General features: G+C 35.6%; 2 protein-coding genes and 1 non-coding gene across 3 annotated transcripts; 2 read left to right on the top strand and 1 right to left on the bottom strand.

Annotated features, from left to right (window-relative positions):
- The first annotated feature begins 35,797 nt into the window (after positions 1-35,797).
- Positions 35,798-42,501, top strand: LOC112716089 (homeobox-leucine zipper protein ATHB-8). The gene is made up of 18 exons (XM_025767938.3): positions 35,798-36,384; positions 36,983-37,145; positions 37,452-37,555; positions 38,145-38,235; positions 39,109-39,204; positions 39,283-39,396; positions 39,485-39,568; positions 39,659-39,814; positions 39,908-39,982; positions 40,148-40,254; positions 40,344-40,539; positions 40,619-40,804; positions 40,906-40,986; positions 41,074-41,208; positions 41,295-41,620; positions 41,694-41,793; positions 41,927-42,076; positions 42,176-42,501. Exons 1-18 carry the CDS (start codon positions 36,161-36,163, stop codon positions 42,320-42,322), a joined length of 2,535 nt encoding a protein of 844 aa, XP_025623723.1. The 5' UTR covers positions 35,798-36,160; the 3' UTR covers positions 42,323-42,501.
- Positions 42,502-47,633: 5,132 nt separating this feature from the next.
- On the top strand, positions 47,634-49,114 carry LOC112717800 (uncharacterized). The gene is made up of 3 exons (XM_025769740.1): positions 47,634-47,789; positions 48,160-48,751; positions 48,834-49,114. The coding sequence occupies exons 1-3, from the start codon at positions 47,634-47,636 to the stop codon at positions 49,112-49,114; spliced, it is 1,029 nt and encodes a 342-aa protein (XP_025625525.1).
- Positions 49,115-70,044: 20,930 nt separating this feature from the next.
- LOC112719115 (small nucleolar RNA R71) lies at positions 70,045-70,152 on the bottom strand. The gene has a single exon (XR_003161430.1). It is a non-coding gene; the product is annotated as a small nucleolar RNA R71 (small nucleolar RNA).
- Between the last annotated feature and the right edge of the window lie 1,937 nt (positions 70,153-72,089).

Below are 72,089 nucleotides of genomic sequence, written 5' to 3'. Positions count from 1 at the left end.
CGCCAGAAACAAGCATCACATGGGCGTTTAACGCCCAGAACATGCACCAATGGGCGTTTGAACGCCAGAATGATGCATGAAGGCAATTTACACGCCTATAGGGTGAAGGAATGGTATTTCTTTTCACCTCAGGATCTGTGGACCCCACAGGATCCCCACCTCAGGATCTGTGGACCCCACAGGATCCCCACCTACCCTTTTCTTTTAATCCTAATCACACTCTCCTAATCCAAATCTCATTTTCAATGTCACACTTCCCAAAAACCTTCACCAATCACCTCAATTCCTCTTCCCAATTTCCCCATGCACCATTCACATCAACCTCCTCTTCCTCATAAACCCCACCTACCCTCATAAAATTCAAATTCATTTTCCCACCCTTTCCCACCCAAAATGGCCGAAACCTCACCCTCCCCCCTCCCTATAAATACCTCTCTTTTCTTCTTCATTTTCACAACAAAAACCCCTTCTTCTCTCATATAGCCGAACCCCCTCCTCTCCTTCTCTACCAACATTCTCTTCTTCTTCTTCTACTCTTCTTTTCTTTTTTGCTCGAGGACGAGCAAATTTTAAGTTTGGTGTGGTAAAAAGCCTAAGCTTTTTATTTTTCATTCACCATCAATGGCACCCAAGACCGGAGTTTCCTCAAGAAAAGGAAAAGGGAAGGTAAAAGCTTCCACTTCCGAGTCATGGGAGAAGGAGAGATTCATCTCCAAGAGCCACCAAGACCACTTCTATGATGTTGTGGCAAAGAAGAAGGTGATCCCCGAGGTCCCTTTCAAGCTCAAAAAGAATGAGTATCCGGAAATCCGACATGAAATTCAAAGAAGAGGGTGGGAAGTCATAACCAACCCCATGCAACAAGTCGGAATATTGATGGTTCAAGAGTTCTATGCTAATGCATGGATCACTAGGAACCATGATCAAAGTATGAACCCAAATCCAAAGAACTATCTCACAATGGTTCGGGGGAAATACTTAGATTTCAGTCCGGAAAATGTGAGGTTGGCGTTTCATTTACCCATGATGCAAGGTGATGAACGCCCCTACACAAGAAGGGTCAACTTTAATCAAAGGTTGGACCAAGTCCTTGCGGACATTTGTGTGGAAGGCGCCCAATGGAGAGTAGACTCCAAAGGCAAACCAGTCCAACTAAGAAGACTGGACCTCAAGCCTGTAGCTAGAGGATGGTTGGAGTTCATCCAAAGATCCATCATCCCTACAAGCAACCGATCTGAAGTTACTGTGGATCGGGCCATCATGATTCATAGCATCATGATTGGAGAGGAAGTAGAGGTTCATGAAGTCATCTCTAATGAACTCTACAAAATAGCTGACAAGCCTTCATACATGGCACGGCTAGCCTTCCCCCACCTCATATGCCATTTGTGCTACTCAGCTGGAGTTATCATAGATGGAGATGTCTCCATTGAAGAAGACAAGCCCATCACAAAGAAGAGGATGGAGCAAACAAGAGAAGTTCCTCACGGCCCCCAAGAAGAACATGAGGAAACTCATCATCAACAAATGCCTCAAGGAATGCACTTTCCTCCCAACAACTATTGGGAGCAACTTAGTACCTCTTTGGAAGACTTGAGCCATAATGTTGAACAATTAAGGGTGGAACACCATGAACACGCCCTCACTCTCCAAGAAATAAGAGAAGATCAAAGAGAAATGAGGGAGGAGCAACAAAGGCAAGGAAGGGACATAGAAGAGTTGAAGAACATCATTGGTCCTTCAAGAAGAAGACGCCACTAGAGGTGGATTCATTCCTTGTTCTTTATTTTCTTTCTGTCTTCGGTTTTTAAGTATTATGTTTATCTATGTTTTTGTGTCTCTACTTCATGATCATTAGTGTGTAACCATGCCTTAAAGCTATGAATAAAATCCATTAGTCTTTCACCTCTCTTAAAAGAAAAATGTTTTAATTCAAAAGAACAAGAAGTACATAATTTTCGAAATTATTAGTGAATTTAATTTAATTATATTGATGTGGTGGCAATAATTTTTGTTTTCTGAATGAATGAATGAACAGTGCATATTTTTGATCTTGTTGTTTATGAGTGTTAAAATTGTTGGTGCTTGAAAGAATGATGAACAAAGAGAAATGTTATTGATGATCTGAAAAACATCATGAAATTGATTCTTGAAGCAAGAAAAAGCAGTGAAAAAAAAAAGTGGCGAAAATTTTAAAGCAAGGATCCAAGGCTTTGAGCATTAATGGATAGGAGGGCCCAAGGAAATTAAAATCCAGGCCTAAGCGGCTAAATCAAAGCTGTCCCTAACCATGTGCTTGTGTCATGAAGGTCCAAGTAAAAAGCTTGAGACTGAATGGTTAAAGTTGTGATCCAAAGCTAAAGAGTGTGCTTAAGAGCTCTGGACACCACTAACTGGGGACTTTAGCAAAGCTAAGTCACAATCTGAAAAGGTTCACCCAGTTATGTGTCTGTGGCATTTGTGTATCCGGTGGTAATACTGGAAGACAAAATGCTTAGGGCCACAGCCAAGACTCATAAGTAGCTGTGTTCAAGAATCAACATGCCTAACTAGGAAAGTCAATAACACTATCTGAAATTCTAAGTTCCTAGAGAAGCCAATCACTCTAAACTACAAAGGAAAAAGTGAGATGCCAAAACTGTTCAGAAGCAAAAAGCTACAAGTCCCGCTCATGTAATTAAGTTAATATTCATTGATATTTTGGACTTTATAGTATATTCTCTTCTTTTATCCTATTTGATTTTCAGTTGCTTGGGGACAAGCAACAATTTAAGTTTGGTGTTGTGATGAGCGGATAATTTATACGCTTTTTGGCATTGTTTTTATATAGTTTTTAGTAAGTTTGAGCTACTTTTAGGGATGTTTTCATTAGTTTTTATGTTAAATTCACATTTCTGGACTTTACTATGAGTTTGTGTGTTTTTCTGTGATTTCAGGTAAATTCTGACTGAAATTGAGGGATTTGAGCAAAACTCTGAAGAAGGCTGACAAAAGGACTACTGATGCTGTTGGATTCTGACCTCCCTGCACTCGAAATGGATTTTCTGGAGCTACAGAACTCCAATTGGCGCGCTCTCAACGGCGTTGGAAAGTAGACATCCAGGGCTTTCCAGAAATATATAATAGTCCATACTTTATTCGAAGAATGACGACGTAACTTGGCGTTGAATGCCAAGTACACGCTGCTGTCTGGAGTTAAACGCTAGAAAAACGTCATGATCCGGAGTTGAACGCCCAAAACACGTCATAACCTGGAGTTTGACGCCAAGAAATGCCTTAGCTCGTGGAATGATCAAGCTCAGCCCAAGCATACACCAAGTGGGCCCCGGAAGTGGATTTATGCATCAATTACTTACTCATGTAAACCCTAGTAGCTAGTCTAGTATATATAGGACATTTATCTATTGTATTAGACATCTTTGATCTCAGTTTTGTTTTATTCTTCATATTAGGGGATCATTGATCACGTTAGAGAGGGCTGGCCATTCGGCCATGCCTGAACTCTTTGCTTATGTATTTTCAACGGTGGAGTTTCTGCACACCATAGATTAAGGGTGTGGAGCTCTGCTGTACCTCAAGTATTAATGAAATTCTATTATCTTTTATTCAATTCTCTATCTTATTCTTATTCCAAGATATTCATTCGTACCCAAGAACATGATGAATGTGATGAGTCAGATTACCCTCATTATCATTCTCACTTATGAATGTACGTGATTGACAACCACTTCCGTTCTACATGCAACAGAGCTTGAATGCGTATCTCTTAGATTCCCCAACAGAATCTTTGTGGTATAAGCTAGATAGATGGCGGCATTTATGAGGATCCGGAAAGTCTCACCTTGTCTGTGGTATTCCGAGTAGGATCCTGGGAATCCGGAAAGTCTCACCTTGTCTGTGGTATTCCGAGTAGGATTCCGGTAATGAATGACTGTGACGTGCTTCAAACTTTAACCTGCTGGGCGTTAGTGACAGACGCAAAAGAGGGATTCTATTCCAGTAGGAGCGGGAACTAACCGGTGATTAGCAGTACTGTGACAGAGTGCGTGCATTAGTTTTCACTGCGAGGATGGGATGTAGCCATTAGCCATGGGTGATGCCTCCAGACTGGTTAGCTGTGCGAGTGACAGCCGCACAGGGTATTTCCCCGAGAGGAAGAAAGTAGCCACAGTTGATGGTGAACCCCTATACAAAGCTTGCCATGGAAAAGAGTAAGAAGGATTGAGTAGAAGCAGTAGGAGGGCAGGCGTCTGAGAGCTCTACAGCATCTCCATCCGCTTATCTGAAATTCCCACCAATGAATCTGCATAAGTGTTCTATCCCTTTTATTGTTTAATTCCTTAACTTGCATTTTTCGAAAACCCATAAACTATTTTTCTGCCTGACTGAGATTTGCAAGGTGACCATAGCTTGCTTCATACCAACAATCTCTGTGGATTCGACCCTTACTCACGTAAGGTTTATTACTTGGACGACCCAGTACACTTGCTGGTTAGTTGAACGGAGCTGTGAATTCAACCAATGCCATAATAATGATTTCATACAAAGACAAACAACTTGAAGAGAATATGGATCACAATTTCGTCCACCAATACTCGAGGTACAGCAGAGCTCCACACCTTAATCTATGGTGTGTAGAAACTCCACCATTGAAAATACATAAGTGATAAGGTCTAGGCATGGCCGAGTGGCCAGCCTCCCAAAGAGGGTTCAATCATGAAAACATGATCAAAAGATAAAAATATAATAGTAAAAGGTCCTATTTGTAGAGAACTAGTAGCCTAGGGTTTACAGAGATGAGTAAATGACATAAAAATCCACTTCCGGGCCCACTTGGTGTGTGCTTGGGCTGAGCATTGAAGCATTTTCGTGTAGAGACTTCTCTTGGAGTTAAACGCCAGCTTTTGTGCCAGTTTGGGCGTTTAACTCCCATTCTTGTGCCAATTCCGGCGTTTAACGCCGGGCAGTTTTGAGCTGATTTGGAACGCTAGTTTGGGCCATCAAATCTTGAGCAAAGTATGAACTATTATATATTTCTGGAAAGCCCAGGCTGTCTACTTTTCAACGCCATTGAGAGCGCGCCAATTGGGCTTCTGTAGCTCCAGAAAATCCACTTCGAGTGCAGGGAAGTCAGAATCCAACAGCATATGCAGTCCTTTTCAGCCTCTGAATCAGATTTTTGCTCAGGTCCCTCAATTTCAGCCAGAAAATACCTGAAATCATAGAAAAACACACAAACTCATAGTAAAGTCCAGAAAAGTTAATTTTAACTAAAAACTAATAAAAATATACTAAAAACTAACTAAAACATACTAAAAACATACTAAAAACAATGCCAAAAAGCGTACAAATTATCCGCTCATCACAACACCAAACTTAAATTGTTACTTGTCCCCAAGCAACTGGAAATCAAATAAGATAAAGAGAAGAGAATATGCACTGAATTCCAAAAACATCTATGAAGATCAGTATTAATTAGATGAGCGGGGCTTTTAGCTTTTTGCCTCTGAATAGTTTTGGCATCTCACTCTATCCTTTGAAATTCAGAATGATTGGCTTCTATAGGAACTCAGAATCCAGATAGTGTTATTGATTCTCCTAGTTAAGTATGATGATTCTTAAACACAGCTACTTTACGAGTCTTGGCCGTGGCCCAAAGCACTCTGTCTTCCAGTATTACCACCAGATAAATACATGCCACAGACACATAACTGGGTGAACCTTTTCAGATTGTGACTCAGCTTTGCTAGAGTCCCCAATTAGAGGTGTCCAGGGTTCTTAAGCACACTCTTTTTGCCTTGGATCACAACTTTATTTCTCTTTTTTTTCTTTTTTTCTTTTTTTTTTCGTTTTTCTCTCTTTTTTTCGAATTTTTTTTTGTGTTCACTGCTTTTTCTTGCTTCAAGAATCATTTTTATGATTTTTCAGATCCTCAGTAACATGTCTCTTTTTTCATCATTCTTTCAAGAGCCAATATTCATGAACAACAAATTCAAAAGACTTATGCACTGTTTAAGCATACATTCAGAAAACAAAAGTATTGCCACCACATCAAAATAATTAATCTGTTATAAAATTTAAGATTCATGCAATTCTTCTCTTTTTCAATTAAGAACATTTTTCATTCAAGAAAGGTGATGGATTCATAGGACATTCATAACTTTAAGGCATAGACACTAAGACACTAGTGATCATAAGACACAAACATGAATAGACATAAGCATGATTTTTCGAAAAACAGATAAATAAAGAACAAGGAGATTAAAGAACGGGTCCACCTTAGTGATGGCAGCTTGTTCTTCCTCTTGAAGATTTTATGGAGTGCTTGAGCTCCTCAATGTCTCTTCCTTGCCTTTGTTGCTCCTCTCTCATGATTCTTTGATCTTCTCTAATTTCATGGAGGAGGATGGAATGTTCTTGGTACTCCACCATTAGTTGTCCCATGTTGGAACTTAATTCTCCTAGGGAGGTATTGATTTGCTCCCAATAGTTTTGTGGAGGAAAGTTCATCCTTTGAGGCATCTCAGGGATTTCATGATGAGTGGGATCTCTTGTTTGCTCCATCCTTTTCTTAGTGATGGGCTTGTCCTCATCAATGGGGATGTCTCCCTCTATGTCAATTCCAACTGAATAACAGAGGTGACAAATGAGATGAGGAAAGGCTAACCTTGCCAAGGTAGAGGACTTGTCCGCCACCTTATAAAGTTCTTGGGCTATAACCTCGTGAACTTCTACTTCCTCTCCAATCATGATGCTATGAATCATGATAGCCCAGTCTATAGTAACTTCGGACCGGTTGCTAGTCGGAATGATTGAGCATTGGATAAACTCCAACCATCCTCTAGCCACGGGCTTGAGGTCATGCCTTCTCAGTTGAACCGGCTTTCCTCTTGAATCTCTCTTCCATTGAGCGCCCTCTTCACAGATGTCTATGAGGACTTGGTCCAACCTTTGATCAAAGTTGACCCTTTTAGTGTAAGGGTGTTCATCTCCTTGCATCATGGGCAAGTTGAATGCCAACCTTACATTTTCTGGACTAAAATCCAAGTATTTCCCCCGAACCATTGTAAGCCAATTCTTTGGGTCCGGGTTCACACTTTGATCATGGTTCTTGGTGATCCATGCATTGTCATAGAACTCTTGAACCATTAAGATTCCGACTTGTTGAATGGGGTTGGTAAGAACTTCCCAACCTCTTCTTCGAATCTCATGTTGGATCTCCGGATATTTACTCTTTTTGAGTTTAAAAGGGACCTCGGGGATCACCTTCTTCAAGGCCACAACTTTATAGAAGTGGTCTTGATGCACCCTTGAGATGAATCTCTCCATCTCCCATGACTCGGAGGTGGAAGCTTTTGCCTTCCCTTTCCTCTTTCTAGAGGTTTCTCCGGCCTTGGATGCCATAAATGGTTATGAAAAAACAAAAAGCAATGCTTTTACCACACCAAACTTAAAAGGTTTGCTCGTCCTCGAGCAAAAGAAGAAAGAAGAGATTAGAAGAAGAAGAAATGAAGGAGATGGAGATGGCTTTGTGGTTCGGCCAAAGGGGGAGAAGTAGTGTGTAGGTTATGTGAAAATGAAGGGGTGAAGATGGGTTTATATAGGAGTGGAGAGAGGGGTAGGGTTCGGCTACGGGAGGGTGGGTTTGGGAGGGAAAGTGGTTTGAATTTGAATGGTGAGGTAGGTGGGGTTTTATGAAGGATGGATGTGAGTGGTGAAGAGAAAGATGGGATTTGATAGGTGAATGGTTTTTGGGGAAGAGGTGTTGAGATGATTGGTGAAGAAGAAGAGAGAGAGTGGTGGGGTAGGTAGGGATCCTGTGGGGTCCATAGATCCTGAGGTGTCAAGGAAAATTCATCCCTGCACCAAGTGGCGAGCAAAAATGCCCTTTGTGCCAATTCTGGCGTTAAACGCCGGGCTGGTGCCCATTTCTGGCGTTTAACACCAACTTCTTGCCCTTTCCTGGCATTTAACGCAAGTCTGGTGCCCCTTTCTAGCGTTAAACGCCCAGAATGGTGCCAGACTGGGCGTTAAACGCCCATTTGCTGCCCTTACTGGCGTTTAAACGCCAGCAAGGTCTTCCTCCAAGGTGTGCTATTTTTCTTTCTGTTTTTCATTCTGTTTTTGCTTTTTCAATTGATTTTGTGACTTCTCATGATCATCAACCTACAGAAAACATAAAATAACAAAGGAAAAATAGATAAATATAACATTGGGTTGCCTCCCAACAAGCACTTCTTTAATGTCAGTAGCTTGACAGTGGGCTCTCATGGAGCCTCACAGATGCTCAGAGCAATGTTGGAACCTCCCAACACCAAACTTAGAGTTTGAATGTGGGGGTTCAACACCAAACTTAGAAGTTGGTTGTGGCCTCCCAACACCAAACTTAGAGTTTGACTGTGGGGGCTCTGTTTGGCTCTGTTTTGAGAGAAGCTCTTCATGCTTCCACTCCATGGTTATAGAGGGATATCCTTGAGCCTTAAACACAAGGGATTCTTCATTCACTTGAATGATCAATTCTCCTCTGTCCACATCAATCACAGCCTTTGCTGTGGCTAGGAAGGGTCTGCCAAGGATGATGGATTCATCCATGCACTTCCCAGTCTCTAGAACTATGAAATCAACAGGGATGTAATGGTCTTCAATCTTTACCAGAACATCCTCTACAAGCTCATAAGCTTGTTTTCTTGAATTGTCTGCCATCTCTAGTGAGATTCTTGCAGCTTGTACCTCAAAGATCCCTAGCTGCTCCATTACAGAGAGAGGCATGAGGTTTACACTTGACCCTAGGTCACACAAGGCCTTCTTGAAGGTCATGGTGCCTATGGCACAAGGTATTGAGAACTTTCCAGGGTCTTGTCTCTTTTGAGGTAGTTTCTGCCTAGACAAGTCATCCAATTCTTTGGTGAGCAAAGGGGGTTCATCCTCCCAAGTCTCATTACCAAATAACTTGTCATTTAGCTTCATGATTGCTCCAAGGTATTTAGCAACTTGCTCTTCAGTGACATACTCATCCTCTTCAGAGGAAGAACACTCATTAGAGCTCATGAATGGCAGAAGTAAATCCAATGGAATCTCTATGGTCTCAGTGTGAGCCTCAGATTCCCATGATTCCTCATTAGGAAACTCATTGGAGGCCAGTGAACATCCATTGAGGCCTTCCTCAGTGGCGCTCACTGCCTCTTCTTCCTCTCCAAATTCGGACATGTAGGTCATGTTAATGGCCTTGCACTCTCCTTTTGAATTCTCTTCTGTGTTGCTTGGAAGAGTGCTAGGAGGGAGTTCAGTAATTTTCTTACTCAGCTGACCCACTTGTGCCTCCAAGTTTCTAATGGAGGACCTTGTTTCAGTCATGAAACTTTGAGTGGTTTTGATTAGATCAGAGACCATGGTTGCTAAGTCAGAGTGGCTCTGCTTAGAATTCTCTGTCTGTTGCTGAGAAGATGATGGAAAAGGCTTGCCATTGCTAAACCTGTTTCTTCCACCATTATTGTTGTTGAAACCTTGTTGAAGTCTCTATTGATCCTTCCATGAAAGATTTGGATGATTTCTCCATGAAGGATTATAGGTGTTTCCATAGGGTTCTCCCATGTAATTCACCTCTTCCATTGAAGGGTTCTCAGGATCATAAGCTTATTCTTCAGATGAAGCGTCCTTAGTACTGCCTGGTGTAGCTTGCATTCCAGACAGACTTTGAGAAATCATATTGACTTGCTGAGTCACTATTTTGTTCTGAGCCAATATAGCATTCAGAGTATCAATCTCAAGAACTCCTTTCTTCTGATTTGTCCTATTGTTCACAGGATTCCTTTCAGAAGTGTACATGAATTGGTTATTTACAACTATTTCAATCAGTTCTTGAGCTTCTGTAGGTGTCTTCTTCAGATGAAGAGATCCTCCAGCAGAGCTATCCAATGACATCTTGGACAGTTCAGACAGACCATCATAGAAGATACCTATGATGCTCTATTCAGAAAGCATGTCAGAGGGACACTTTCTGATCAATTGTTTGTATCTTTCCCAAGCTTGATAGAGGGATTCACCTTCCTTCTGTCTGAAGGTTTGGACTTCCACTCTAAGCTTACTCAATTTTTGAGGTGGAAAGAACTTTGCCAAGAAGGCATTGACTAGCTTTTCCTAAGAGTTCAGGCTTTCTTTAGGTTGTGAATCCAACCATATCCTAGCTCTGTCTCTTACAGCAAAAGGGAATAGCATAAGTCTGTAGACTTCAGGGTCAACCCCATTGGTCTTGACAGTGTCACAGATTTGCAAGAATTCAGCTAAAAACTGATGAGGGTCTTCCAATGGAAGTCCATGGAACTTGCAATTCTGTTGCATCAGAGAAACTAATTGAGGCTTAAGCTCAAAGTTGTTTGCTCCAATGGCAGGGATAGAGATGCTTCTCCCATAGAAGTCGGGAGTAGGTGCAGTAAAGTCACCCAGCACCTTCCTTGCATTGTTGGCATTATTGTTGTTTTCGGCTGCCATGGGTTCTTCTTCTTTGAAGATTTCTGTTAGGTCCTCTACAGAGAGTTGTGCCTTAGCTTCTCTTAGTTTTCGCTTCAAGGTTCTTTCAGGTTCAGGGTCAGCCTCAACAAGAATGCTTTTGTCTTTGCTCCTGCTCATATGAAAGAGAAGAAAACAAGAAAATATGGAATCCTCTATGTCACAGTATAGAGATTCCTTGAGGTGTCAGAGGAAAAGAAAAATAGAAGGAAGGAGTAGAAGAATTCGAACTTATCAAGGAAAGATGGAGTTCGAATTGTGCATTGAGGAGTAGTGTTAGTCCATAAATAGAAGGATGTGAAAAGAGGGGAAGAACTTTTTGAAAATAAATTAAAAGGATTTTAAAAACATTTTGAAAAACACTAATTGGTTTTCGAAAACCAAGGGTGGAAAAGAAATCAAGTGATTTTTGAAAAAGATTTTGAAATTAGAAAGTAAAAAGATATGATTGAAAACTATTTTGAAAAAGATGTGATTGAAAAGATATGATTTGAAAAACAATTTAAAAAGATTTGATTTTAAAAATTAATGACTTGGCTAACAAGGAAAGATATGATTCAAACATTAAACCTTTCTCAACAGAAAAGGCAACATACTTAAAATGTTGAATCAAATCATTAATTGATAGCAAGTATTTTTGAAAATGGAAAGAAATTGATTTTGAAAAAGATTTGATTGAAAAGATTTGATTTGAAAAAGATTTGATTTTGAAAAATATTGAAAACTTGAAAAAAAATTTGATTTGAAAACAAAATCTTCCCTCTTGTGCCATTCTGGCGTTAAACGCCCAGAATGGTGCACATTCTGGCGTTTAACGCCCAAAATACTACCCTTTTGGGCGTTAAACGTCCAGCCAGGCATCCTGGCTGGCGTTTAAACGCCAGTTTTCCTTCCTCACTGGGCGTTTTGAACGCCCAGCTTTTTCTGTGTAATTCCTCTGCTGCATGTACTGAATCTTCAGTTCTTTGTATTATTGACTTGAAAATGGAACTAAGATCAAATAAACAATGCATGCAAGACACCAAACTTAAAATGAGACACTAGACTCAAACAAGAAACATAAAAATATTTTTGGTTTTTATGCTTTTGTAATTTTTTTGTACTTTTTCGAAAATTATATGGAAAAAGGAAAATAAAGGTTTCAGAATTCTTAATGAGAATTCCAGGAATCATTGCAATGTTAGTCTAAGACTCCAGTCCAGGAATTAGACATGGCTTCATAGCCAGCCAAGCTTTCAAAGAAAACTCCGGTCCAAAACACTAGACATGGCCAATGGCCAGCCAAGCCTTAGCAGATCATTGCTCTCAACAGCAAAATTGATAGAAATCAACAAGCTGTTGTGATGATAAGTTGAAAACTCGGTCCAATAAGATTAGACATGACTTTACAGCCATCCAGACTTCAACAGATCATTATGAAACTCTAGAATTCATTCAAAAAAATTCTGAAGAAAAATACCTAATCTAAGCAACAAGATGAGCCGTCAGTTGTCCAAACTCAAACAATCCCCGGCAACGGCGCCAAAAACTTGATGCACAAAATTGTGATCATCAATGGCGCCATCAACATGGTACGCACAATTTTAATCCCAACTCTTTATCACAACTTCGCACAACTAATCAGCAAGTGTACTGGGTCATCCAAGTAATAAACCTTATGCGAGTAAGGGTCGATCCCACAGAGATTGTTGGTATGAAGCAAGCTATGGTCACCTTGTAAATCTTAGTCAGGCAGATTCAAATGGTTATGGATGATATATGAATAAAGCATAAAGATAGAGATACTTATGTAATTCACTGGTGAGAATTTCAGATAAGCGAATGGAGATGCTTTGTCCCTTCCGTCTCTCTGCTTTCCTACTATCTTCATCCAATCCTTCTTACTCCTTTTCATGGCAAGCTGTATGTAGGGTTTCACTGTTGTCAGTGGCTACCTCCCATCCTCTCAGTGAAAATGTTCAACGCACCCTGTCACGGCACGGCTAATCATCTGTCGGTTCTCAATCAGGTTGGAGTAGAATCCATTGATTCTTTTGCGTCTGTCACTAACGCCCAGCCTTCATGAGTTTGAAGCTCGTCACAGTCATTCAATCATTGAATCCTACTCAGAATACCATAGACAAAGTTTAGACCTTCCGGATTCTCTTGAATGCCGCCATCAATTCTAGCTTATACCACGAAGATTCCGGTTAAAGAATCCAAGAGATAAACATTCAAGCCTTGTTTGCTTGTAGAACGGGAGTGGTTGTCAGGCACGCGTTCATAAGTGAGAACGATGATGAGCGTCACATAATCATCACATTCATCATGTTCTTGGATGCAAATGAATATCTTAGAACAAGAATAGGCTGAATTGAATAGAAGAACAATAGTAATTGCATTAATACTTGAGGTACAGCAGAGCTCCACACCTTAATCTATGGTGTGTAGAAACTCCACCGTTGAAAATACATAAGTGATAAGGTCTAGGCATGGCCGAGTGGCCAGCCTCCCAAAGAGGGTTCAATCATGAAAACATGATCAAAAGATAAAAATACAATAGTAAAAGGTCCTATTTGTAGAGAACTAGTAGCCTAGGATTTACAGAGATGAGTAAATGACATAAAAATCCACTTCCGGGCTCACTTGGTGTGTGCTTGGGCTGAGCATTGAAGCATTTTCGTGTAGAGACTTCTCTTGGAGTTAAACGCCAGCCTTTGTGCCAGTTTGGGCGTTTAACTCCCATTCTTGTGCCAGTTCCGGTGTTTAACGCCGGCAGTTTTGAGCTGATTTGGAACGCTAGTTTGTGCCATCAAATCTTGGGCAAAGTATGGACTATTATATATTGCTGGAAAGCCCAGGATGTCTACTTTCCAACGCCGTTGAGACCGCGTCAATTGCGCTTCTGTAGCTCCAGAAAATCCACTTCGAGTGCAGGGAGGTCAGAATCCAACAGCATCTGCAGTCCTTTTCAGCCTCTGAATCAGATTTTTGCTCAGGTCCCTCAATTTCAGCCAGAAAATACCTGAAATCACAGAAAAACACACAAAGTCATAGTAAAGTCCAAAAAAGTAAATTTTAACTAAAAACTAATAAAAATATACTAAAAACTAACTAAAACATACTAAAAACATACTAAAAACAATGCCAAAAAGCGTACAAATTATCCGCTCATCACATAGCAGCAGTCAAATAGCATACTGACAAATAGCATCAAATAGCAGCATGGAAAAATAGAACAGCACATCATCATCAAATAGTTAAGCAGTTTTACAATTAGCCATTTCAGACAGCAAGAATGGAGTAATTATCAGACCTAAATCCACTAACCACATCCTAGTTACCTAACCACCTAGAATCAGCTAAAACATGCATATCTAACTAATCTAATCAGAAATTACACTAAGCAACCAAATTAAGTGAACAGAATAAGAAATGAAAACTAAAGAGGGAAACAGGGGAACATGTGATAAGAAGCAGAAACAGAACTGGGAGAGGAAGAAAAGGGATAGCGTTGGACAATGCCGCCACAGAGGCAGCGGTGACCTGGTGGAACTGGCGAAACAGGGATGTCACAGTGGTGAACAGACGCAGCGCAGAGCAAAGAAGTGCAGAGCAGCGAGTAACGGTGCAGAGCAGCAAGGGCACCAGGCTCTGTTCCGGTCAGGAGATGGGAAAGAGAACTATTGAGAGAAAAGGAATTGTTGGGTGATGGTGAGTGGTGGTCTGCTGGTGGTAATGGTAGACCGTGGTGGTTGCTGGTGGTGGCAGAAAGGGGAACAGTTGAGAGAGAGAAGGGAGAAGAGAAATAAGAAGAAGAGAAGGAGAAGAGAGGAGGGTGGTCGGCGGCGGTAAGGTCGCCGGAGTAGTGGTCGGTAATGGTGGTTATGGAAGCTTGAGGTAGCTCTGGTGTTTTTGGGTTTTTGGAGGGAGAAGAAGAGAAATGAAACGTTGAGGGTAAAGGGACGCAACTGGCTAGGGCTTGCGCGTCTGGGGGTGTTAGTGAGTTCGAATCCACGCATACGCATCGCTGACGCGTGTGCGTGGGTGGACAGAAAGGGAATATACGCGGAAGCATAATCTACGCGTAGGCGTAGGTGGAACTAGGCGGCACCGACGCGGAAATGTCTCCGACACAAATGCATGAACAGGGGAGAGTGCACGTCAACGCGTCCGTGCAATGCACGCGTAGGCGTGGAATGAAAATTGTGCTAGAAGCACAATTCTCGCGCCAAGCTCACACAACTCTCGAGAAAACGTATGGAGGTCGCGATGTCACATCGACGCGTACGCGTCGGTCATGCATACGTGTGATTGGCCATACTTTTTTTTAACAACAAAACAGAGCTTAGAACTAAGAATTAAAATTATCCCTACACTATATACAACTCTAAACCAACCAAAATGCAAATTAACACATATTTTTTAATCTTTGAAGATTTTTCACAAAATTTGAGAAAACTTGTAGCTCAAGAAAAAACTCAAATTCATAGAATCATCCTTATTCAAAGCATCAAACTAACACAATCACAACCAAAACAAAACATATAAAAGAATAAAAGGAAAGGACTAGAAACATTCTAAGGTAAATAAAATTCAAATATAACAACAAATCTTTTTGGTTTCTGAAAAATTTCCAAATACAAAACAAATACAACTTACACTTCAAGCAAAACACAATTTAACAACAACTATCCTAATCAAAACATAAATCCAACAAACAACCTATTAATTAAGGCAATGTAAAAAGTATAGAAATTAAGAAGAACTACCTACCATGGTAACTCAAGTCATTCATTGATTATATCTACAAGAGATTGGAAAGAGGTTACCATGGCGGGGTGTCTCCCACCTAGCACTTTTATTTAAAGTCCTTAAGTTGGACATTTGGAAAGCTCCTTGTCAAGGTGGTTTATGCTTGTATTCATCCTTGAACTTCCAAGAATGCTTGCTTCTCAATTGGTTGTCAGAATTTCTAACTATCTTCACCAAACTTGGGTGAAGTTCTTCCCAAGATATGAGCTCCCAAAATAGATCTTCATATTGTGATCCAGGATCCCATATCTTACTTTCACACCTATCTTCTAATTGATCATCATTGTTCCATCCGGGTGGTAAGTGATCCGAATTCTCAAGTAGGCACCAAAACATCTTCATAGACCCATTCAATTTATCATCCCTCCAACCTTGGGGCTTAAGCCTTGAGGGTTCAACCTTAATAAGCTTAGCATCATTTTGCCAACCACTACATAGCTTTCTTCTACTCCTCAATCCACAAAAATCTCTGAGTTGACCATCTATTTCAAACAACCCATATTCAAGTGGAATGACAAAGCTTAGAGATAAGAGATTTACCCACTTGAATGGTGTAAAGGATGATGGTGACTTAGGAAGGGGGACCTCCCCACACTTGGATAATGCAAGGTCTTCCACCTCTTGACAAACATCTTCGATTTCGATTCTTTGTTCACCAACCTCTTCTTCACATTCCTCATTGCTTAAGTCTTGTGTTGGAGGTTGTGCATTGGTCTCCTCAACATCAAAGTCACCACACAATGAGAAGGATTCAACAATCTTCAACAACACATCGGTTGGTGCGAAATCATCTTCAATAACAAGGCTGGTCATTTGCCCAACTTCTTCTAATCCTTCATTACTTAACAAATGCCTTGGAGGTTGCACATCCTCCTTAACATCACTTTCCGGTCCAATGGAAGAAGGCTCACCAAGATCATCAAGGGGATTGTTCAATGTGGACAAAAAATCACTAATGATGGAATCCACTTCTTGATCAATTTTCCTCAACTCATTATCCACTTCTTTAACATCAATAACTTCAACTTCCTCCTCTTGACACAAATCATGCTTTAGTTATTCTTCTTCCCCTTGTAGCATCAAACTCACTCCCTCACTATGCTCCTTGATTGCTTCTCCACATTCAACAATGGGAGTGCCTTGGTCATTTGAGCTTAGGCGGGAGGAGACCATGTTGCTAATGACTTCTGCTACGGCAGCCATCACGGCTTCTAGCTTCTTGAACTTCTCCTCTTGTCTTTGGAGGTAACAACTAATATCTCTTTGTCGTGCTAGATTGAGGGCATGGAGAGACTCATCCATTGGAGGCGGTGTAAGAGAGGATTCATGGTTTGGGAGAAAGGCTTCATAATTGGAAGGTGATGCATCTTGGTAAGGATATGGAGATGGTGTATAAGGAGGTGGTTCTTAGGAGTACTGGTATTGGAATTGTTGTGGTTCTATGTATGGTTCATATGACTCATAAGGTGGTTGGTATAGTGGATAAGGATTAGGGTCATATGAAGGTGATTGGTGGTATGAGGCTTGTGAGTAAGATGGTTCAAAACTAGGTTGAGAGGGTGGTTCATAGGCATGTGGTGGTGGTTGTTGATAACCACAATAAGGGTCACCACATCCATTAGATTGATATGCACTAGGAGTGGAATTATACCTATAAGAGACCGGAGGAGGTTGTTGCCAAGAAGGTTGGTCAATCCTTTGAGACTCCTCCCATCTTTGATTGTTCCATCCTTGATGGATGTTGTTATTGTAGTTCCCATTTTCTACAACATAATTTGAACCAAACTCATAGCCAAAAGGGTGAAAATTCATAGTGGCAAAAGAAACCAAAAGCTAACAAAAATAAGCAACAAAGTCCTAACCCTAACAAAAACTAACAAACAAGCAAAAGGCAAACATATTCACATATATACAATAGCCAATGGCATAACACCATTAAAATTCCCCGGCAATGGCGCCATAAATTTGATAGCAAAAATTATCGTCGGTCTAGAATTTCTCTTATAGAAAAGAATTACTTCGTTGTAAGCATAGCTCCAAAGCAACAAATAACTCTCAAATCAAATTTAAATTGTTTGGTTGTCACAAGTACAAACCCCAATGAAAATTTAACCGAAGTATTTAAACCTCGCATCGTCTCACAAGGAATTGCAATGAAGTGAATGATTATTAGCTATGAAGATGCGATGGGGGTTTGATTTATAAAAGGATAAGAAATTAAATGGCAACCAAAGTAGATCAAGCAATCAATTAAAGGAAGCAATTAATAAAGAGAGATATCCTTGGCAAGAATTGAGATCATAGGCTTTCTATCCTAGTCATACAATGATTAATTCATCTTATTTATTCAACTCAAACCAGGAAGAAGGTACAATATTAACTTCCACGATAGAATGTCAAATAAGGTTAGTTAATCATATCACAATAATAAACAAGAATTTATCCTATTATGTCATCCCCGACGTATGAAGAAAGTACAATATTATCTTCACACCCGAGGAAAAGTTTAATAAGACTAGTTAATCTCAATCCAAAAGTCCTAGTCAACTTACTAATTGAATTAGCAAAAGACTAGCGTCAATGGAAACAGTATTAACTAACAACTCTAGATCACCAACATAGGTTAGATTTTCATGGCTCAAGATTACCTAATTCCTCTTTCCAGGCCAAGAATGCTCAAAGAGCTACTCTAACATCCAACCAAACATTTTGTCAAACACTTGGAAGGCATAAAAAGAAAGCATGGTAAATAACAAGAAATAGTAAAATATACAAATATCCAATGCAAGAAAAGTAGAATCAACAACTCAATTCAACAATAAAAGGACATAAAACTTGAAATTACATTAAAGAAAACTCAAATCTAACAATAGTTCATCAACATCAAAGAGCCATAAAAAGGAAAATTAACAAGAGAAACTAGAGAATTGAACTACTAGAGCATGAAAATGTAGAAGAAACAAGATAAAACAAGTAATCAAACCTAGATCTAAGAGAATTTAACCTAATCCAAACCTAATTCTAGAGAGAAGATGGAGCTTCTCTCTCTAGAAAACTAACTAAAGGCTCATCTTGACTACACTAAGTGCTCCCCCTTTGTCCAATCTTCAATTCTGCATGAAATAGTCCTTAGAATCAATCGGATTTGGGCCTGGGAAGCTCAGAAATAGTCCTTAGAATCAACTTTAATGAGGTCACGTGCGAGCTACGACGCATACACATGGGTCACGCGTACGCGTCGCTATGCGACTCCATATCCACGCCTGTGCGTCTGTCACGCGTGCGCGTCGATGAATGCACGCCAAATCCTTGTTTTTTTCCATGAGTTCTCTACGGTGCTTGCTTTTCTCTTCAGTCCTTTGATCCATTCCTAGCTTTTTCAACCTGAATTCACTAACAAACACATCAAGGCATCTAGTGGAATCAAAGGTGAATCAAAATTAGCAAATTAAGGGCCTAAAAACATGTTTTTACACTTAAGCACAAATTAAGGAAGAATTACAAAACCATGCTATTTCATTGAATAAATGTTGGAAAAAGTAATAAAATCTCCTAAATTAAGCACAAGATAAACCACAAAATTGGGTTTATCAATGTGCTCACTAATGGCTCGACCAATCTAAACCAAGTCTTGTTCATTTCTTGAAAGATGGTATAAACTGGCCATTTGAAAGTACCGAACGATTCTGTCATCCAATGGCCTACCGTGTTGCCTTCTCATGGTAGTGATACATCAATGGGGCTGGACAACGACAGAAAAATGTTTATCACAACCATAACATAACAGTGTTCGATTCATAAACTTCTAAAAATGTTAAACATTGCATGCTCTAATTTTTAAAAAATCGTTTATAATAATGTCCAACAATTATTCGTAAGACCCAATACAAAACACTAAATAATACATGGCCCAATTCCAAAAAAAAACTTAACTAAAGCATATAATCTCACACGTTCACACAAAATAGAAAATGCTAAAACTAAATGGGTTTAAGTGCATAACAACTCTAAATATTTTTTTATCTTTTATGTATCAAAAATATCGCAATACTCAATCAGCATCATGCTTGTAACAGTTGGATTATATTGAACCCTAATCCTAAACTAAACCTCGCTAAATATAAAACTAATAACTTAAAAAATCTAACATTGCCCACAATCCTAACTAACCTTTTTAGTAGGGGTGTGCATGGGTCGGGTGAAACCAAGTTTGATGTGACCCAGACCCACCCCGAAATATATACCGGGCCTATTTATTAGACCCGAACCCGACCCTAGACCCGATGAAACCTATACACTTTCGGGCCACGATTATACCGGGTAAAAACCGGGTGAAAACCGGGCCGTTAACATTACATTACCTTGATACCTTCTTATAAGCTAGCATGTCAAAATATCCAAATTTCTAAGACTCCAACCATTATTTGACATGGTAAAATTCACTTAGAAAAATATAACAAGAACCAACTCTTCTCTAAAATTAAAGCATAACCATAATCAATACTAATATTGTCTAATAACACCTAATATTTAAATCAATACAAATAACACAATATTATGCATTAATTAGTCTAAAATATTATGCATTTTAAACATAAAACATTAACTTATAGTCTTATAATAACTAATAACACAAAATATTAAGGTTTACAATACTTAAATTCCACATAAGAATAGCAATCATCCATCACTAATAACACAAAATATTAATTGTGTACAATGACCGGGCCACTGGGCCGATTTCGGGTGACCCGAGCCATGACTCGGACCCGACCCAAAATAATGATCGTGTCTATTTTTAAGACCCTTACCCGGCCCTAGACCTGGTGAAATCACACCAAATTAGCCCAAAAAATGTTCGGGGCTGGGTCGGGCCTTCGGGCCGGGACGGACCATGCACACCCCTACTTTTTAGGTACCATTTCATGTTCTAAAATTTTAACCAACTAACAGATTACTACTTCTACCTAGCGACTATATTGTAAAAATTAATTTTCTAATTACTAATTAATGACTTTAAACAGCTACTACAAGAAGCATGTTAACATTACTAACATGACTAAATTATGTTCAAAACAAACAATTTTTTTCACTAACTTCTTCAAGGACGGCACCAGCAATATGTGCGACTCCATCTAACTAATAAAGATGATTCAGATCGTCGTCCTCCATGTGTACATATTTGAATTTTTTGCGGATTTTTCTCCTAGATTTGGGAGGGGGCGATGGGATTGGAATGTTGGTTTCTAATTCGAATGAACTGAATTTGAATTTTATATATAGGCACACATAGGTAAATCGAATCTATTTAATTCGATTTAGTAAAGGGAATGGATGCTAGTAAATCGAACCTATTGCATTCGATTTACTATTGGCACTAAATCGAAACCGTTTAAGTTGATTTACTATGGGCAAAATTTTCAAATATATATCAGCTCATTATAAATCAAATTCAACCAATTCGATTTACTATGGAGGAGGCCAAATCGAGTCTTCTATTCGATTTAGTAGTAGATACGGTCATCGAGTAATTTGAATCTTATAGATTTGATTTACTACTAAAGCCCCTAATTCGAATTCATTGAATTCGATTTAGATAGAAATGTAAACAGAGACAACTAGGTAACGTTTTTGGGTTTGAGGGATTCAAGTAATTTTGAAGTTGGTTTAGTTTATAGTGGTAAATTACCTTATATCTCGTTTACAATATAAAGAAGATATATGTATTTTTCAAATTCCATATATCTCCTTTACAAATGAGATAAAACTAAATAAAATCATATCTTATCTCATTTACACTATAAACAAAATATGTAAAAAGATAAAAATTGATAAATATGCTACAAATTAGATATATCCATAAATAAAGTATTTAAATTATTTATTTAAAAAATCCTTGTTTACTAAGGACAATTTGTTCGAAATAGAGATACACATGGTTGTTCAAGTCACAATGTATATTTTGAATTTTAACACAATTATATTTTTGGTATTTAATTTTTTACTTTTTGGCGCACTCTCTCTTTATAATATATATGTTTAATTATTCCTCAGGCTCCTATATTTAACCAAAATTTTAATTTAGGTCTCTATACTTTTTTTTCAATTAGATCCTTATACTATTTAACGTTAAACATCAAACAAACGTTAGTAAAATGTGAATTTACTTATTTATCCATATTCTACTCCTACATTCATTAATCATCTCGTAGAAATTTTTCTTCTCAAGGTAGGTCAAAAGAACAAGCCGAGAAAAGGAAGACTCTATCAAAAGGTGTCTGCTCATGAAATAAAAAGAGTTCATTGCATCAACAAAGCTAAGTGTAGTAGTAACAAATGCTTACTTAAATTCATAAATGTGTACTCATTCAGTTGTGAAGGGCGCTTCTGAGCTAAATCAATCCCGCACAGGTTCTTACCCGTAACTTTACACTCAATGGAAAGAAAAAGGAAAGAAAAGCGCTGAGTATCGTCGAAAGAACAAAAAAATTGACAGTAAGTTAATTACTGTTGGATTTACCGTCTGAAACAATCAGATAGTATAAACCTCGTCGATAATTACTGTCAAATTCTGCGATGGATGACCAGCTAAAAAAACCAATTGGTTATTGGCAGATTTTTATGACGGTATTGTTAGTGCCAAAAAATATTGGTTTGCGCACTATTACCGTCGAATTATTCCTACGGTAAATTTGACGATGATGTCAATTTTTTTAAATTTGAAATAAATGGTCAATTTTAATTTTAAATTTATTTTTCACACAATTAATGTTCAATTCATAAATAATGAAAATCTATTATTTAAATTAAATAATACAATACAATAATAAAACAAAATAGCAATAACTACAGATCCAGGTACTTCACGTTGTCGGTGCCGTGGCCCAGAGTTGGCAGCATAGAATGCGGTGATGTCCATGTGCCACCGGCAGAACCGCTGCTACCAGCATGGTCGATGCTAGTGGCACACATCTATGCTTGGTATGCCTCTATTTGAGCCTCCATACATTGAAGCCACTCCAGCGACTCCCTCCACTCTAGCCTGAGCTCATCCGTAAACATCACGCGAGTGAGAATCTCCTAATACCTCTCTCGATAATCATTCAGCTCCTGAACCTGCTGGTGAAGGCTGCGTTGGAGCTCCTGGTCCTACATCTGTAGTCTCAAATCTACTCTTTTTTTGGGCTTGATGGCTCAACTAGTGGCAGAGCCTAACTACGGCATCAACATGGATGTGCGGATGCTGCTGGCGAAGAATGACCCCAGCCCATATACACGGTTCTTGTAGACACTGAGTCGGTCTCACACCAAATCGCATCGGAAACGCGACTGAAGCTGCAGAGCTATCGGCGTCGTCCTCCCCACTTTGCTGAGAGCCTGAGACTGCTGAGTTGTTGCAGTGTGTGGGACTCCTATGTAATTAACACAAGTTATTGTGATTAGTACGATAGATATACTGTTACTCTCTAATAATTTTATAGCAGAAGATAATCAGATGTATGTTTACTCGTATAATGGTCCTGAGGTCGTTGATCAGCAAATCTCTCTTTGTTCTTCTTCAGCATGTAGGTGTACTTGAACGTCTCCGCCAATGTCACCTCGTGATCCAACAACTTCGACTACACATGTTGCATTGAAAAAATATGATTAGAATGCCTAGTAATGATATGCAAAAGAATTTAACTAAGTTATTAACAAAATTAAAGTCATAATGTACCTGCTGACCTTAGTCTTCATGAAGGTCGCTGAGCTGTCGGTATATTTGGATGACCTAGCAGACACCGATGCCTGAATGGCTGAATCTTTCATCGGTCTCCCAATGAACTAACAGAGCCTTTTTTATATCTGGTCAGAGCCTGGTCGTCAGGTGGTCCTGCCCCTGACGAACATCATCTAGTATTTGCTGGAGCTGCTGACCCATTTTATGGTTGAATATCTTTCTGATGGTCAGATCATGCTCAGCGTCCCATACAAAGTGTAGCTGTAACAAAGAAACTTTAAAATTAGTTAAGCAAGATAGAAGATATAAACTAGCTAAAAAGGTTTGAAACTAAAAAAAAAAGTAATTACCGCCCATTTCTGAAACCATCGATCCTGGGTCTCAGCGGGGATTTTCTTGTAGTTGAGCCAGGGATGGTCGTACATTAGCTTGCTGACATTGGTCATCTCCTGAGTACACGCATTGTTGTTCGACACAAGCCTAACAACAACCCACAACAAAACAATATGGCAATTCCATAATCAGGAAACCAAATAAACCTAAATCCACTAAATAAGAATCAATTTTCAGGAACTTTCAGCAATAACCATAATCAGTAAGCAGGAAATACTAACTAGGCAACTAAATAAACCTAAATCCACTAAACATGAATCAATTTTCAGGAACTTTCAGCAATAACCATAACCAGTAAATAGGAAACATTAACCAGCAACCAAATAAACCTAAATCCACTAAACACGAATCAATTTTCAGGCATTTTCAGTAATAACAATAATCAGAAAAATATAAGACTCACATACTTACCTTGTGCTGCCATCAATCCAAATGGTCAACTGTGCGATGGGAGGTGGTGGAGGGGCATCAACTGCCTCACTTCCGTTTAGGGGTGAAAACAGGCTAGGCTAGGCCAGGCTTTGCTCTTAATAGGCCTGGCCTGTCATGTAGTTAATTGGCTTGAGCCTGGCCTGCATCCTGCTATAGGCTTTTTTAAAGTACTAAGCATGGCTTGTTATTCAGGCTGGCCTGACCTGAATCCTGTAAAAAGGCCTGATAATTTTTTTTATAAAAATAAAAATATTATTTAAAAAAATTATTTTTAATAATCATATTTATATGTAATATGTCATATTTAATATTTATAAGAATTTTTAAACTTTAAAGTATTTAAAATATACAAAACTATTTATAGCTACATATAATAAATTTAAAATATTTCATAATTTTGTTAATAACAAAAAAAAATTATTTATATATGCAATTATGTATTAACAGGCCCAGGCAGGCCTGACAGACCAATTAGACTAATTAGTGAGTCTGTGCCTAACCTATTAACATAATAAGCCTTTTATAGGAGCCTAAGCCTATGTCTATTTTATAACAGGCCAAGCCAGACTATAGGCCACTTGGCCTTTTTCCACCCCTACTTCTGTGAGAGGACTCCGGGATCGCAGCTTCCGTCGCTGGAGCCTGGAGGTGGCATCGCCGTGGTAGCGGACTGCTGAGTGGTAGCAGGTGACATCATCACCGTAGACGGAAGCATGTAGTTACGGTTAGGGACCATGATGAATGGCTGGTCTGCTAAACCCACAACCTATGACGTCACCGGGATGGTCGGAGTAGAGGGAGATGATTCAGAAGTCCTAGGAGTACCGAAAAAAACCCTCCATCTACCCCGACCATGGCTACGACTACGACCAGCAGCCTGATCCAAAACACCTCTACTGGTCATCATGTCTGGAAATAGCATACCAATTAACAAAAAATTAGAACAACAAATGAACAATAAATTATAATAATACCAACATAGAAATGCACATCATCGAACACTTCGTGTGCAAAAACACAAAAAAAAAACAAAATAGCATTAATGACCAGATCGACTTGGTGTACTATTGTTTGAAAACTGAAAATTAACTAGTAAATAAATGCAACCATTTCTATAAACCAAATAAGATATATCTTTGACATATGGAGTGGTATACAATGATACTAAACTCATGAGTAAATGTTACTGGTGTGCATAGTTAGGTGATATTGTTCCATGTGTTACGTTATTTGAAAATGAAATTTTGGCAAAAAAATTATATGAGAATAAAAGAAGCATGAGAATAAAAGAAGAATGAGTTGAAATAAGATAGCATACAATATTTATGAGTTAAATAAGAGCAAGTTCTCACTAGACAAGCATTCAAATTGTAGTAGAAGTGGAAAAGATAAAAGAGATTAAATAGAACAGATCAAATAGAGAAAATAAATTGAAGCATGTATGAGTTTTATATACATATTTATAGAAAAAAATATAACTGTGAGTATGAACTTAAGCACATTAGATTAAAAAAAGCACATTGTAAAACAAATAAATATTTAATTATTTTCAGCAGTCTATTAGCATAATGTTCTTTCAACAAAATTAATTTATTAAGACAATCAATCACAACTCACAACTAAATCAACTTCTGCTAAAAGCATATGTAAGAAAAATAAGAATAAACTATTAAAATATCAGTGGAATTTGGGCAAAAAATACAATCCATGTATGATTAAATTGTATCATGTTGATTAAAAAGTGGTGTTAAAACTTTAATTGAATGGTGAAACTAATATTCAAAACTACAAAATGATGGTTCAAAATAACGAGTTAACTAATCTATTGTGGATCCCATAAAATTCAGCATTATATTACAGTGTTTAGTAGAATATCAGTCAATAAACCCTAAACAAATTCAAATTCAAAACCCAAGAATCTCAATAGCATGCTTAATTACCTATGAACCAAGACAAATCCTAAAAAATTTTTAATTTTACTCTAAATCAACTTAACAGAAAAAAGTAGTTTAACTAAATAAAATTACTAATGAAAAATTAAAATCTAATTAAACCATAATAAATTTAAAATAGAGAAGTTTAATAGGAAAATTGACAAAATTCCAAAAACAACTTTAGAACACAAAGAGTGGAGCAACAGTAGAGGTGGAGGTTGCGGCAGTGAATGTGGCTCATCAGAGTAAGCCTTGATGGAGAGAGCGGCGGACATCATGGTGGTGGAGGCGTGGCTGGCGGTGGAGGTTCTGCTTCCCCAAATCCACGTGGCGCATTGAGCACGGCTGGCGGCAATGACGGGAGAGGGCAGAGAACGGAGGTGGATGCGGTGATGAGAGAGAGAGAGGGTGGTGATAAAGAGAGAATGAGAAATTTAAAATGGGGGAGATGAGGGTTTGCACTTTCATTTAGGACACGATTACCGTTAGATTTACCGTCGAAAAATCTGACGGTAACATTTTTCGTGTGCCTAAAATACAATGTTTCACTAAATAAGGTTACTGTCAGATTTACGTGCCGCTAAATCCGATAGTAGTAAGCGCGCCATATTTTTTCCCGAAATATTACCGTCGACGTTACCGTCAAAACATCAATTCCAACGATAATCTTTTAGGGTTACAAATTTATAGCCAAAGTCGATGGTAAATCCCACGAAAAAGTCGCTGTTAACATCTGACGCTAAATCCGATGATATTCGGCGTTTTTCTTGTAGTGAAATTCGCTTTGCGGTTCCAGAGAAAATTTTTAGACAATCCAATTCAGAACAATTTCAAGCATACTAATCTCAAATAAACCACTTTTAATATCAGATTAATTGTTACACTTAAAATCCAAACCGAATTCCTAACTTTTAATCCAATTCCCAACTTTCTCATTGATCCTCTCCAAACCGTAATCAACGTGCTGTGGCAACAATCCTTCGTAAACAAAAGTCGAATCTCCAATAACCAAGATAGTTGTCTTCTGCAACAGAAAGTCAGAAACCTACTCGAAATTGGACCATTAGGCTGCAGGGACACAACGCGGGCTCAAAACCTGTTGAAGAAATCTCTTCTTGAAACCTATCAAAGAACTCTCTCAAAACCTACCTCACGTTTCAGCTTTTCGAGGAAGTAGAGGATCTTGAGCTTGTTGTTGCAGTCGAGAACATCGCCGACTTGGACGATAGTGGTATTGCCCCCTACGTAGTGGTCAGAGGCATCAATAATGCCAGCGAGGCATAGCACATGCTTCATCTTCTAGAGGTTGCCTTGGAGATCGCTGAGGGCGATCAGGCGGCTCAAGGAGGATAACCGTGTGGGTAATGGTGACAGGGAGTGGGAAATTGAAGGGTTAGGATTTTGTAGTGGCAGTGTTGGGAAGAGAAAGAGGCCGCTGACTGAGAATGTCACCATCGTCTTCATTGCAACAACAACAACCCATTTTAGTAACTGCATTTGGAAGAAAGGAGATTAATTTGGAAGAGGAAGAGTTGCTGCTGTTATTCATGGAGAAGCGAGAGAGAATACTGAAGTGGAAAATGAAGGGTTTGAACTTCCTGCGTTTGTAAAAATAATGAGAAGGGTGATTTTGGAATTTTAAAAAATTGAGATGTTCTAAATTAGGTCTTTTATCTTTAACGTTATAATATTCATTTGTTTAACAGAATATTCCGTTATTTTAGATATTTTTGTGACGGTAGGAACTTAATTGAAAAAAATTAAATAGTATAGAGACTCAATTAAAAAGAAAAAATATAAGAACATAATTAAAAATTTGATAAAACTATAGGAACTTACAGAGTAATTAACCTAATATATATATATATATATATATATATATATATATATATATATTTATAGTCACGGTCAAAGATAAAAACTCCATACTCAGAGAGAATGAGAGAAGGAGAGAGCGAAAACGAGTGTTTGAGGGTGAAACACAGTGTGGATGGCGACCATGCCATCGGAAGAGATAAGGGGGAGAGTGTGGGTGGGGATGCATCCGGTGCCAAGGAGGGTTTTTCACGAGAGGGTTTTTCAAATTCTACAAAGGTCTCCTTTAGAGATAAACTCATTGATCCAGAAAAATCGAAGGCCTTTGCACTTGCAGGATCTCTATCTGGAGATAGTATAGCGATGGTGGTGTGCAAGCAGGGCGATCCTCAAACTCCATGTGTAAACTTCACTAAAGAAGCCAAGCTTTGCTTAGCAGAGCCTTATCGAAAAGCTTTAGTGATCAAGGTTCTTGATAAAAATTATAGTTACACATCTCTTTCACACAAGCTTCAGATGGTTTGGCGCATCAAAGGTTGGTTTGATCTGCTTGATGTGGGATTTGGGTACTTCATAGTAAAATTTGATGCAGGTGAAGATCGTGAGAAGGTCATGCTTGGTGGCCCGTGGTTGATTGAGGGACACTATGTTGCTGTAAAACCGTGGGATATGAATTTTCGGCCATGTGAGCAATCCTTCGAGTTTACGCTTGTATGGGTTCGGATTTCGGGGCTCACAATCTGGTGCTATCAAGAACAGGCCATGATCCGTATTGCTTCTGCAATAGGAGTCCCCATCAAAGTAGACCTAGCCACTAAGTTAGTTGAGAGAGGACGATATGCCCGAGCATGTGTTCAAATAAATTTAGGACTACCAGTGATCAAGAATATCATTGTGGAAGGCGTAACTCATATAGTGGAATATGAAAGTTTAAATTTAATTTGTAATTCTTGTGCACGTTATGGTCACGATATGGCACAGTGCTTGGGTAGAGACTCTAGAGAAGGAAAGAGTGCTGATTCTGATGCCACCAAGCCCCAAGACAGTACAACGGCAGTGCCACATCCTGAGCCCAAAATTCACAATTCAAATGAAGTAGAACCTGATGTGGTAGGTGGTGTTACTGGCAAGAATCTTGCACCGAGTTTGCAAGAGGATTTGGAGGCAAATAATTTAGAAGGAAATAATGTTAAGGAGGCTTTCATGCATGAGGAACCAGGCTTGGAGCAAGTTGTAAGGAAAGGTAAAACCAAGTTGGGCCAGAAGCAATCTAACAAGGTCCAAAGAGGCACTCAATCCAGAACCGATTCAGGTAGAGTAATTAGGCCCACCATTCACTTCTCTCACACGGATGGATCCAACTCCTATCGGCCAGGGTCGGGTCACGAGTCAAGGTCGGACACAGTGCTTTTCCGTGTTGGTGAGACGTCGATCACCTCAACCCGACACACCCCAGTCCTTACGGCTCCTCTCTCCGAAAACGACAAAGGCCGACGTCCCTACAAAGCTCTCCAATTTAGAAGAGTGGAGGCACAGCGGGGGAAGCATCGTCATGTCTTCTTGCAATCGTGAAGGAGGGTGTTACCATGGCGGCGCCATTGGAGAAGGAAGGCGCGTTGCCAGCTGTTGCTGCGTCGGTAGGCGGGAATAAAGAGATATTCTATGGAGATCTAGCAAACACGAAGGTCATATGAGTCACTTCCATTAGGAAAGCCTTGGTTTGAGGTTGATGAAGCACTTTGATTTCCTTGTTTAATATTTTTATATTATGGATAATTTAAATATAATAGCTTGGAATATTAGGGATGCTTCTGATAAGTTAGCCCGGGTGAATTGTAAAGAGTTGGTTAGGAAATTTAAACTTGTAATTTTTATTGTGGTTGAAACTCACTATCCTTTTCAACACTTGAAACTGTTCTGGGAAAGACTTGGTTATCACCCTATCGGTATAGTGGAGGCGTCAAAACATAAGGGGGGTATCTGGTTCCTTTCTGCAATGCAAAGTGTTCACTACAAATGGGTTGATACTTTCAATCAGTGTGTTACAGTTGAGGTTCGGGTAAATAATGTGATTTGGAGGTGCAATAGTATCTATGGTAGTCCTCAATTTAATACTAGAGTTCTGCTATGAGATTATCTTGTTACTCAGTCCCCGTCTTTCTTTGGGCCATGGATTGTTCTTGATGATTTTAATGAAGTACTATTCTCACATGAATCTAAGGGTTGCCTCTTCTCGAGTCGCCATGCAGATCGGCTTGCTGCCTCTCTAGGGGATAGTGATCTGTTTGACTTGAAGACTATTGGAAGACGATTTTCTTGGTACAGAAGGGTTAAAAATTGTGTTGAGGTGGTGAAAAAACTTGACCGGGTTTGTATCAACAGTGGATTGTTATCTCTCTTTCCAGAGGCTTATGCAGAAATTTTAAATAGGCTTCAGTCTGATCATTGTCCTATCCTAGTCCACTGTACAGGTCGTCCCCAACCGAAAAAGAATAGACTTTTTTGGTTTATTGCGGCTTAGGCAACTCATCCGGAATACAGAGATATTGTGAACCAGTCATGGCAGGCTGGCTATAGAGAGATACATGGCAAGCTTTCAGAAGTGTAGAAGAACTCTTTGGAGTTTAATTCTAAAGTGTTCGGCAATATTTTTATTAGGAAATGCGAATTAGAGAGACAGATTAATTTCCTTCAGAAGCGACTAAAAGTATTGGAAGATTTGTCTATGCGGTAAAAAGAACAACAGCTGATTGAGGAATTTAATAACAGGCTTGTGCAGGAGGAACTTCTATGGTTTTAGAAATCCATAGAGCAGTGCGTAAAATTTGGGAATAGAAATACCAAGTTCTTTCATGTCCAGACTCTTGTGCGGAGAAAGCATAATAAAATTCATGGTCTCTTTCTTCAAGATGGTGTATTGGAAACGGACCCGGATATCCTTAGAAGGGAAGCTGAATCTTTTTATAAATACCTATTCTGCCAGTTGGAGGATGTAGACTTAGGTTGTCTTGGTGATGTGCCGCTGCCTTCCCTGAATGATGAAGCCTGTTGTAGCCTCACAGCGCCAGTTACTCTGGAAGAAGTTAAATCAGCTGTCTTCAGTATGCATTCTTTTAAGGCGCCGAGCCCTGATGGGTTCCATGCTTTCTTCTTTAAAGAATACTGGGAGATTGTTAGTTTTGATTTTTGGACTTCGGTTCGTCATGCGTTCTCTGGTTTGGATATGGATACAAGGATGATGGAAACTCTTGTGGATCTTATTCCGAAGGTAGAAAACCCGATTTCCAAGAAGGATTTCCGACCTATTAGTCTCTGTAATGTGGTTTACAAAGTTATAATGAAGGTCCTGGTCAATAGACTTCGTCCCCATCTCAAAGAGATTGTTGGACCACTTCAATGAGGGTTTATCCCTTGGAGAGGAACTTCAGACAACTCATTGTAGCACAAGAGGTTCTCCATTTCATGAAGAAGACAAAGTCAAAGAAAGGCACCCTGGCCTTTAAGATTGACCTGGAGAAAGCGTACGATTGAGTGGATTGGGGATTTATGAAACAAACCCTTGTGAGTTTTGGCTTTCCTCCTCCGACAGTCAATCTAATTATGCGTTGTGTCACTGCTTCCTCCCTGTCTATCCTCTGGAATGGGGATAGATTAAATAGCTTCACTCTAAGCAGGGGTCTTAGGCAAGGAGATCCTATATCACCGTATCTGTTTGTGTTGTGTATGAAAAGATTGTCTTGTTCTATTAATCAGCAAGTTGATATGGGCTTGTAGAAGCCGGTTGCAATTTCTAGAGAGGGTCCAAGAATTTCTCATTTGATGTTTACCGATGATTTTCTTATTTTCTGTAAAGCCGAAAAATAGCAAGTTCAAACTGTAATGGTACCTTTGGAAAATTTCTCCAGAGCCTCTGGGATGAAGGTTAATTTGGAGAAATCTAAAGCGCTATGCTCCAGGAATGTTTCAGCGACAAGAAAAGAGATTTTCACTGGAGGGTCCTCCATCAGATTCGTCCATAACTTGGGCAAGTATTTAGGGGTGAACCTTAATCACTCTCGGGTGACACGCGCAACTTTCAACGATGTTCTGGACAAGATTCGAGGAAGGCTAGCCACCTGGAAAGGGAGATTGCTTAATAAGGCAGGCAGACTCTGTTTGATCAACTTGGTAGTGACTGCAATTCTTACTTATTGCATGCAGGTATCTCTCTTCCCTAAAGGGGTAACTAATAAGATAGAATCCATGATGCAAAACTTTCTATGGAAGGGTTAAGTTGATGGTAGAGGCCTGAATCTAGTTAACTGGAAAGTGTTGGTCACCCCTAAGAAATTTGGAGGTCTGGAAATTAGAGATCCTTTTTGTGCTAATATTGCTCTTCTTGGAAAGCTAGTTTGGCAACTTTTTTACCATCCTGACATGCTATGGGTTCAATTGTTGACGGAGAAATACCAGCCTTCTAAGGATGATTGTTTCAGTCGGTCTCGAGGAAGGGGATCTTATGTTTGGAAGAGTATATGTCGAGTTTGGGATATCTTGAAGGAAGGTTTTATTTGGTGCATTGGGATTTGGAACAGAACTTTTGGTTTTCTAAATGGAGAAGAGAGGGGCGATTGTGTCGGGAGATGGATTATGTTCGCATTTCTAATTCGGATCTCAGGATCTTGGATCTTTGGTCATCTGGACAGTTGAACCTAGAGAATATATATTCTCTTCTGCATCAGCCTCTGTAGAGCAACATTAACTCTTACAACCCAAATGTTCAAGCTGGTTCAGAGGTCAGTTGGTGTTGGACTGGTGCGGCTTCAAAGGCTAATGATGCTCGTAGTAGTTATTTGTGGCTCAGTAAGAAGAAGTTTAGTTGGGAAGATAGGGGTAATTAGCTTTGCCTTTGGCGTCAACATTTTCCAAAAAAGCACAAATTTTTGGCCTGGCTATGTCTTCGGGAGGCTCTTCCTACTGCTGCATTTCATTTTAGGAGGGGCATTTCGCACACGGATAGCTGTCCACAATGTTTCTCAGGTCAGGAATTGGTTTTACATTGTATTCGGGATTGTCCAAAAGCCCAACTAGTTTGGCAAGCTTTAGGGATTTCCGATCAACCAGTGGATTTGATGAGTTGGTTCTTACATAATAGCAAATAGCATCCCTTTAGATTCTTTTCTGGTCTCTGGTGGATTTGGCGTTCGAGGAATAACGAGATCTTTCATCCTCACGAGCATTGGACCACATACAAGGTGATTAGTATGGCTTTGTCCTCGGAAAAAGAGCTCTGAAATATTTTTGAGTTGCAACGACTGTCTATGCCCTCCACCAATAGTGGCTCTTGGATTCCCCTCTCAGTGGGTACCTTTAAGATTAATTGTGATGCTAGCTATCCTGGCAATGGTACTCGAGTTGGTTTTGCTTGTGTTAGCAGAGATTGGAAGGGAAGGTGGCAACGAGGCTGTTTGGGAACAATTGAGAGTCGTAGCATTTTGCAATAAGAGTTGTTTACTATTTGGAGAGGCTTTCTTTTAGCATAGGACTCGGGACAAAGAGACATTATATGTGAGACAGACCGTGTGGAGGCTTTTACTATTGTCAATAATTTACAGGATTGCTCTGGGTTTATTGATCTTTTGGTGTTCAAAATCCGAGATATCATGTCTTGGAAATGGCGTGCTAATCTCCGGTTGATCTTGAGAGATGCAAATATAGTAGCAGACATCATGGCAAAGATTGCAATGAGGACCCATTCTCCTCAAGTGGAGCTTCCGTTGCCTTGAAAGGAGTTTGAAAGTAGTATTCAGCGAGACTTCCTTTCTTAAGCAATTTCTTGTTTATTTTTTTCTTTTTAGTTGTTATTTATTTTCTTTTAAATTACCAAAAAAAAACCTAATATATATACATCTCGTATTTAATTTAATTGTATTGTTATAAATACAAATATTTTAGAAATTAAATCTAATCAAGTTGGTTCAGTTACTAATAGGTCCAACAAAAAATCATTCATACAAAACGAACATGAATTACACTATTCTTCTTTTGTGGTTGCTTTAAGTTTATTTTTCTCTTTTTGTTTATTCTTCTTCTTTTTTTTTTGTTACTTTTTGTTTTTTTTTTCTTCTTTTTCTCTATTTTGCTTTATTAATAGTGTCTCTCTTCTAAAGAAGAAAATTAAGAGAATGAGAAAGAACAAAATAAAATGAAATAAAAAATTGTAAAATTCTATAAAAAAAAATAAAAATATAAAAATTTATGAAGTTGGATAGAGATAATTGTAAAGGTACTCAAAATAACTACAAAAACAAAAGAAAAAGAAGGAAAAGGAGAAAAAAAAATAACTACAAAAATAAAAAGAAAAAGAAGGAAAAGGAGAAAAAGGAGGTGGAAGAGGATAAAAAATGCAAAATTTTAATATTATTGCTTATAAAGTTATGTGTTTTTTTTTTATATTTATTGTTCAAGACAAAAAACAAATATTTATGTAAAGTTGAATACAAAATAATTATATATACAAAATAAAAAATAAAAAGATTTTAATTGTAAAAAATAGTAGTATTTTTACTACACAAATAGTAGTATTGCTATCTCTATGCTTAACTCACATACAAACAGTAGTAGCGTAAATATATACACACACAGTAGAATACGATGCTTAACCCACATCATATACATATATTTATAACATGGGTTAAGGTTTTGGTAGAATATTCCGTATACGTTCAAAAATATATAAATATAATAGTAATAGAAGTAGAAGTGTGCATAAAGTTATACAGTACTGGTGAATCACAAGAAATTAAATTAACCAGCTTAGCTAGCCCGCATGCAAACAACCCTAATTATGCTGTCTCTGATGCGCATTCAAATCTATCAAACACCACCAACAAGATATATCATATTCATGAGGCGACACAAACATAATTATGGGGTCGAAATAAATCATGAGCTCGCTTCTATATATAGTTAAATACTATATAATAACCAGTATTCCTTAATTCCTCCATACAGAAACTACATACATACATACATACATATATATATGTACGTACGCAAGTACAAAAATATAGATTCTCAAGCTAATTGATTAAAGAACATCTGTATCTATCAATCTAGGAAATTTTCTGTGCTTCGAATAATCAAATCCAGTGTTTTCAAATATATTCTACAAAATGTATTTTGCTTTTTATATGTATATAAAAGACCATTAGTTGATTCATGTAGCATTGCTCTTCGTAGTTTTCATATAGGGACGACAAACAAATATACATTAAATGTTGGTGGGTAATCATGGCATCAGTTTGAGTTAAATTTTTTTATATTTCGTGCTTAACAAATGCATCAAGTAGTTTAGTAACCTGATAATAATTGTAAGAAAAACAATAAAAATTAGAAAAACAATAGATATATGCACGATTGTTGTCAGCGATATTTTTATACATTATTTATCATTTATTTGAAGGAAGCACATTTTTTTCTTGTTAGCGGGTGATTATAAGGAGAAATCTTAATAGTGATGTATGGGATTCAAGACGTGCATTGATTTGATTCTTGAGGTTTAAATCGCATTATTTTTTTCTTCGAAATTGAACTTCGAATATCAGTGGTTTTTCAATCCTCTTTTAACAGTGACTCAACAAACAGAGTAATAAACTAACTCTCTTGTCACGTTGGACAATAATAGTAAAATGGCGTTATTTGTTTTTGGCCTCCAATCAAAGCAAAGACGTGCAATTAAAAGTGTGTGCAAATGATTTTACATGGCCGTGACTATTGTTTTCATTGTGCGCAAAAAAAAAAAGTCGTCATTTCACCATTCTCTACCTATATTTTTCCAATGTGATAAAAAAGTGTTAATTCATCATTTGTTTACTGAGTTACTGTAAAAAAAAAAAAAAAAAGCCGAAAGAATATTATGGTGCTTGAAATTTAATCTAAAAAATAACAATATAGTGCAATTAAAGCTTTAAGAATGAAGTTGGTATAGGACGTGAATGTTAGGATCTAGTTTGAATATTTAGTCGATTATAAGAGGAAACAAAAAAAGAAAGATATAAAAGGGTGTGGGATTTGGTGGAGAGTATGTAGTGGTTTTGGGAATTATAGAGCACGCGTGGTGAAGGAGAGTGTGGGTGGCAATTTATTTATTTCCCTATTAGCCCAATGTGATGAGTAGTGGTGATAAGAGAGGGTGTTGGAAAGTGCCAAAACAAATAAAGTAGTAGTGCAAGAAAAGCAACAGCCGAACCAGCTCAAAAGTTTTGATTATTATTTGTGTGTGATATTTGGGGGTAGTAGATCAGAGCACCCCACCCCCACCCCATCTCTCTTATAATAAGCAATAAGCTACCCCATTCATGTGGTGTATGTCACAATCCCAATATACCCTCTCTCTCTCTCTCTCCCTTTCAAATTAAAGAATGTTATGAGAAACCACAATAAACTCTAGTCTGATAAGTGAATAGTATAGTAGTAGTAGTAGTGGTGGTTTTGGTCTTCCATCTGATGCGATTCTGGAGGTGTTTAAAGAGAAAGGAGTAAGCAAGGGATAAAGGAAGGTAGGTAGGGAGGGAGGGAGGGAGAGATGATGGCGGTGAGTTCGGGGAGCAAAGAAGGAGGAGGGAGTAAGGTGATGATGGACAACGGCAAGTACGTGAGGTACACGCCGGAGCAGGTGGAGGCACTGGAGAGGCTCTACCATGAATGCCCCAAACCAAGCTCCCTTCGCCGCCAGCAACTCATCAGAGACTGCCCTATTCTCTCCAACATCGAGCCCAAACAGATCAAAGTCTGGTTCCAAAATCGAAGGTATTTCTTTCTTCTTATGCCTATACTATACTTACACCTTTTCTCTTCATTTTATACAATACGTTAAGCTTTTAAATGTCTTACCTTAAACATCTTATTACATACAAACGTGATACAAGTATGCTCAACATTTTCATCGTTTTCCTTCAATATTAGCTCCCTCTACTCAACTTTTCCTTTCATATATTATTAGGCTTATATATACTGCATCAACTTACATATCCAAAACATATATGAAACCAAACTTCTTGTTTTTTTAAATACAAATCTGAATCATTCGGTTTCATGCGTCTATGGAATTTCACTTAACGGAAATGATACACCATCAAAAGATTGGTGTAAAATGTTTTTTTTTTTCTATTTTTCTTTGGCAGCCCAGCTAATTTTTCCAAGTTCCTAATTATTTTCTTTACTCTCTGTGTCTCATGATCTGTATGTTGATAATACTTGCAAGTTTCAGCTACATAGATAGATAGATGCAGCATTTAGAAAGAGACCTTTAAATATGGCAATAAATAAAAGGTTTTAATTATTATAGCATAGCGGCAATGAAATACACAAGTGTAATGATGGTTATTTTGATGACAAAAAATTAAAGATGCCGAGAGAAGCAGCGGAAAGAGGCGTCACGGCTGCAAGCTGTAAACAGGAAGCTGACAGCAATGAATAAACTGCTGATGGAGGAAAACGACAGATTGCAGAAGCAAGTCTCTCACCTCGTCTATGAGAACACCTTTTTCCGCCAACACACTCAACAAAATGTATGTATTATATTCTTACAACATCAACAATATCTTGTGTAATCCTATTCTAAATCTTTCTTAAAACAAATAAACAATCCCTTTTTCTATACTTAAAACAAAATCCAATCATGCTACTTTTGTTCACAACTTTGGTTGAATGAAAACTAACCTAGCTTGTAGCTACCCTCTTTTCTTTCTTTTTTTCTCTTTAAAGTTCTTGCCTTTTTAATATAAACATCATTTTCAGTATATCTGTATTGTTGTTATTAGCATCTTACACAAATTAAAGACACTAATTCGATTAATTTCTCTTGTGTTTTTCAGCAGGCGGCGCTTGCCACCACAGACACCAGCTGTGAGTCGGTGGTAACAAGCGGTCAGCGCAACTTGACACCTCAGCATCCGCCAAGGGATGCAAGCCCTGCAGGGTAAGTTCAACAGTGAACTGAAGTATGTGCAATGAATTCTCTTAATTTCTTGTAAAAAAAGTATGTGAAAAAAACATTGAATAATAAAAAATCACATTTAATTAAAGGGTATAATTAAAAAATTTAAGAAAACCTATTTCTGACTAATTATAAAAAAATAAGTAGAATATTATAAATATATATTAGATAAAAAAAATAGTTTAATGCACAAATATTTTGTGTTAATACATATTTCGTGATAACGTAAGTCTAGAAAAAGATCATACCTAAAAAATATAATGTATATAATATAATTTAATAATTACATTGATAATTATTTTTATGGCTTAAACTTGTAATCTTAAAATTTCATAGGAATTACTTAATTGTTATTCCAAATCTTCCCTTCATATATATGTTTTAGATAAAAAAAAAGGCCTTTTTAGATGTATAGTGAAATTTTATAAATTTTGGTAGTTCAGGACTTAAAGGGTGGTTGTTGGTGTTTTGTCTGGATGGTATGTTGCTGTATGTTTTATATTCTGTCTGAAGAAGGCTACACCTATGGGAATATTCTTTCATAGTGCTTTGGGTTTTGTTTGTCTTTCAGACTTTTGTCGATTGCAGAGGAGACTTTAGCAGAGTTTCTATCAAAGGCCACTGGAACCGCTGTGGAGTGGGTCCAAATGCCTGGGATGAAGGTTACTACTTTTCTCTTTGCTTCTTCTCTTTCTCTCTCTCTCTCTCTCTCTCTCTCTCTCTCTCTCTCTGTCCGTTTGTGACAAGTACATGCACCCTTTAAATTAATCTCCATCTCCATAACCAAAGCAACTTGTTTTTTAGCTCATTTAATTTCTGGTGTGACACATGACACATATATCATCATCATCATTATCTCATGCTTTTGTTATATGTTTCGTTGCTTTCCTCTGATCCTCTCAGCTTACTTTGTTTATTTGTTTCTTCCTTACTCTCTTATATATAAATTCGTGCGATTTTGCATGTAAATAATAGGTAGCACGATGTACTGCATGTATTTCTTTATTTGTTATGTAGCTTAGTCTGAACAGCATCTTTGTGACGTACCATCAATCCTATTTTGAAGCCACAATCCATCATTATGATTCTTGTAGTTCCGTACAAAAAAGATACACATCTTGGAGGGTTGATTTATTGTGTTTCAAAACTTTCAAATCACTTAAATAACATAACATTTTGTACTCTCGTTCTGCCTCTTCCATAAAGTTGAATACACATATTTTTCTACCGTTTGCATTAATAAAAGTAGGTAGATACTACAATGAAGACTTTATAATTGTCTTCATGTGAAAATATTTTCTTTTGACCTTTGGATGATGGATTGGATGGTTAGATTTTGATATTTATAAAAGTGTTGTCTTTATTTAAAGTGTGGCTAAATAAATAAATCACACTTTTGAATAAAGCATCTTCATAAAAAGATGTTTTTGCCATCTTCATTTGGGTAGTTGCCATAAAAATAAGGAATATATTTTTCCTTAAGTAATGCATAATATATACAATGTAACAGTTTCTTTGTTAACATGGTGGTGCAGCCTGGTCCGGATTCCATTGGAATCGTTGCTATTTCTCATGGTTGCCCTGGAGTGGCAGCACGTGCATGCGGCCTTGTGGGTCTAGAACCTGCCAGGGTAAGTCCTTCCTTATTCCTATCAATGGTGATGAAGCATTGATACCTACTGAATACATGTGTTTGTGTGTATATATAGGTTGCAGAAATACTCAAAGATCGGTTATCATGGTATCGTGATTGCCGAACCGTGGATGTTCTAAATGTAATGTCCACGGGAAATGGAGGAACCATTGAACTTCTTTACATGCAGGTATACTATATACTTATCGGATATAATTGTCTTAACAATTTGCTACTTAGTTCACATTGTTTCAACCACTGCCATGTTTTTTATTTAGTTATATGCTCCAACAACCTTGGCACCTGGCCGTGACTTCTGGTTGCTGCGCTACACATCTCTTTTGGAGGATGGTAGTCTTGTGGTATGTTACTAATTAACACACACAGTTTTATAGTAACGGATATTTTGGAATGTAATAAACTTTTATTTTTGACGTGTTTGACAATTTCAGGTGTGTGAAAGATCACTTAACAACACTCAGAACGGTCCTGCTATGCCAGCAGTGCAGCATTTTGTTAGAGCAGACATGATGCCAAGTGGGTATCTTATTAGGCCTTGTGAAGGAGGAGGGTCCATTATTCATATTGTTGATCACATAATCTTAGAGGTATGTAAATGTAAATGTAAATGTAAATTCTCTTTAATTTGTTCTGTGTTCTTGGTAATTGACAATCAACTAACTAACTAACTTCCTCACCAGCCATGGAGTGTACCTGAAGTTTTGCGTCCACTTTATGAATCGTCAATGCTACTTGCTCAAAGAACAACCATGGCGGTAATACTCCATCCGCTTCCAAATATCCATTAATTTAGTCATAATAAAGACTCAAATGCAGTTGTTTTCATGTGAAGTTATAATTAAGAACCGCAACTGCAAGTGAGTTTCTCTCTTTAGTCATTAACAGATGGAATTTTGCTTAACTGGTTTGTAATCATGCAGGCTTTACGGCATTTAAGGCAGATATCTCAAGAAGTTTCTCAGCCAAGTGTGTCAGGATGGGGAAGAAGGCCTGCGGCTCTACGCGCGCTTAGTCAGCGATTGAGCAAGTTTGTTCCTATTAGTATAATCCTCCTTCACGGTTATGTTTCTTTGAAAGTACTTGACTAATTAAACTTGAATTTTCCTTGTCTTGCAGGGGATTCAATGAAGCAGTTAATGGTTTTACTGATGATGGGTGGTCCTTGTTGGAGAGTGATGGCATTGATGATGTCACCCTTCTTGTGAACTCATCACCTAGCAAGATGATGGGAGCAAACCTCGGCTACAATGGTGGTGGATTCGCATCTGTCACTAGTTCTGTGCTTTGTGCCAAAGCATCCATGTTGTTGCAGGTAAATCTTAATCATTTCAGATCACAAGTTATTGTGTTGGAGAATTGTGCCTTAACTAACTTTTCAGCTTTCTTTGTAGAATGTCCCTCCAGCAATTCTTCTTAGATTCTTGCGGGAGCACCGGTCTGAGTGGGCTGATAGCAGCATTGACGCTTATTCGGCTGCCGCCATCAAAGCTGGTCCCTGTAACTTGCCTGGTGTCCGAGCAGGCGGTTTCGGGGGTCAGGTCATTCTTCCATTGGCTCACACAATTGAGCATGAAGAGGTAAGTTATTGTTCCATATTTTGATATAACTATCTCATTTATTTTGTCTCCTTCAAGATTATAATTTAATTATTGCCTATTTTGGACATCTAAAACTACAGTTCATGGAGGTGATTAAGCTTGAAAACATGGGTTACTATAGGGATGATATGACTATACCTGGTGATGTTTTCCTCTTGCAGGTAAGAAATATATATATTTGAATATTTTTTTTATTTAAGATTATCCATAGCTAAAAAGCTTGCTAATATGGTTGCATTTGTGAGCAGCTCTGCAGTGGAGTGGATGAGAATGCAGTTGGCACAAGTGCAGAACTCATATTTGCTCCCATTGATGCATCCTTTTCTGATGATGCACCAATTTTACCTTCCGGCTTTCGCATCATACCTCTCGATTCAACCTCGGCAAGTCTTGTTTCATCTTAGACCTATGAGTGTCCTGTTCCGGAAAAAATTGGTTCATGATTTTGATCCTCTTTGTGATATTGCAGGATGCCGCTAGTCCTAACCGGACGCTTGATCTGGCGTCGGCGCTGGAAGTTGGAACAGCAGGGAGCAAAGCTGGCGGAGAAAACTCAAGCCATTCCGGGAGCACAAAGTCGGTGATGACAATTGCATTTCAGTTTGCATTTGAAGTCCATCTTCAGGACAACATTGCAACCATGGCTAGGCAGTATGTTAGGAGTATCATTGCATCTGTTCAAAGGGTTTCACTAGCCCTTTCGCCGTCCCGATTCGGTTCTCAAAATGCTTTCCATTTGCCTCCTGGTACCCCTGAGGCACAAACACTTGCTAGGTGGATTTCTAGCAGCTATAGGTTTGTGTCCACACTCGCCAATTTTGAACCTTCAATGACTCTGCTCTATATTGATGTATGTTACTCTTTTTAGATTCTATCTTGGGGTAGAACTGTTGAAGAGTGAGGGCAATGAACCCATTCTCAAATCTCTTTGGCATCACACTGATGCTGTTTTGTGCTGCTCTCTCAAGGTAGATTTCCATTTCTGACATGAACACTTAATGGTGAAAATTCACGAGCAGTTGTTTTCATATGAAGTTAATTCATATTAAATGATTTGACATGTCATGTAATGGTTCTTAAATATTTGAATTTGGATGGCAGGCATTACCTGTTTTCACTTTTGCAAATCAAGCTGGCCTTGACATGCTAGAAACAACTTTGGTTGCACTTCAAGACATCACTCTTGAAAAGATCTTTGATGACAATGGAAAGAAAACTCTGTGCTCTGAGTTCCCCCAGATAATGCAGCAGGTATTTCTATATCTACTCATAATCAATAAAAATGCGACTTGACAGGTCGAAACAAGTGCTTCTTCTGCTTGATTGATAACGTGATTTTGGTGGATGCAGGGTTTCATGTGTATACAAGGTGGGATATGTTTGTCGAGCATGGGAAGGCCAGTGTCATATGAGAGAGCAGTGGCATGGAAAGTCTTGAATGAAGAAGAAACGGCTCACTGTATCTGCTTCATGTTCATCAATTGGTCCTTTGTCTGATTAAAATTATAAATTTTATTAGGATGTAGGCATGTAGAAACAGCACAGATCAGAACAACAATAGTCTCTCTCTTTTGTTTTGACCTTATATTAATTACTTGCAGAATCGTCACTAGAATATGCTATAATATTATGATTGTGGCCATATATAGATATATACTGATAAGTGCTGCCTCTCACTCTCTATTTTTCCAAATTATACGCGGTCTTCTTTATTGGCAAAAGTATATACTAATTTTCTGAAATGAAAATTATAATTTTTATATTTTATAAAATAAGGATACTGTTGTATTATATATATATATATATATATATATATATATATATATATATATATATATATATATATGATACTAATCAATATATAAGTATTACCCTTGTTATTCTTGAGAGGTCACGTCAAACCAATATTATTATAGTAATAATATTATTCGAGGATTTCTATATCGAAAATCTAAAATCCGTAAAAATTTAATTTATTGGCTTATACAGGAAGACAAATCTCTATATATAACTGAACAGAATGCTACATAAACGGTTACATAACTAACAATAAAGGATTAGATCTTGCATCAATGGCTTCTGGTCTTGGATGTACCTCTAGCTGTGCATACCCCCGTTATTTATTTCTCCATACAAGAACTTATGACACACACTTGAGAGATGAATTCGAACACAAGCAAGTACAACTATAAACTGAAAATATATTACATTTATGCTACGTCTTAGATTCATTGAACTGTTGACGTTAACAACACATATGGCTTTTTAACTGTTCATAGATATATCATTATGTGGGTGCCGCTGTAATGGATATACAATGAGCATGTCAAGCATTTAGAGGAGAAATGAACTTATTGGTTTATGAATGGTGTAGAGTTTTATGGTGTTTACCTATTATTTGTAAGGCCGTCAAATAAGCTAAAGTTATTGGGACAGCTCATTTATCCGTTTAAACAGACGGATTTTGCCAATAAAATTAAGTTCATTAAAATTTTGGTCTGATTATACCAAAAAATGACGGGTTAGATGGACTATCTCGCGATTAAACGGGCAGGTCGTTTAATTTTTTTATATTTTTTGTAAAAAATAGTATTTTTGTGCAATATTTTTCTTGACTCGAAACGAAAAATTTGACCCATCAACTAAAGAAATACTATTTTTTTTAAGGTTTTTGACCTAAAAATAATTTTTTTTCAAAATATTTTTAAAAAATAAAATAAAAAGATAAACGGACCAACCTATTTAAGTTATCGAGTAAACTATAATCAATCTGGATTGAAAAATTATGACCTATGAATAAAACAAATTTAAATAAATTATCCTGTTTAACTCACTAACTTAAATAGATCGGACTTAAAATAGGCTGGACTGACCCTGTTTGACAACCCTAATTATTTATTTGTGGTGTTATTAGTAACTATCTTGTTAGACTACTTGATCATAGTCTAGGGCACGGATTTCATGTGCCGCATATGTTTGGCATTTCGGTATGCATAGCACTTAAATTTGGCATACCGGTGTGCCAAAAAATGAGAATCGTTAGATCTTTCTTATTTTTTTATTTGACGGTATAGATTATTTGTTACTTCTTTCTTTTGATTGGCTATTGACTGCTTTTGTATCAGAGGGGTTATTTTGTAAAATTTAATTTTTTGTTGGTTTTTTTTGTTAGATTCAAAAACTAATGGGGTTATATAGAAAAATTTATGAATTCTTAAGTTGAAATTGATTACAGTTAATGATTGTATATTTTGTTAACTAAGACTCTTTCTTCTTAATTACCAAATTGGAACAAAAATACACACTCTCTCACCGTCGTATTACAGCGCACTCAGCTACCTCCACCGGGGGAGTGAGCTCACATTTTGGGTCGTTCCAACCCGAATAACGATTAAATGCGGTTACGGGTTCGAATCATCAAGCTTCTTGCATGGAGTTGGGTCGACCCGAATGGACTGGCAGAGCGCATGCGCTATCCTATCCAGCAAGGTCGACTCTCAGAACGAGGACTCAAACGTCGCAGCAGCTGCTGGAGAGAACATAGCCATAGCCGCCGTGAACGGCCACAAATCTGCTGTAACAGACCTCCGGCGAAAAAACGCTTTCTCCAAAGCCGCTCACGATTTCCGACCTATCACCAGCACCGATGCACAGCTTACAGCTGCGCGTGGCATACCAGGAAAAGTTCTAGACCCACAATAACCTTGTAGCAAGGAGAGCGAAATTCACAACAAGATCCTCTTTTTAATTCATTTGAAAAATTAAAATTAATTAATCCTTTGAAATTTTAATGAATAGTTGTGTTGGATTTGTTAGATAATTACCATTTTGAATTTTTTGTTAAACAAAAAGCCAAAAGTAAGGTTGGTCAGATTCGTTTACTGGTCATTAATTTTTGAAGTTTTGATACGAATGAAACACTTTATGAAAAAAAAATCATAAATGAATTTTACATTCTAAATTAATCTTATATTCTAAACTAGTTATTATAAAAAGTGTGTGTTTGGATTAGAGTTTGCAAACAAAATTTTGTATAAAATTAATTTTATAAATTTGATTTTGATAAAATGTGAGTTGGTGTTAACGTGATTTATGTTTAGTAATTTTGTATCAAAATGGATTATAATAAAATAAATGTTGTTTGGATTACATTATTTAAAATTACGTTTAAAAAAATTACTAAAAAAGACATGAATTTATATCATTCAAATTTATATTATTTTAACACTTTTTAACTATAATTACTTTTAAAAAAAATTTTAAATTTATGTATTAAAAATTAATACCCTTTTGTTATAATTTGTTAGTATTCTTCTTTAGTACTCTTTTTGTATTTAATTATATCTTCTTAATAAAATTTATATTATAAAAATTAATAATAATAAATAAAATATATACTAATTTAAAAATACATAATAAAAAATACACAAAATTAAATAAAAAATAAAGTTCTATAAAAAAAGATGTATTAATAAAAATAATTAAAAAAATATACCAATAATGAATACTAAAAATTCTATTAAAAAAATACAAGTGAAGATAAAAAAAGAGTAAATTCCCTTTCCGGTCCCTAACGATTTGGTCGATGGACTTTCCACCCCCTAAAAAATCTAAATACCCAAATCGATCCCTATCTATTATGATTTCAGTACGTTCCAGTCCCTGCAACCGAATCCGACCAGGTAACTAGCTGATGTGTCAGTAACTTGTCCACTGGGTTTCTCTCCTTCATAATTGGGACAAATCGCCCCCTGTACCTTTGTTGAAACGTTGCGTTTCATTATGAGCGTTATTCCATAAAACACCTTCTTCTCCCTCTTCATTTACATTTGGCCCTAACTCTGAAACCTTTCTCCTTCCCTCCAAAAGAGCGTTACGTTGAGGACGTGCGATCGTGCTGCACCACTGTATGGGAAGACATTGGAAGCATTTGGCAAGTTTCTTTGAAACAGTAAGCAATCTTTCGATCTCTTCTACTTACTTTATCTTTCACTGTAGTCAAATTGAGGAGTGTGTCAGATAGTGGGAGTGAAATTAGCTTTGATAACTCAGTTCTCCTCTGCATGGTGATTATGGGTGGATGGGGTGAAGCACTAGCTTTGTTTGATGAGTTAGGGTTGTTGCGAAACTATAATAGTGATGTTAACTTTGAAAGTTTCTACCTTTCTGCTTTTAGATGAGTTAAGAATTCTTAACTGATAGATATTTTAGTCTATTTGCTGTTGATTAAGTTTGAAGTTTAGCTCTGTTACTGAGTTATAGTTTAGATTTTTACAGATGTATGTGTTTGTTATTCCTGTTTTTCATCATGGTGGAATACTCAAGAAAGATCCAAATAGAGTGTTACGGTACGTAGATAGAAAGATTGAGAAATTTGCACCTATGGATGTTGATTTTGTCAACAAGAATGACTTGGAAGAACTCTTCAGGGGATTAGGTTATCTAGAATACAAAGAAATTTACTGGCTTGATCCAGCAGCAAGAAACCTGGAGTTTGGGCTTCATATCCTTAAGGGTGACCAGGATATTAATGACATGTGTGAAGCCACCCAAAGTTGTCCAGATAGAAATGAGTTCTACATCTACTTTGAGCACCCGGTAAATCAATCAATGGCAGTCGAACCAGAGAAAGATCCCGTTGTGGTCACAGAGGAATCCTCATCGGATGATGGATACGAGAGTGCTGAGGATGAGGCCTACAAGCCTCCTCATCCTAGTTATAAGAGTGATAGTAGTGATATTAAGTCACCAAAAAGACATGGAAAAAAAACAAAAGAAAAAGCATCAGTGTCTCCATCAAACAAGAAGAAAGTGTCACCTAAGAAAAATGGTAAGAAATCATCAAAGAGGTATACTGGAAGGAGGAAGAAGAGACATGTGCTATACGGTGAATCTAGTAAAGGAAATCGAACTGAGACACCTCCTAGTGGGTTGGGTTCTGCCCAATGGCCAGTAGAAACAGATATGGGAGGGCCAGTAGAAGATGAACTAGGAGGTCCAGCAGTGGTTAATGAGAAGAGTGACAGTGATGACTACAACTATGAATATGCTTCTGAAAAGTGTCATACCCCGGTATCTTCTGAGGATGAGAGGACAATGCACGTACTTGATTTCAATGAAGAAAATGAATATGGAGAGGTTCAGTTTGAGCTTGGAATGCAATTTTCGAGTATGGAGAGATTTAAGAAGGCCTTGAAGGATGTATTTGTCTGGGATGGAAGAGATTGCATATATATCAAGAATGAAAAGGAGAGGGTCAAGGCTAGATGTGCGGAGGAGAACTGCCCATGGTTAATATATGTGGCAAGGAACTCAAAAATAATGGCATTTGAGATAAAAACATTTCACAACAAGCATACATGTGGAAGGGATTATGGAAGCAATTTGGCCGATAGGGCATGGGTCACAGATAAGCTGGAAAAAAGATTGGCAACACAGCCTAAGCTGACACCGAGGGAAGCAACGAAGCATATGAAACAGGACTACAATGTTCAGGTCCATCCAAAAATGATCCAAAGGGCTTTGAAAGCAGCTAGGAAAATTGTTGTTGGGAATTACAAAGCACAATATGGGAAGTTGTGGGATTATTTACAAGAGTTGCACAGGAGTAACCCAGGCAGCACGACTGACATGTGTGTTGACCCAATTCCGCAATCTCTACCGCCGTTTGACAAAATTTACATAATTTGAAAAAATTTGCATATGCTTAGATGCGTGCAGAAATGGGTTTGTTAAGGGTCGTAGACCACTAATAGGCCTAGATGGATGCTTTTTAAAGGGGTATTATGGAGGCCAACTCCTAACTGCAATGTCACTTGATGCTAACAACCATGTATTCGTTATTGCATATGCTGTTACAAGAGCAGAAAATACAGAGAACTGGATGTGGTTCTTAACTCAACTTCAGGATGATTTGGGAGACCATCAAGTGCGCGGATGGAATCTCATGTCCGACCAACAGAAGGTAACAACATTTGCCAACCTATTCTGATATTGTTTATAATTCTGCAGAGTATAGTTGGATTATAGTGTAGATATTGTTTAGATTATTAGATATTGTTTTATAAATACAAGTCTGCACAAGATAATTGTCTTATTAGATATAGACTTCTGTTGCACATGTTGGATTATAATTAGATGTTTGTAACACTTATAATTGGCATGCCATTTTCAGTTTTATAAATGCAATTCTGCACAATATAATTGACTTATAATTAGTTTATGACTTATAATTGGTTTATACCAGTGACTTCTATTGCCAGCAATTGGTGTATAATTAGATGTCCGTAGCAATTATAAATGACTTATATTTGGTTTTTAAACCAAACTTGCAGGGACTTATGCGTGCAGCAAAGGAAGTCATGCCCTATGCACACCATAGAAATTGTGTGTTGCACATTTGGAAGAATCTTCAACAAAAATTCAATAACAAACAGGTAAAGGGACTGTTATGGCATGCTGCCAAGTGCACTACTCAGGTGCAGTTCAAAGCATCAATGGAGAAGTTTAAAAGTGAGTGCCATGGAGGATGGGAGTATATGAATCAATTTGACCCAACAGCTTGGTGCAAGGCATATTTCAGTCATGGTCCGAAGAATGACAGCCTCACCAATAACATGTGTGAGGTTTGGAATTCTATGATAGTTGAGGCTAGGGAGAAGCCGATTCTAACAATGTGTGAAGAGATAAGGTGTACAATAATGAAAAAGATGGCCAAGCACAAGAGGATTCTAGGGAGGTGCACTGGGAAACTGGCACTAGTGCAGCAGTGGAGACTTGACAGGCACATTAAACCACAGAGTCATAAATGGAATGCACAATGGAGCGGAGATAATAACAAGGTTCTATTTGAAGTTACTAGGAGAAAACACAAGGGTGTCAATCTCCAACAACATACATGCACTTGCAATGCATGGCAGTTAACAGGTAAACATTAATTATAATTCTTGTCTTGTTATTTTCACAATTTTTAGCGCATCATATTCATGTTTTTATTGCTGTTGTATAGGGATGCCATGTGTCCACACAGTTGCTGCTATCTCTAAGTTGAGAATTAAGGCTTCCGAAGACTTTGTGAGCCCTTATCTCACTATGGATGCTGTGAGGAAAACATATGACTTGTGTGTAAATCCGGTGAACAGCGAAAAATTTTGGGAGAAGACAGACCATCCAAAGCCACAACCCCCCAGGATAGTAAGACCAGCTGGTCGTCCAAAGAAACGCAGGACTGAATCCGGTGCACCCCCTCCCCCTCCAGTGATTGGCGACAAAGTGAGAAGAACTTTTTAGGTAATGTGTAGCAAATGCAGGGAGAAGGGGAATTATTATAAAACATGCAAGGGAGCACCAGCTAAACCCGACTGGCAACCAAAAAAGAAGAAGACAAAAGCAGCTAGCAAAGCTTTGGTTGTGATGACTAAAAATTTAGCTCCTGCCCCTCCCCCTATAGGGAATGTGGCTGGTATTGATGGTGGTGTACATAACATACATGTTGAAGAACCTGAACTTATTCACCTGGATCCTCTTGTAAGTTTTTTTCTTTGGACAAGTATTTTGTAACTCGTATACATTTTGGGTTGTGTCTTTGAGTATTCACAATGAGTTATATTTGAAAACATATGTGGCTGCGAAACATGTTTCTATCATACAGGATACGGCTAGGAAAAACAAGAAAAAAATGCCAAAGAAGCCGCATGTAGAGCCAGATGAGATAAACATTTCACAAAATGCCCCAACTGTAGAGGTAAATAGACACACCATAGTTCTTAACTTTTTTTTAAACACAAAAGATGTAGTTTTGGAGCCCAAATGTGATTCATTATTGTTTTACCAGGTTCCAAGAATTGATCAAACTACTCCAATGAATCAGGCCACAACTCAGGCATCAAAGGCTCAGCCCCATTATGCAGCATCAAAGTTTAGGCCCAAACAGAGTGTTAGAAGGCCCCCAGGTCCTCCAGTGCAACCCAACAAACCTCCTCACAATATACAAGCCCAACCAGAAGGACAAGGCTTAGAGAGAACCTCTCATGCAATCTCCAATGAAACTTTGGCAGCAGCTAGCACTGGGACCTCATCAAGGCTATTCAAGTTTATTCTAACTCCAGAAATGAAGCCTCTACCAAAAAAATAGTGAAAAAACTTGCTATATGGATATTATGTTGTTTAAGAAATGTAGAACTTTGGTTTAGGGGGAGACTCTATCTTAGTTATTTTGGTTATAGTGTTGATGTTATGATTAGGTTCTGATTTGAAGTCTACATAATACTCAAGGTTGATTTAGAGATACAGTCAATTTTTTTGGTTTTTGTTTTAGTATTAAGTTGAAAAAATACACATGGTCTTCTGAATGAAACTCTGGAGCAGGTCATATTTTGGAGTGAACTTTTTGTAAAATACTCATGCTTTAGTTTGTGAATCACTTAATCACTTTATATGTTAGTTTCAACTTTTATGAAACTCTCAGGAATTAGAGTTCAATTCCAAATTTCTCATAGATTTGAATATTTATTTACATTGTTATCTTCATAGACATGTGTTTCACAAACTCATAATAATACAATATGATAATATCTCAATACACTATTTTAAATTCTAATAACTACATGAAATAAAATAAATTAAGTATCACTGAATTAGAGTAAATAATCATAACATCAGTTGTTGTCTTCATACAACCTATGAATTTCAACGATAATACATTAAGTAGTTATCTTCTATTTACATAACTTTGCACACTAAATCAAATTCACATTTTTCTCGATTAACCTACTGCAAATTGATGAAATTATAAGTGTAACTGCAATTCTAATTGAAAAAATGGTTAATGTTCTACATTTACTGTTGCCTCCAAATGTTTTTTCAATTTTCTGCTTTGCCATCATTACTTCCAGTGCCTCCAATCTTTCTTCCATCGTATTCAAATTTTCAACCACACTATTCTGATTGACATAAGCTTTATGTGAATATGACTCAACATATTCATCAAGGCAAGCAAAGTATTTGCAATGTGGAGCTGCGGTCTGCAACAAATAACACTCCATGGTAATGGCAAGAAATTTTGAAACAAAACTAAAATTGAAAAATGATTACCTTAAAATAAGAGCAACCAAAAAAAAGTCTGTTCGAATTTTCTGCAGTGCTAGATTGAAACAATATTGCATATGTGCCACAATGATATCGGGGTGCTACAAATCTTTTCTTGCCTTGATTTGCCTTTTCTTCTATACTCCCAGTGGAACCCAGAGTCGGACTCCAGCATAAATTCTTCCCAGCTTCATTGCTTTCCTCCACAGTTCGTGAAGAAGAGTCTCTGACTTTCATAGCCATATTGTTCTTCAGGAGAAAACCCTTTATCTTCACTCTACACACAATGAAGACAATAAAGAATAAAGAAAAAATCCTAAATAACTATGAACACCCAGGAGATAACGCTCATAATAAAATGCAACGTTTCAAAAAAGGTACACGGGGCGATTTGTCCCAATTATGAAGGAGAGAAACCCACGTGGACAAGTTACTGACACATCAGCCAGTTACATCCGGTTGCAAGGACTTGAACGTACTGAAATCATAATAGATAGGGATCGATTTGAGTATTTAGATTTCTTATTAGGGGGTGGGAAGTCCATCGGATAAATCGTTAAGGACCGGAAAGGGCATTTACTCTAAAAAAAATTCTAAACAAAAATATCCATACTATTAATAAAAAAATAAATAAAAAATTGATAAAAATTAAAACTTAACAAAGAGTACTAATAATAATATTAAAAAATATTTGTTTGTAAAGCATAGCTATGAAAAAGAATTCAAGAACTCTACGATTGTTTTTGGTATTTCTTATTGTAGATGAGATTGAATGGTAAAATTGGTAGAATGTCAATTAATTTTTTAATTTAGGAAGTGAATGCAAAAACTAAATGCAAAAACTATAATTTGTTATAGCGTTTTGAACGCACTTTTTGTGCTTCCAACGTGTTTACCAAACACACCCTAAATAATTCGGTTCAATTAATTTTATTAATTATAGTTATATGATATCGAAAATAATTTTATTAACTATAGTAAGATATCATATAAAATTAGTAATTTTTTAGAATAATTGTATAAATTATAATAATATAATTTAAAAAATTAGTTAATTTTTTAGTAATTTTATAAATTATAGAAATGTGATATGAGAAGTTAGTACATTTTTAAAGTAATTTTATTAATTATATTAATATGATATGAGAAATTAATAATTATATTAAATTAATTTTATTAATTATAGTAATATGTCATGAAAAATTATTAATTATTAGTGTATGTTCCTGTACACTGTACGGAATAATTAATAAAAATATATAAATTTTTTATTAAAAGAGATTAAACAAAAAATATATATAATTATTATTATTATAAATATTTTATAAAATTATAATTAAAATCAAAGTTTAATTATTTTTATTGTTAAAAATATTAAAAATAATTAGTATTTATCTTAATTGATTTGGATTGATTGAGTGGTCATCTCACTGTCTACCTAAATAAGTATTAGAGTTTCGAACCCCGCTTGTGTATATAACAACTCCTTGACTAGAATCAGAGTCTTAATAAATGGAAGAAAATACGGTAAAAGAAAATAGTATTTATTTTGAAAGTAGAACAATTCTCATTGATGATAGCAATACTTATGAAGATTTGTCTTTGTTGAAATTTAACGCTGACGGTTTTATTTACTGTATCATATTCATTCGAGAAGTCAAACAATATGATCAATGTAAGTTAAAATTTTATATTTTATGACATAATTTTTAAATTTTTAAACTTATAAACTTATGTCATCACAAAAGCTATTAGATTGATTAATATTTCTTGGTAATATTACCAAAATACCGTCGTTGAGTATATTAGTTTGTGTAAAAAGAAACTATAATAATTTTTGTTATTCAATATATAATTTATTCTATTGAAAAATAAATTATTATTCCTAGATTGGTAAATATTTTTTTTATTTTTATATCATTTTATTTGACAATAATTACCATTAAAAAAAACGAATGACTACACTATCTTATAATATGATGTACAAAATAATTTTTTATTTCAAAATTAATTCTGGTTAGTGAAAAAGATTAAAAATATTTTCTTACACAAATTTAAATTTAAATTTAAATTTAGAATTGATTAACAACTCACATTTTTTAAAATTTTAATAACAAAAATAAAATTAGTTAGCTGGCTGCAAAATATTCAGTATTTAATAATTTCAATCATTTAAATTTTAGTTACCAAAAATTGAATTAAAAATTAATTATAACTTAATAATCGATAATATATATATATATATATATATATATATATATATATATATATATTAGTACACAAATAATAATATCTAACATATAATTTAATTTTTTTAATAGAGCTAATGTATAATATTAGAAAAAAAATCTTTAAAAATAGAAATAACCATGACACTTTGAATAATTAATTCAATAAAATTAAACTTAAACGAATAAGATAATTCAATTAATTATACAAATAATAGTATATTTATAAATATTAATAACAAAAATAGTCTTATTAATAAATAAGATAAATATATTTTAACTAAGTTGGACTAGTCTAGTCATCTAGTGATTAGCTTAATAACTCCAACCCTTCAACTCTAACCCTTAACATCTAACTCCCAAACTCTCATAATTAGTGTTTTGTTTTTTTTTAAATAAGATAAATATATTTTGTTACACAAATAAAAACTTCACATAAATTCTAAATTAGTAATTTTAAGAGTAATTTAATTAATTAATTATATATATATATATATATATATTGAAAATTAATAATTTTATTACATTAATTTTATTAACTATGGTTAAATGATATAGAGAATAAATTTTTCAATTAAAATTTTTGTAATATTTTTTAAAAATTGTTTTGTTTTTCACAAAATCTAATAAAAGAAAGACAAAAAAAGAGTGATATTTGTATATATAAGATAAGAGTCATATTTTTTTTTACCAATGATAGAAAACTCAAATCCAATCTCTTAAATGAGTACAGAGACATTTGAGTTATAACTCATTGTCGACAAGAGTAATATTTAGATATATAAAACATATCTTTGTATATAAATCAATATAAAATAAGATATTAATTTTAAAATATTCAGATGTGCTTACAATATTCTAATATTTGTGTCCACGTATATTTTAATATGATATCAGTATCATTTTAAAGATAATATCTAATACAAATTTTAATTTTTAATTTTTAATTTTAAGTTATTTTAGCTATTATAAAAGTAAAAATACTCAAAATTAATCCCATTAAACTGCTCAATAATTTATTTATGAAAAGATATAATTGTATTTGTATAAATGATAATTCATGGTTTAAAAGATATAATTAATGATTAAAAATTGTCGAATCTCATTTTAAGCTTTGACGGAATATTCGAAACCGCATTTGAGAGAAACAGGAACAGTGTGGGTGTGTGGCCATGGCGAATCAGCAGAATTTGAAGGAACGATGCAGAACATTCTAAACCAAGAAACTCTCAAATGGGTTTTTCTCAGTGGCAAAGGTGGTGTTGGCAAAACTACATGCAGCTCAATACTCTCATTCTTCTAGCCACTGTTCACGACTCTGATCTCATAATCTCCACCGACCTAACTCAGTGAACTCACAATCTCAGCGATGCTTTTCAACAATGATTCACAAAGACTACAAATTTGGTCAATAGTTTCACCAATTTCTATACTATGAAAGTGAATCCCACTGTTGAGCATGAGGATGTGGGCACTTTTAAAGAAATGGACGGTATGAGTCACTGAAATTTTCGGTGGAATGTGAGCAATGGACTTCAAGCATGCCCAATAAGAGGCTGCCGAAGCCACCATGACTGAGCGGAGGAGGAGAAGGAATTGGTAGCGCGACGAAGAAGCGAGGAGGAGAGGACTTGGAGATTCAGTCGTTGTTGGCGTTGGAGATAATGGAGGAGGCTGTGCACTTACGATAGCAGAGGAAGGAGAGGAAGAAAACTTGGAAGAGAATGTTAATGGCAGTAATAGATGATTAAATATGAGTATTCATTTAAAAAATAAAAAATGACCCCATTATTTTATGTGCAATTGCAAAAAAGACCCCAAAAAACAAATATTTTTATTTTGACACTTTTTAGTTGATCGGTGCGCCAAACACGTTTTTGGCGTTTCGGTGCGCTATCAGAGAGCGCGTACCGAATCCGTGGAGTATATTAATCTATCATGAGATGTGGTCATGTGGTTCTATCTTCCGTTGCACTCTTTAAGGTTGTAGTCGTTGGTAGGGTTGGAGGTGAGCCGCGTTGAGCTAAGCTAGACTAAGCTCAAGCTCGACTCACCGAAAGCTCACGAGTTGGCTCGAACTCATGAGCTGACTCAAATAATAGAAACATAAATACATAATCTATAATTCTATATCAATAAATTATAACTTATATATTTTAAAAAATATTTTAAAAGATCAATTTTATATATTGTTATCTATCAATAAATTATAAATTTTTTATTTATGTCCTACATCAAAATTATATGTAAAAAATAAAAATATAAAATTTTAAATAATTAAGATCATTAATATATATAATTATATATTACTATTTCATATATATATATATAATCGAGTCACCTCACGAGCTAATGAACTGAGCGTATCCACGCTCAAGATCGACTCATTTAATTTATGAGCTCAATTTCGAACTCAAACTTGGCTCACTAGCTCACGAGCTTAGCTTATCAAGCTACTAATGAGTCGAACTCGAGCTAGCTCATAAACTGACTTGACTCACTTCCAATCCTAGTCGTTGGTATTGTTGAAGATATCTTTCTTCTTTTACTTGATAGTAAGTAGCTTCTTATCATAACATGATCTATTGATCTGATTCTTGAAAAAAATTCCTCGATCTGTTGTTTTGCACATATCATAGATTGCTTGATTTGATCTTATAGTTGTTTCTTTTTTGTAGCAATGGATCTTCTCAATTGTTAAAAAAATTGAGAGTGTAAAGTGTGATTTTTAACCTTTCATTACTCTCTCTTTCATATTTATTTTTTATTCAACTTATAAAATTAATAGTGGGAGATCACACTTTATTCCCTCAATTATTAAAAAAAATTGAGAGGATATATTTTCCTTTTTTGTTCCCTTCTTATTTTGATAAGATTATATCACAATGAATTTTTCATTTTCTTGATATGTTTTTTTTTTGTTAAAATTTAGATTCTATCAAGACTTTTTTGCAACACTTAAAATATATAACTAATATACTCAATTAATTATATCTCAATCAAATATTTATCATCATCATCATAATTGTCAAATATTTTTTGAACTCAACAAAATCATTAAGAAGTTTGAAGATTGTACAAAGATTTCTATTGAAAAAAAAATAACGAATGCCAATTAGATTGAACGATGGTCGTTCTCTAAATTAATTGATATTTTTTATGCTCTTAAACTTGATTATAATTTATTGAGTATGAAGCAGTTATCTAAAAGAGGATATAAAATAATAACCTATCATGGATATTACATTGTGTTCGATAACAAAATAAGATTCATTAACAAAGTAAAGATGACTTCAAAATAAATATTTTGGTTGAAAATTCAAGATGTAAATCTTTTTTGCTTGAGTTATGTAATATTTGATGATAGTTGCCTGTGACATATGTGGTTTACGCATTTTTATTTTTTTGGCCTAAATTATCTGTAAAAAAAAATATTTGTTTCTAGTCTAACAAGAGTTCATATTCTTGATTGTGTACGTGAAATTTGTCAATCAAAAAAAAAAACACAAATATTCATTCCCTATAAAGAAATCATAGAGACATTAAAGATTATTTGGAAATACACTTAAATAATTTTTATTTTGTAAAATTTCAACAATAGTAATAACAGGTATTTTATCATTTTTATTGAAAATTTTAGTAAATATACGTGTGTATATTTTTTAAAGCAGAAATAAAAAGCATATTGATGGCTTTAAGATACTCGGTGTTTATTGAAAAACAAAGCAGTTGTAAAATTAAAATTTTCATAATAGATAAAAGGTCAGGATATCTTACTTGCTCATATCACTATAAGTAACATGGATCCAATACTAACTAACAACCAGTTATACTCTTTAACAAAATAAAGTTGCTAAAAGAAACAAAATTATCATATATATGATAAGATGTATATTCTAGTCAAAATAGATGTCCAAACCAAATTCAAGTCAAAATAGATAACCAAACCAAACCAAAATGAGAAATATATAGTATAAAAAAATAGAAACCAAGTAAACCAGCAATATTTTCTTTTTCAATTGAGACCAATTATTTAAATATCTAAAATAGTATACAGGAAGAAGAAAAATTCACTAATTCAACCAAATCAAAGACATCTAATTCGAACCACTGTAATTAGTACATGAAACTTAATACATAGCTGAAACATCATCTGAAAAAATAAAACCCTAACTATTAACTAACCTTTTGTAGACCAATGGGTGAAGAAGCAAAGCGGCACGGTGGGGTAAACCAATCTATTATTCAATCCAACAAAAAACATTAAAAAAAATAGAAACCTTATGAACTGAAGAACATGTGCGTTACCTTGTCAATGATGTTGCTACAGCTGGTGGCGACGGCGGGATATAGGCGGCAGTAAAACCGATGGCAGAACAGCAACGACGGTTTGATGGGGAGAAAACTCGGCGGTGTTAAGGCTGGCAGGTGAGGTAGGAAACGATAATGCGATCAGGGTTTGAGGAGTGGTAATATTGTGGTAAAAAGGTTAGAAGGTGAATAATTAAAGTATAAAATATGAAAATAAGATTTTTGGAAGATAATAGAAAGTAGAGTTTTTTTATTTTTTTTTTATTTTTTGTAGATCAAAAATGCAACTTATTATTCACATTGTTTATATTTTTGTTGTCTACCTAACAAAAATTATATTTGCAAAGTCATGGAAAATTAAATTATTTTACAAATTAAAAAATATTTAGAATAATTAATTTTGCAAGCTTAATTTAAAAAAGATTATATTAATAATAATAATAATATTAAATTAATTTGTAACACATTACTGCCATACTAAAAGAATTATGGATTGAATTGGAACCTTCAAATTAGTAGTTTTGAGATAAAACAATAAACGATAGAAGAACTAGGAAACACAACTAACACAACTTCTATTTTGAAAAGTCAAATAGCCAAAATCAATATGAAAAAGGTAATTTTATGGTGTTTAAAAAGTAGTGTCTATTTATTAAAATGAGTTAAAAATTATTATTTAATTTAAAAAATATAAAAATAAATAATTTTTAAAAAATTAAAATTTACTAAAAAAAATAAATTAAACAAAATTTAGACAAAAATTCATAAATACCATAAAATTTGCCTATAAAACAATACTCTGTATCCCTAACATTGTAGCTATATTAATATTATATTATGAAAGTTTGGCCAATAAAAGGCCTTGTATGCAGGTTATTAATCATCTCTCCTTAGAATGAAAAGGCTTATGAATTATTGAAGCCTCTTATTCTTCTTTATTTTACGAGTATTGTTGGTAAGTTGATTTGAGTGAAAAAAATAATAGTATATACTATGAGTAATTATCTAAATTAATTTTCAAAAATTTTAAAAATAACATATTAGTTCTTAAAAAAATTAAAATAATTACTCAAATTAGTACCTACAAATTTTAAAAGCGAATATTTTCGTCCCAAAAAATTAATATACAGATTATTTTTTAATATTTTTTTCGTCAAATATAACAGTCCTCTATCAAAAAAATCAAATAAAATTATTATTATTATTATTATTATTATTATTATTATTATTATTATTATTAATTGCATAATAATATGGACAATTCACCTAAATAAATTATTTTACCTTTAAAATTACGCAAATACATTGTTTTCGAAACGAAGACGCAAATGTATTATTTTATCATTCATGAGTTTTAGAAGGGATGAATATATAAAAAAAATTAGTCTTAGTTTATATATTTTAGTACTCTGTAAATACTCACTCTTTGATTTGCTATTTAGTCTTGTTTTAATAATAAATACAAATAAAAAATTATTACATGCATATTTATATTTTTTATTTTATTTATCAAAATTATGATGCTATCACTATTATTTATCCAATCAATCAATTATAAAATACAAATAGTTTTTATTTTTTGCATAAAACAATAAAATTGCACAAATAAAAAAAATTCATTTAGCTAGAACCTCAAATGCAAATCAACAGCAAAGAACACAACCCATGTTCCAAACTCTCTGAATCTCCTTTGTATGGTTGATATAAATAAAAGAGAATGAAGTGATTTTTAAGAAAAAAATATATGATTTAGTGAATTTTTGGCTAAAAATAAATTATTTTATTATTTATAAATTTTAAAAGAGATGAGAATAAAAAAATAGTCTTGATTTATATAATTTAATACTTTGAGTATTGTATTTTTTTTATTTGTAATTTAGTCTCACTTTTTTTAAATTATATTGTGAAATAATAAATTAAATTTTTTTATTTATGATATTATTTAAATATATACCATTAATTATTTGTTTTGTAATTATTTTTAGATAAAAATTAGTTTTACTATTTGTTTTCATACTCAACATAAACCGTTGCTGCCTCTAGCGGTTTACATACGTGTCCCAATGCACATAAATCGATACTGGTAGTAGCGGTTTATGACAAATCATAATCATGCAGAAATTACCGCAGACAACAGTGGTTTCTATGCTGCCACAACTCAACTTAATCCGCGGCTGGCAAGCGGATTTTGTATTTGTGTAAACCACTACTGTCAATAGCATTTTTATAGATATGTGAAACAATGCATGTTCGTCTTCGTTTTGAAAACAATGCATTTACGTAATTTTGAAGGTGAAATAATTTATTTAGGTGAATTGCCCTAATAATATTGTACCATAAATTTTTTTGTATATTTTGAATAAAAATAATGATAAATTTATTTATTAGATTCTTATGTATGTATTTCTAATATATAATAATAATAATAATAATAATAATAATAATAATAATAATAATAATAATATTATTATTATTATTATTATTATTATTATTATTATTATTATTATTATTATTATTATTATTCTACAAAAAATTTAAAGTTGAAACTATTTGATATTTTTGTATTTATTTTAATCAAAAGATATCCTACTTTAAAAATCATGTTTGTATTAAAAAAATATTTTAATTTAGATTTCAAAGTATCATTATTCACCTTACTTGTTTCTAACGAAAAGAGTATATTAATATGCTAGTGTCGTCGTCCACATGCACAAAGCTAAGTTAATAATGATGTTTTAAAATTCAAATTAAAATATTTTCTTTTAATACAAACATGTTTTTTAAAGTAGGACATTTTTTTATTATATTGAATACAAAAATATCAAATAGTTTCAACTTTAAATTTTTTACAAATAAATTCTAATAATTTTATTGTTATTATTATTATTATTATTATTGTTGTTGTTGTTGTTGTTGTTGTTGTTGTTGTTGTTGTTGAGTGACTATATATATATATATTTTATATTAGAAATACATACATAAGAATTTAATGAATAAATTTATCATTATTTTTTTTGAAAAATATAAAAAATTATAGTACAATATTATTGTGCAATTAATAATAATAATTTGATTTTTTTGGTTGGAAAACTGTTATGTCTGATAAAAAAAAGTCAAAAATTGATCTGTATATTAATTTTTTTTAGAGACTAAAATGTCTATTTTTAAAATCTTTGAAAACTGATTTAAATAATTATTTTGCCAAAAAATAAATTGAAAACTGATTTATCTGTCAAAGTAAAATCTTAAAAATTAATTTATGTATTAATTTATTTAAAAGATTAAAATGTCTATTTTTAAAATTTTTTATTTATTTATGTGAGTGAGTAAATAATTTTAGAGTCAATTAATTGCGTGAATTGTACTCAGTGTAGTTAGATTAAGCTGAAGAATGTAGTTAGTAAGAGTTATGACAGTGTATTAGCTCAAGTGAAGTTCGAATAAGTTGAAGAATCTAGTTAGTAGCTTAACAGAAAGTTAGTTAGTAATTAAAAAGTGTGTGGACTTGATGTGCCGTTTGGCAGCTAACTCAGCTATATATAATAGCTTAAGCTTTGTGTAACCAACGTTCTGATCATATTATAAAACAACTCAGTTTCCTTTCTCTAATTCTTTTCTCCTTTTTGCTTACTCTCTCTCCTCTTCCTTTTTTCATCTTCTTACGGTCTAAGTCTATACCTTTTAATGTGTTTTTCATCTTTTATCAATGTTGCACAACGTAATAAATATGGAGAGTGCTAGATAAATAATAACCATTTTAAACAACATAAATAATTATTAATCAAATAAAAATATATTATATTCTTAAAATTTTAATATTAAAATAATTATTTATACACTTAATAAAATAAATATTTAATATATCTATTATTTATATTGTTTAATATTTTTATTGTTTATCTATACTTTTTCAATAAATATTACAACTAATATTTAATATAAAAAAACATTCAAAACTCTTAAAAAAAAATATCCAAAATTCTAATTAAAAAATATTTAAAATCCAAATTCATCAATAAAAACTTATTTTTAATGGACTTCACAATAAATTTGTTTGGTAACTTATATAATATTAACTGAAATTGGTTGGTTCTCTAGATTTCTCTAGATATTAAAATACACTTTTTTTTATCATAATAAAAATATTAAAAAATGAAAAAAAATGATGGAGGGGCTGTTTTTTGTTTTTCTAACGGTAAACGTGGGGAAGTTTCTTTTTTGTTTTTGGACTTAAGGGGAAGTTTTTTTTTGGACTTGGACATAAGGGGAAGTTTACTTTGCGTTATTTGTCTTGCATGTGCTTATTGGGCTTGGCGGATGTGTGTGATGTATCATGCGAAACGAAACAAGGAAAAAGGATCAAAGCTTCAAGTGACTATCAAATCTAAATCCATATATATATATATATATATATATATATATATATATATATATATATATATATATATATATATATATATATGTATGAACATTTTAACAATAAAATTTGTACACCAAATAATATATAGTAAATATATTAGATGAATAAACTTTTCAAACAAAAAAAAACTAATATACTTATAAATTCACAAAAAAATAAATAAATGGAATATTGATATTATTGAATATGGCTATTCTGCGAAGCATAGACACTTTTTTGAGTTGTCTTGTTTGTATATCGGACACAATTTAGACACCACATTCATTTGATACTCGTCCGACATAAGTGTCTTTTGTATTCAATCGTATTTTAATAAAAAATATAAAATATTTCTTCAGACATACTTGAACATACCTAAATATCATCACGTGTCAATCGTGTATATCCAATCTTATTTTGAATCTATATTTTTTAAATGAGTTTAAAAATAATATATATTATCATTTATTATCGCATAAAATTATTTAAATACTTTATATAATTTAAAAGATATTAAAATATTATTACAAAATTTTAAAAGTAATTTTTTTGAGCTTTTGACTTATAAAAAGTAGTAATATTAATGTCTGGTGTAATTTTCAAAATCAAATTGCAGCTTTCTAAGAAGCTATTTAGGAGCTTATAGAAAAGTTTAAAAAATTTACTTCTCTCATAATACTACTATTTTTTATCACATTTCTATAAAATAAACACTTTTAAAACTAAAAACCCAATTACAAAATAACTTATTTATAAACTATTTTTAATATAATTATTTATTATTTAAACTATTTTTTCAAAAAAAATTTAATTAAGCTGTTTACCTAAACTGGACCATAAAATTATTTCAATTATAACTTTTGATACTAATATCATATGTTGTCATGTGTTAGTGACACATTCTCCTGCAATTTTTACATCAACAAATTTGTTAACAGAGTTAGTCTAAAAAGTATATTAAAACGTGAAACTTTTTTGTAAAACGTGGGGAGGTAAACTATATGTTGAAAAACATAATTTACAACAAACAAGTAACTTAGTTATTTTTGTTTATGATCAATATATGTAATGCAGATATTTTGTCTAAAATTATTATTCCAAGAAAACAAAAAAACTCAACATCAGTATTGGTCACCATGGCCAACACTTTCATTTTCAGTGAAGGAATCCTTATCAGTATTTGGTGGACACTTAATTGCAAGGAAGCAAAACGAAGCTTACAAAAATTGTGAAGTGTGAGAGTGAGAGGTGCGTATATATGGCTGGACAACAACACTCTTCAAGATAAGTAGATAACATATAGACTCATCTTTTTTGAAGAGAAAAAAATTTTCTGTGACAATCAAATAATATTCATATATGTATATATAAGAGAAGAAATTTCACAGTAAAGTTCTACAATCAAATAAAATATTTAATTATATTACGCACTTTTTTTTTGCGTTTCTCCTCCTTTCTCCACTGATGTTAATACTTCTTTTTCTCCTCCTTTTCCTTTTCTTTAATCTTTCTCTTTCGTTGTCGTTGTCACCACTACCATACTACATCTATCTCCTCCTTCTCTTTCTCCTCTTTTTTTCTCATTTGAATTTCTCCGATCTCCTCCTCCTACTCCTCATCCATAATGATTATTATCATCATCGTTTTCATTATCGTTATTGTCATCATCGTCGTTTTCTTCTTATATGTATAATAGTTCAAATATAGAATGCACCGAAATTTTTTAATGATGACAACACACAAACAAACTGATCAGTTCAAAACAAGTTCAGACCAAAAGTGCACCTTATTTAAATTTAGCATGCACAGAAATTACTTGAGGATGACGACATATGTAACACCCTACCATACAGAGTCTTATGCTTAAGTCATAATTCAGAGATGACAAGGTATTACGACCTCTAAAATTTAAAAATTTAGTACGTGTAGTAGTATGAATAATGATTATAACTAGGAGCCTTTGAAGAAAAATGGGTAAACAAAAATCGTAACTCGAAGAGCGCAATACTCCGATCGATAACGTAACGAACCAGGATAACCCAACGCGAGTTTATATATATACGGGGGAGTGTTAAAAACATGAATATCAAAACTCATAATCCGGTTGCGAAGATAACTGGTCCGAGCATAGAAATATATACATGTAAATAAAATAGGAAACCCCAAAGGAAACCCGAAGGGACATAATTACAAAACCTATTCTCCAAAATTCCCTCTAAGAGGAGTCATCACAATTTGTATTATTCAGTGGAGATAAAAGTATCTAAGCAGAACATATAAACCAAAAATAGAGTCCCAAGAACAAAGGGTTTTCGCTAATCTAGAAGTGTCCAGCACGCTTCTGCGAGAAGCCTCACATCCTGCATCTGAAAACCACAAAATTTGCATGGGTGAGAACCAAAGGTTCCCAGCATGGTAACAGTTCCCACATATTTAACATGTAATATAAAAGGAAAGCTGAATGCAATGCTAGATCTCCCTCCAGATAAAATTAAAGCTTATAAACATGCTAAACCATAAATGGCAATTGACTAAAGATTCTTCAGTCTAGCTAATACTTCCCTTTCCAATTCCTTCAGACCTCCCAACCACCAGCAGAAGTATAATATAGCAAACACAGTTATTTCAGACAAGAGATATACAAGTAGGAACAGATAAGACATTTAGACAAATAGCAAGTAATATACATTCAAATAGACAATCTAAAACAATTCACATAGTATGCATATGATGTATGCCTGTTCCTAGTGGCTGATGATATCATCTGTCGGTTATATAGCCAACCCGACAAGTCTTGGTAGCTAACCATGGGACTGTCCCTCTGTCGCGCATCCCCAACTTGAGATACATTTAACATAATCGTGATCATAATCATGATCCATATCCAATACCCTCACTGGTGTATATTCACGGGGGCGAGCTCATCTGGGGCTTTCACAGTGCTTGGCCACCCTTACGACATAGGGTCAACAGAGTCTCGGGTCTTCACCTGGAGCACGTGGTGGCTAGCCACTGCTTTCTCCCAGAAAAACTCGTGTCTCAGATAGTGGAAGTGCAACATTCACATTTCATTCAATAGCATATATGCATTTATACTTGGCCATAATTAATAATGGCACCGCTGTAACACGGCAATAATCAAGCCATCCGGCTCACGGTTAAATCCATAACCGGCCAATTCATTAACAATTACGGCCCTTCGGCCCATGGCATAACAAGCACTTCCACCGTCATCCTCCGCATCTCATATAATCATCTTTGATCCTCCTTGATCATTCATTTTTTCCTTGCTTCACTCGTAAGTTACCACATCCCCTACCTCCTTTTCTCACTGCTAGGCATATCATAATGATTTAAAACATAAGTGATGAGATCGGAGGCTTAAAAGTATGAAATTTGGCTTTTAAAACTCAAAAATCAACTTTGGGATGAAAATAGGGCCACGCGTGCGCGTCCTCCACGCGTACGCGTGGATGGCCTTAAAGTTCATCGACGCGTATGCGTCGCCCACATGGACGCGTGGATTGAAAAGCAGCCAAATGACGCATACGTGTGGGTGCATTTGTGCCCCAAGCACAAAACTGGCATAATTCTGGCACAACTCTCGGAAAAATGGTTGGGCATTTGGTGCAGCGCATCGATGCGCACACGTGGATGGTGCCTATTTGAAAAACGACACGCACGCGTCAGGCATGCCTACGCGTGGGTGGGTGTTCTGCTAAAATTTTTTCTAAGTTAAAAGCTGCAGAATCCACAAATTAAACCCCCAATCTTCCAACGGGCATGACTTCTTTATTTCAAAACATTTTTCGCCCATTCTTCGAACGACATGAACATTCTGGATCCAATTTTATTTCTAAACAACTTTGGCACAAAACGAGAATCTGGAGTCCAAGTTATGTCCCATCAATGTATGTCCAAAAACCATGTTTTCATACAAAACCACAAAGTGCCATTTTCAAAACAAGCCATTTTCAACCATTTTTAAAATCTACCAAAACATACCAATTTCATCCCTTTTTAAAATCAATCAAAATATACCAAAAACAACATCAAGCTTCCTTAACTCACACAATAACACTTTACCACAATTCACAAAACATCATCCCACCATTTTAACACTCCTCAATCAAATGGCTAAGAGACAAACACATTAACATGTCATACATCCTTTCTCATCCCAATTTCCAATCAACCATCATTACACATAATCAATATCATACTCACTATCAACATGGTTTCACACACAATTCAACCTTAATTATTCATCAAGCATATATCATAACATGCATTTTTCTCATATATCACACCATCAAGGCATCAATATTCATAATAACATATATGACCACATCATATAGCTCATCCATTCAACAACATCAATAATTCAATGCCTATCTTAGGGTCTCTAGCCTAAGTATTTCCCATCACATTACATTTTAGATACGAGAAACCGAGACCATACTGATGAGCGGATAATTTATACGCTTTTTGGCATTATTTTTAGTATGTTTTTAGTATGTTTTAGTTAGTTTTTAGTATACTTTTGTTAGTTTTTAGTTAAAATTCACTTTTCTGGACTTTACTATGAGTTTGTGTATTTTTCTGTGAATTCAGGTATTTTCTGGCTGAAATTGAGGGACCTGAGCAAAAATCTGATTCAGAGATTGAAAAGGACTACAGATGCTGTTGGATTTTGACCTCCCTGCACTCGAAGTAGATTTTCTGGAGCTACAGAATCCCAATTGGTGCGCTCTCAATGGCGTTGGAAAGTAAACATCCTAGGCTTTCCAGCAATGTATAATAGTCTATACTTTGCCCAAGATTTTATGGCCCAAACCGGCGTTCCAAATCAGCTCAAGAATGCCCGGCGTTAAACGCCGGAACTGGCACAAGAATGGGAGTTAAACGCCCAAACTGGCACAAAAGCTGGCGTTTAACTCCAAGAAGAGTCTCTACATGAAAATGCTTCAATGCTCAGCCCAAGCACACACCAAGTGGGCCCGGATATGGATTTTTATGTCATTTACTCATTTCTGTAAACCCTAGTTACTAGTTCTCTATAAGTAGGACCTTTTGCTATTGTATTTTCATCTTGAGATCTTTGAATCTTTTGATCACGTTCATGGGGCTGGCCTCACGGCCATGCCTAGACCTTTTCTTATGTATTTTCAACGGTGGAGTTTCTACACACCATAGATTAAGGTGTGGAGCTCTGCTGTACCTCGAGTATTAATGCAATTACTATTGTTCTTCTATTCAATTCAGCTTGTTCTTGTTCTAAGATATTCATTTGCACCCAAGAACATGATGAATGTGATGATTATGTGACACTCATCATCATTCTCACTTATGAACGAGTGCATGACAACCACTTCTGTTCTACTAGCAAACAAGGCTTGAATGTTTATCTCTTGGATCCCTTAATCGGAATCTTTGTGGTATAAGCTAGAATTGATGGCGGCATTCAAGAGAATCCGGAAGGTCTAAACCTTGTCTGTGGTATTCTGAGTAGGATTCAAGGATTGAATGACTGTGACGAGCTTCAAACTCTTGAAGGCTGGGCGTTAGTGACAGACGCAAAAGAATCACTGGATTCTATTCCAACCTGATTAAGAACCGACAGATGATTAGCCGTGCCGTGACAGGGTGCGTTGAACATTTTCACTGAGAGGACGAGATTGTAGCCACTGACAATGGTGATGCCCAACATACAGCTTGCCATGGAAAGGGGTAAGAAGGATTGGATGAAGACAGTAGGAAAGCAGAGAGATGGAAGGGACAAAGCATCTCCATTCGCTTATCTGAAATTCTCACCAATGAATTACATAAGTATCTCTATCTTTATGCTTTATTCATATATCATTCATAACCATTTGAATCTGCCTGACTGAGATTTACAAGGTGACCATAGCTTGCTTCATACCAACAATCTCCGTGGGATCGACCCTTACTCGCGTAAGGTTTATTACTTGGACGACCCAGTGCACTTGCTGGTTAGTTGTGCGAAGTTGTGATAAAGAATTGAGATTTTAATTGAGCGTACCATGTTGATGGCGCCATTGATGATCACAATTTCGTGCACCAAGTTTTTGGCGCCGTTGCCGGGGATTGTTGAGTTTGGACAACTGACGGTTCATCTTGTTACTTAGATTAGGTATTTTTCTTCAGAGTTCTTAAGACTGAATTCTAGTGTTTCAAGGTGATGTTCTTATCATCACCAAAGCTGATTGATTCTCATCAATTTAGCTCTTGAATGCAATGTCCTGCTGAAGCTTGGCTAGCCATGTCTAATTTCTTTAGACTAAAGCTTTAGACTAACATTGCATGATTCCTGGAATTCTCATTAAGAATTTTGATATCTTTATTTTCTTTTTCACTCAATTTTCGAAAAAAACCAAAAAAAATTACAAAATCATAAAAACCAAAAATATTTTATGTTTCTTGTTTGAGTCTAGTGTCTCATTTTAAGTTTGGTGTCAATTGCATGTTTCTTTTCTTCCTGCATTTTTTCGAATTCATGCATGTGTTTTCATTGATCTTCAAGTTATTCTTGATGATTTCCTTGCTCTGATCTTTAAATTCTCTTGACTTGAGTGTTTTGTTGTTTCTCATATGCATTCTCATTTTGTTAGTGTCAGTAATATACAAACTGCTAAGTTTGGTGTCTTGCATGCATTGTTATTTGATTTTCGTTGCATTTTGATTATTCCTCATTATTAAAAAAATCCAAAAAAATTTTAATTTGTGTCTTTTCAAGTCAATAATACAGAGAATTGAAGATTCAGAATATACAGCAGAGAAATTACACAGAAAAAGCTGGGCGTTCAAAACGCCCAGTGAAGAAGGAAAACTGGCATTTAAACGCCAGCCAGGGTGCCTGGTTGGGCGTTTAACGCCCAAAAAGGTAGTGTTTTGGGCGTTAAACGCCAGAATGGATACCATTCTGGGCGTTTAACGCCAGGATGGCACAAGAGGGAAGATTCTGTTTTTAATTCAAATTTTTTCAGGTTTTCAATTTTTTTTAAATCAAATCTTTTTCAAATCAAATCTTTTCAATCAAATCTTTTTCAAAATCAATTTCTTTCCATTTTCAAAAATACTTGCTAATAATTAATGATTTGATTCAACATTTCAAGTATGTTGCCTTATCTGTTGAGAAAGGTTTAATGTTTGAATCATATCTTTTCTTGTTAGCCAAGTCATTAATTTTTAAAATCAAATATTTTTAAATTATTTTTCAAATCATATCTTCTCAATCATATCTTTTTAAAACTATATCTTTTCAATCATATATTTTTCTCACATCTTTTTCAGAATAGTTTTCAATCATATCTTGTTGATTTCTAATTTCAATATCTTTTTCAAAAATCACTTGATTTTTTTTCCACTCTTAGTTTTCGAAAATCAATTGAAGTTTTTCAAAATGTTTTTAAAATCTTTTACTTAATTTTTGAAAATTTCTTTCCCTCTTCTCACATCCTTCTATTTATGGACTAACACTATTCCTCAATGCACAATTCGAACTCCATCTTTCCTTGATAAGTTCGAATTTTCTACCTCTTCCTTCTATTTTTCTTTTCCTCTGACACCTCAAGGAATCTCTATACTGTGACATAGAGGATTCCATATTTTCTTGTTTTCTTCTCTTTCATATGAGCAGGAGCAAAGACAAAAGCATTCTTGTTGAGGCTGACCTTGAACCTGAAAGGACCTTGAAGCGAAAGCTAAGAGAAGCTAAGGCACAACTCTCTGTAGAGGACCTAACAGAAATCTTCAAGGAAGAAGAACCCATGGCAGCCGAAAACAACAACAATGCCAACAATGCAAGGAAGGTGCTGGGTGACTTTACTGCACCTACTCCCGACTTCTATGGGAGAAGCATCTCTATCCCTGCCATTGGAGCAAACAACTTTGAGCTTAAGCCTCAATTAGTTTCTCTAATGCAACAGAATTGCAAGTTCCATGAACTTCCATTGGAAGATCCTCATCAGTTTTTAGCTGAATTCTTGCAAATCTGTGACACTGTCAAGACCAATGGGGTTGACCCTGAGGTCTACAGACTTATGCTATTCCCTTTTGCTGTAAGAGACAGAGCTAGGATATGGTTGGACTCACAACCCAAAGAAAGCCTGAACTCTTGGGAAAAGCTAGTCAATGCCTTCTTGGCAAAGTTATTTCCACCTCAAAAATTGAGTAAGCTTAGAGTGGAAGTCCAAACCTTCAGACAGAAGGAAGGTGAATCCCTCTATGAAGCTTGGGAAAGATACAAATAATTGATCAGAAAATGTCCTTCTGACATGCTTTCTGAATGGAGCATCATAGGTATCTTCTATGATGGTCTATCTGAACTGTCCAAGATGTCATTGGATAGCTCTGCTGGAGGATCTCTTCATCTGAAGAAGACGCCTACAGAAGCTCAAGAACTCATTGAAATGGTTGCAAATAACCAATTCATGTTCACTTCTGAAAGGAATCCTGTGAACAATGGGACGAATCAGAAAAAAAGGAGTTCTTGAGATTGATACCCTGAATGCTATATTGGCTCAGAACAAAATATTGACTCAGCAAGTCAATATGATTTCTCAAAGTCTGTCTAGAATGCAAGCTACACCAGACAGTACTAAGGACGCTTCATCTGAAGAAGAAGCTTATGATCCTGAGAACCCTTCAATGGAAGAGGTGAATTACATGGGAGAACCCTATGGAAACACCTATAATTCTTCATGGAGAAATCATCCAAATCTCTCATGGAAGGATCAACAGAGACCTCAACAAGGTTTCAACAACAATAATGGTGGAAGAAACAGGTTTAGCAATGGCAAGCCTTTTCCATCATCTTCTCAGCAACAGACAGAGAATTCTAAGCAGAGCCACTCTGACTTAGCAACCATGGTCTCTGATCTAATCAAAACCACTCAAAGTTTCATGACTGAAACAAGGTCCTCCATTAGAAATTTGGAGGCACAAGTGGGACAGCTGAGCAAGAAAATTACTGAACTCCCTCCTAGTACTCTTCCAAGCAATACAGAAGAAAATCCAAAAGGAGAGTGCAAGACCATCAACATGGCCGAATTTGGAGAGTAGGAAGAGGCAGTGAACGCCACTGAGGAAGACCTCAATGGACGCCCACTGGCCTCCAATGAGTTCCCTAATGAGGAATCATGGGAATCTGAGGCTCACACTGAGACCATACAGATTCCATTAGATTTACTTCTGCCTTTCATGAGCTTTGATGAGTATTCTTCCTCTGAAGAGGATGAATATGTCACTGAAGAGCAAGTTGCCAAGTACCTTGGAGCAATCATGAAGCTAAATGACAAGTTATTTGGTAATGAGACTTGGGAGGATGAACCCCCTTTGCTCACCAAAGAACTGGATGACTTGTCTAGACAGAAATTACCTCAAAAGAGACAGGATCCTGGGAAGTTTTCAATACCTTGTACCATAGGCACCATGACCTTTAAGAAGGCTCTGTGTGACCTAGGGTCAAGTATAAACCTCATGCCTCTCTCTGTAATGGAGAAGCTAGGAATCTTTGAGGTGCAAGCTGCAAGAATCTCACTAGAGATGGCAGACAACTCAAGAAAACAAGCTTATGGACTTGTAGAGGATGTTCTGGTAAAAATTGAAGACCATTACATCCCTGCTGATTTCATAGTCCTAGAGACTGGGAAGTGCATGGATGAATCTGTCATCCTTGACAGACCCTTCCTAGCCACAGCAAAGGCTGTGATTGATGTTGACAGAGGAGAATTGATCATTCAAGTGAATGAAGAATCCTTTGTGTTTAAGGCTCAAGGATATCCCTCTGTCACCATGGAGAGGAAGCATGAAGAACTTCTCTCAAAACAGAGTCAAACAGAGCCCCCACAGTCAAACTCTAAGTTTGGTGTTGGGAGGCCACAACCAACTTCTAAGTTTGGTGTTGAACCCCCACATTCAAACTCTAAGTTTGGTGTTGAAAGGTTCCAACATTGCTCTGAGTATCTGTGAGGCTCCATGAGAGCCCTCTGTCAAGCTACTGACATTAAAGAAGTGCTTGTTGGGAGGTAACCCAATGTTATAATTATCTATTTTCCTTTGTTATTTTATGTTTTCTGTAGGTTGATGATCATGAGAAGTCACAAAATCAATTGAAAAAGCAAAAACAGAATGAAAAACAGAAAGAAAAACAGCACACCCTGGAGGAAGACCTTGCTGGCGTTTAAACGCCAGTAAAGGCAGCAAATGGGCGTTTAAC

This window comes from Arachis hypogaea, chromosome 10, assembly GCF_003086295.3.
Source record: "Arachis hypogaea cultivar Tifrunner chromosome 10, arahy.Tifrunner.gnm2.J5K5, whole genome shotgun sequence".
In the NCBI taxonomy this organism is placed as follows: domain Eukaryota; kingdom Viridiplantae; phylum Streptophyta; class Magnoliopsida; order Fabales; family Fabaceae; genus Arachis; species Arachis hypogaea.
Note: the sequence above shows the minus strand (reverse complement) of the source record. Positions and strands in the feature narration are given on the sequence as shown.

Bases quoted from the DNA above. Each gene is read 5' to 3' on its own strand.
- LOC112716089 (XM_025767938.3), top strand. From the start codon at position 36,161: ATGATGGCGGTGAGTTCGGGGAGCAAAGAAGGAGGAGGGAGTAAGGTG. The intron at 39,983-40,147 runs GTAATACTCCAT...GTAATCATGCAG, and splicing joins CTCAAAGAACAACCATGGCG to GCTTTACGGCATTTAAGGCA. The intron at 42,077-42,175 runs GTATTTCTATAT...TGGTGGATGCAG, and splicing joins TCCCCCAGATAATGCAGCAG to GGTTTCATGTGTATACAAGG.
- LOC112717800 (XM_025769740.1), top strand. From the start codon at position 47,634: ATGTCACTTGATGCTAACAACCATGTATTCGTTATTGCATATGCTGTT. The intron at 47,790-48,159 runs GTAACAACATTT...CCAAACTTGCAG, and splicing joins TCATGTCCGACCAACAGAAG to GGACTTATGCGTGCAGCAAA. The intron at 48,752-48,833 runs GTAAACATTAAT...GCTGTTGTATAG, and splicing joins CAATGCATGGCAGTTAACAG to GGATGCCATGTGTCCACACA.